Below are 72,089 nucleotides of genomic sequence, written 5' to 3'. Positions count from 1 at the left end.
TGGAGACACATAGACTCACTCAAACAGAGAACCATTGATTAACCCACACAGAGAACCACAGAGTCACTCGCACAGATTCACACAGAGAGACATAGACTCACTGACGTAGAGGACTATATGCAGTACATCCTCGTCTTTTATGTAATGTGTTTCGCTTAGCGCACACCACACCCACTATAACTCGAGTAGCACATGACGGACTGCTCTTATGAGTGGTGTGGGTGTTGGCAGCGTTGTTCTGTATTGCTGGGAGCTGTTGCTGTACCGGTGCGCACTGTGTTACGTGGCGTGTCATCCTCTTCCTCAGCCTTTGTTCCAGCATCTGTGTGTAGTGTCATCTCACTCACTCCCTTATAGTTTTCACTCATCATATCTCCCTTTCATGTCCTTTGTATGTATATTGATGAATGTAACACAATTTTTTTATTATTATTTGGCTGCTATAAATGTCCACGTCATAAGCTACTTCATTCATCTATCATTTGTGGCCAGTTCGCTTCTGAAATAGAAGCTAATAGCTTAGAGGGCTTTACTAGGTAAGATAAAAAATAGTTTATTTTTATTTTTTTGTGATTGCTTACCTTTCCTATACTTTTCACTTCGATTGTGTTTTTGCATCGTTTGTTCTTGTAACTTTCTGTACCACCCCAACTGGAAATCTGTGAAAAAGGGCTTTTTAGATTCCTCCAGTATAAATAAAGATTATAAGATAGATCTTCTACATATACACAACACATTTAAAATAAACATAGAAAACAGTGTACTGTACTCTCAATTAAAAATAATAATAAAAGTTACATTGTGCTAAAACGGAGCCTCCCCCTTTACCGTTTTTCCTTGTAGAAAAGTTTTCTGCTTGACGTAAAATAGCTTTAAGCAGCAATTTTTGACAACGCAACCCCCTCGTTAAGCAAGGATATGTTGTACTCACTTACACAGAGAGACATAGACTCAAACTTGATTTGGCACTTTCGTGACTGCAGGAATTACTCTTTGGTTATTTCGGTAAAGTCACGTAGACATAGACTCGCACAGAAAGCCATAAACTCACTCGAACAGAGAGACTTGGAGTCAATCACACAGAGCCATCGACTCATTCAAACACAGATGATGATAACAGATACCCATGAACTCACATTGAGACCCATGGACTCACACAGAGACCAGTAAACTTACCAGACCCGTAGACTCACAGAGACGCATAGACTTACAGAGAGGTATAGACTTACACAGAGACCCATAGACTTACAGAGAGGTAAAAACTTACACAGAGACCCAAAGACTGGTGAGCGAGATTTGAACTCGGATCACCAGATTTGTAGCACAGCACATTCGCCGATACACTACCGTTCACCTTACACACTCACACGCACTCACATGCTCACTCATTCATGCAACCAGACGCTCACTTACACATTCAATCAATCACTCAATTACTCACACACTCGCGTTTTATTGCATGTAGCAATATCTTCAGGAGCTAAATGTCAATTATTGAGGTCTGTTAAGATAAGCGAGTGTGTGGGTGTGTGGATGACATAGCAATAGTGGGTGAGTAGGTGAGTGAAGAGGTGAGCTCAGTAGCATGTTGCAGGTCTTCCCCAGGACAAGGCGGGTCATATTTAGGGTGTGTAACATGTTGATTGACTGGGTTGAGTGTTGTGTGTTTGTGAGCGAGTAGGTGAGCTCACTCGAATGTCGCAGGTCTCGCCCAGCGTTTTCCAATCAAAGATTAAACAGATGAATGAGTGGTGGGATTTTTGTTATTGTTCTCAGGTGAGCAGCACCACCTTAACACAAATATCTGTATTACACCTTCATCCATGTAATAGCTGTGTCTGTCTTACACCTCCATTTTCTTAGAAGCCTCTGGATTTGACATAGGGCATCTTTTTCTGTGTGTGTCTGTATGACCCAGTCCTGGACCTTCCCTCGGTCGACTCACCCTCTAAAGAGTACTTGGTGCAGTCTATAATAAACATCAGCAATTTGGAGAGACAAAGGTGGCCGCGTGCATGGTGTTGGCCACATCACATCCCCACAGCAGATTTTGGCGAACCATCGAACAAAGACGGTCGCTGCATCGCACTTTCAGAAGCGCTTCTGCGGCCGTCTCGAACGCTCTTCCTTCTGATATTAGAAGCCACTGGAGCTGTGCACTTTTACATCTAGATTGAAAACTCATTTCTTTAGAACTACTTTTTATGCTTACTTTGTTGCCCTTCCCCTGCACCTCCGATTAGCACGGTTGGCTACGTACCGTGCAAAAGAAGTTCAACATACAAAATACATACCACCCCCTCGTGTGTTCCACAGCACAAGGCTCCACAACTTGCCCTAACATGTCTATTGAGGCTACTTTGGTGACCTGTGTGTGTGCATAATTAATTATCATTATTTTATTAAATGGCCTTCATCAACAAAGGACACGAGTCTATTGAGGGACGGGGACAGCGTGGGACCCTTCGTGGAGCCGATTCTCGCAATGGCGGAGGAAGAGTTGGAGGGATGCAGCAGAGGAGGGGGTGGCACCGCACGATGTTCGTGCTGAGAGTGAACGTGGCACTGGGGGAGGCTCCGGAGTTGGGCCTCTTCAGGGCGACTGGCGATAGAGTGGAGAAGTCGAGGTGAGAGTGACTCGGGGAATGGGGGTGAGGTGAGTGGAGGGGTGACTCGGGGAGTGAGATTAGTGGAGGGGTGACTAGGGGAGTGGACGTGCACCTGATTATGCACGAATGTGAGTGGACTGCCCATGCATTCATCATCATTATGGGCATCATCACCAGTGGTAAATCCACTGTTTGATGAAGGCCTCCCCAAACCAACGTCACTTCTCGTGACGCCTGCGCTGTGACAATCGGCCCCAGCACCTCCTGTGCATGAGCTTCCCACCTCCTCCCCTCCAAGTTACTCTTGATCATCAGCCATCGTCACTTCCAGAAACGTTTTCATCTGCGTGTTGCTTTTTCCTTCTCATCATGGTCAACATGAGGAGGGATCTTACCTCTGTGTATGTTCTCTCATCTGCACGTTCCTCTGTCTTGGTGTGATTTCGAGCACGCGTCTCTGCATGCTTCTCTGCGCAGGGTTTGTTCTGTACGTGTTTTTTGAGCTGGTGGCCGCGTCTGAACCGTGTTGTGCCCGTCAGGATGCCACTCAATACAAAACAAATGGAAGGAGTGAAATTATCTTGGGACCACAGCCTTGTCTCAATTCTTCACCCCTGGTGTACAAGTCAGCAGCTGGGACCATCACTGCTATCCATTAATATGTACGGGCTGCTAAGGATTCTCTTCATCTCTGGGTCTCTACCTCTAAATGATGACTCTGAGTATTGACCGCAGTGCATTTCTCAGCTCTATCGAGTACCCGGTAAGATCGAGAAACTCTCAGCTCACACGGTGGCTTCGGGTGATCATCCAATGAATACATCAGGATGTGCACCCTCATGAATAACAAACGTGCATTGCGGAAGGTGCCGACTGACTGCCATGCTGCATACTGCTGTATAAATAACCCACCCACACATGCACAAGCCTGTGTGGGTATGCTTATTATCCCGTAATTGTATAGTGTTTCGCGTATTGCGCTATGAACTTGGCAACACCAGTACCGATGAACTAAAGTGGTTTTGGGCTAACCCGAGGTCGACTCAGCCTCCAATGAGTACCTGGTGCGGTGTGTAAACATCACTACTCAGGAGATAAAGGCGGCCAGGCATGGTGCTGGCCACCCTCCCCATTGTGTACCATGCTGGCTTTCATAGTTGCTCGCTAAAAGCACTTGCCTCAAGAGTCCGTTGAGGTTATAAAGACAACCTTTGTGTTTGTGTTTAATGTTTTAATTGGTAGCGGTGTAATTTTAAATGTAAAATTTTTTCATGGCCGACTTGCACTTTGGCCACTTCCAGACCCAACAAATAAATCTGTTCCTTTTCTTGGTGGCGGTGGTGACGGTGGTGGCTTTGGTGTATATTTATAGAGTGCCTTCTCTCTTGACATAACAAGCACAAGGCAGTGACAGAATGGAATGATTTAGATGGCATGGGTGTACAAAGTTTGAGGAATAAGTGACAGCGATAGACAGTAATGGGATCGGAGAAGAGTAGGGACGAGAAGGAGTGGAGGCTTAAGGGGAGAGAAGAGGTAGAGAATGGGCAATGGAGAAGAGGTGGGGCTTTAAGGGAGGAATGGAGGAAGATTAAGTAGAGGGACCATAAATGAGATTTGGCACAAAGAGGAGGGACAGAGACAGAAAATTGGGAACAAAGAGGACGAGAGAGGACATGGAAGTCCATGGAGAGGTTTAAAGACCAGCGACAGGTATTTTAAAAGACAGCGGTAGTGAATGAGAAGCCATTGGAGTTGAAGGAGGAGAGGCAAAGTGTGAGAATTAAAGGGGAGATTGAAAATAACTCGTGCAGAAGAATTTTTTATTTGGTGGAGGGGAATGAGGGCAGATGCAGGGAATTCAAGAAGAAAATTACATTTGTAATTAGAGGTAGCTCTGTTATATCCACTTCTGTGGGTGACTGTCTAATACATATGTGGTTCATAAAGCAGTGCGCCAACCACAAATAACTCTGTCCGCGTGTGATTTTTTCTCACAATTTAAAGGATTTCAACTGCACGGCAGTGCGTACAGCTGTAGACCCCTAAGTCGTATGCGCTGTGCAACTTTTAGGCCTTGTAAATATTCCCACACACAGATCTTCTTAATGCGATGTTTTTTTCAATTGTAGAGGATTATCATCGTTAAAATGTTTACTCAGGCACGTGTATATGCATAAACACGATTTGATCAAGACTTGTCACACTAGACTTTCGCGACTACAAAGTAGAGAAGTAATGCATGGTGCTGTTTTTGTTTTATTTTAATTACTTAGATTCGCTCGGGGAGGGTTCATGCGGAGTGTTTTTGTATCTGAACGTGTAAACGTGACTTTACCGTAAAAAAAACAAGTATACTATTTTCACTGATACCATTGTGAAATCGATTGTTTCCAGCCTGCATAATTTATATTTGTTGTGATTGGTTTTCTCATCATTTACAGATTTGATTACTGTTACCTTTAGACAACTGTCTATGGGGTCACCATAGTGTAAAGGTCATCTCCATATATGGGGCTGCCAGAGGCATATGGCAAGAGAAAGTATTGATTACCGTCCTGCACTAATGAGTCCTAATTAGACGAAACCGGTCCACAGTTGTCTTTGTCTCACTGCTGCCTGTTGCTGGGACGGCCACGTGTTCTCAACGCTTTGAGTCTGTGGTCTAAACCAGGGGTCGCCAACCCCCGGGCCGCGGACCGGTACCGGTCCGTGGCCTGTTAGGAACCGGGCCGCACAGCAGGAGGCGAGCGGTGGGTGAGCGAGTGAAGCTTCATCTGTATTTACAGCCGCTCCCCATCGCTTGCATTACCGTCTGAGATCCGCCTCCTGTCAGATCAGCGGCGGCATTAGATTCTCATAGGCGCGCGAACCCTACTGTCAACTGCGCATGCCAGGGATCTAGGTTGCGCGCTCCTTATGAGAAGTCGGAATCCGTAACTTATTATAGTCTGCGCGTGGCCTGCCCATTATTGTATTTACCACTTCCGTCCGCGCCTCTCTCCCGCACTGCGCACTTGTCTCAGTCACAGTTTTGGTATAAATCCCACAAGCTAACCCTCGCCAAAATGAGCAAAAAACAAACGTCGCTGGAGAGTTTCTTTGAAAAGGGGGAAAGGCCCAATGATGACCCCCCCCTCCAGTCCGTAAAAAAATGTCTTCCACGAAACCGGTCCCTGGTGCCAAAAAGGTTGGGGACCGCCGGTCTAAACGACAACTTGGTCACAAATTCAGTTTTTCTGAGCTGTTGGTCTAGATAAGTTGGAGAGCGTGGGTGCATGCATGCTGCACACCTATGTATGATTTTTCATCTAATATTACTCCCCGTCCCTTCAAATTCCGTGAATCCTACACGTGGAGGGTGATGGTGGTAACGATGGTGTGGGTGGTGACGTTGGTGACGGTGGTAACGATGCTGAAAGTGGTGACGGTGGTAACAATGGTGTGGGTGGTGATGATAGTGACGGTGGTGACGATGGTGATGGTGGTGACGGTGGTGACAGCGCTGACACTGGGACGCCTGCATGGCGCGACTGCCTCTCAAGGGCAAAGCTGGGCCACGTGGTTTGCGAGGAATGCAATCCCCTTTGCACTTCTAAAGGGCACCCCCAGTGGCAACTTTTTTTTTTGCACAATAAGAAGGCGACTCAGCATTTCACCTGCAAGCGGCTTTGCTCTGCACGTAGGGGTGCTGATTGCTCGATGTAAAATACAATTGAGTAATGTCCGATTATCACGGTTGGCTAAGCACGGTGCAACAGAAGGTCGACATACATACAAGGATCTTATTGCAGCCTCGTAATTTAATAACACACTGATCCACATTCTCGCATTTAGCCACAAACACGCGCAGTTGAGCACACCCACAGCTAGACGATAACGCGTGCTTCTCTCGAGTTATCTGCTGTCATCTGGCTCTCGTGATCGCCGGCCTTGCCTCGCCACAGCTGCTGTGGAGTCGCCTTTGTGCAGAATATAAATTACAACGTAGAAACGCATACAGCCCCTGTCTACTGATCTATTTTATCATCTGTAAAACAAGTAATCCTGATTTGTTTACAGATGTTTTACTAACTAAAAGTCTATCCTCCCAAGAGCGGGTGAGTGAGCGGGTGAATGTGTATGGATGGGTGGGTGAGCAGGTGGGTGGTGAGTGGGTGGGTGGTGAGTGGTTGGGTGGGTGTGTGAGTGAGTGGGTGAGCGAATGGGTGGTTGAGCGGGTGGCAGGTGTGTGAGTGGGTGGGTGAGTGAGCAGGTGAGTGGTTGAGCACTTGGGTTGGTAAGCGGGTATGGTTGGTGGGCGGGTGGGCAGGCGGGTGGGTGAGAGTGTGAGTGAGTGGGTGAGCGGGTGGGTAAGCAGATGGTGAGTGTGTGAGTAGGTGGGTGAGTGAGCGAGTGAGCGGGTGGGTGAGCAGGTGGGTGGATAAGCAAATGGCAGGTGTGTGAGAGGGTGGGTGAGTGAGCGGGTGAGTGGGCGAGTGAGCGGGTGGGTGGGTGAGCGGGTGGGTGGGTGAGCAGTTGGGTAGGTGAGCAGATGGGTTGGTGAGTGGGTGGGTGGTGAGTGTGTGAATGAATGAAGGAATGGGTGGATGGTGAGTGGGTGAGTGGTTGAGAGCGTGGGTGAGCGAGTGAATGGGTGGACGAGTGAGTGGTGAGCAAATCGGCGAGCGAGTTGGTGAGCCAGTGGTGAGTGGGTGAGCGGGTAGGTGGATGAGTGGTGGGTGGGTTAGGGGGTGAGCGGTTAGGTAGTGAGTGGCTGGGTGAGCGAGTGGATGAGCGGCTGGGTGAGCGAGTGGGTGAGCGGGCGGTTGAGTGGGTGGGTGGTGAAGGGGTAGGTGAATGGCTGGGTGGTGAATGGGTAACTGGCTGGTGGGTGAGTGTGAGGGTGAGTGGGTGAGCGGGTGGGCGAGTTGTGAGCGAATGGCAGCGCTGCTCGTGAAGCTGAGTCTCTGTGAGTCTCTGTGTAAGCCTCCGTGTGTCTCCATGTCTCTGTGCGAGTCTGTGAATCATGAGGTGAGTTTATTTGCGAGTCTTTGCGTGCGTCTCTGTGCGAGTCCCCGAGTCTCCGTGTCTCTCTCAGGACCCCCTGGATGCGTTGAGGCAGCTCTGATCGCGTAACTGTGAATCTCTCAAGGCGGAGTTCTCCAGCGGAGAGTCTCGCGTCTTGTCCTGGACTCGCACCCAGGAGTCTTTCGCCCAAGAGCTCCTGGATCTGCCCCACTGCCAGGACCACTGCGTGCATCTCCACGGCAACCGCCGTAGCAATCGCGGCAACCAACATCACCGCGATGGTCACCATAGAGACCGCCATGATTATAGCAACTTCCATCGCCATAGCAGCAACCACCATCACCACAGTAATCACCGTAGTTACCACCATCACTGTCAGCAACCATAGCGTAGCAACCACAATCAGTCTAGCAACAACCACCATCACCACAGCCACCAATATGGCAACTACAATACAGCAATCACCATCAACATAGTTGCAATCACAGCATAGAAACCACATTCACTCTAGCAGCAAACCACCATCACCACAGCAATCATCGTAGTAACCACCGTCACCAAAGCAACCACCATAACTGGAATCCAATAGGAATGAGTCATTATGTTGACGATGATGTTTTTGTTGCTGCAAGTTGCAAATCAACTTTTTTCTAAACTCAAATGAAGAAACACCATCTCTACCCCCCCCCCTTTCCTCGCGCTCGGTTGCCTAGCGACGCCGTGTGTGCTGTAAGTACCAATAATAAGTTCATAGTTCATTTATTTGGTATAGCCCTGTGAGCCATTCGGCTCTTGAATCGGGTGCAACCGCAACAAACAAAAAACATGAACAAGAAAACGTCTTAAAGTGATTATGTGACTGTGCAAACAAAAAATACAGGAAAAAAATATCAAAATATTCCTGAAATAGCACCGTACACCAACGCTGTGCGCAAAAATCCCAGTGGGATGCAAGTCAAAATAACAACAACCACAAGACAACTAAGATTAAGGCCATCAGTCAACTCCGTACTACAATAAACAAAAACATTGTCAAAACAAAAAAAAAACCTTTTCGAAATCACCAAAATAAAACCCATAAATCCAATGTAACAGTGATCATAGGGACTGTGACCGAATTTTTTACAATAAACTACATAAATTAATTATAACACCAAAATCTAGAGCCATATTTTAGGCCACTGAATAGCAGTGGCAGCTAGGGTTGTACAACTCCTCTAGAGCAGTTTTGAGTGAAGATCTCATAGGTAGTGATTCAAGTTGCAGTTTATTGGCAATAGCATTCCAGACCCTACGGGCATCAATAGCAAAGGCCCTTCAGTTTTAGTATGGCAATAGGGAATGTGAAGCTGGTAAATAAACACCGAGTTGTCTCCAAAGTCCGTGTCTCCGCGATCTCTCTCCCTGCTATACTAAGGTTTTTAAATTTTTCCCCCCTGATTCTGCTGAAGATTTCCTCTTCATACTTCCTCGTCTCCTTGTTCTCGAGTGCCTCTTCTCATTTGCGTTCTGGATGTCCATTTTAGTCGTAGGTTGCATAGTACCAACCACTGAGGCATGGACAGTCCTAAACATGGGATTGGAAACTGCAAAACAGGGAGTGGCTCTTCTTTTGAATAAAACAATGAATGCGGTGTGGGAAGCTGCGAATCTCAAGTAACGGTGGGCTCACCTCCCATTATCGGGAGTCAGGTAATGGTGGCTTGGTCACAGGAAGATGCGCTTGAGAGTCTTCCACTCTGGTGGTGGGTGTCCATCTCGGACCCCATTAAAACCGACAGTGGCCTGGTTTCAGCCAGCTGATGAAAGTTGTAATAAATAATTTCATCATCGCTTGCAGTTGGGGTTGGCATCGTCCCCCTCTCCTACTTATGCCCATCCATCCTGGGTTTAACCAGGCTGGATTGTGAGCTCACATCACGTGAGCTCTTCCAACGGGCAATGCTTGAGTTGACTGGGTCATCTAGCCAACATACGCAGCCTCCACATGCTCAAGTAGCTTATGTTGGGGCAGATAGAGGGTTATAAACGGACATCACACAGGCTGGAAAAGAGATGGATTGATGCAGTAAAGGAGAATGTGGAGCCGAGTGTATTTGCTAAAGACGGCGCTCAAGGGAGAGCTGCATTTTGGGGACATGGGTGTTACGAGATAAGAAATAGGCTGAGCCATTTTCCCAAAGAGCACTTGACTCTAGAGCCTGTATGGCTATTAGGGGTTCTTTGTCTCAGCTTTTTGTGTGGAGGAGAGGGAAAGAGTGCTCTTAGCAGAGAGAGAGAATTTCAAATATTATAATAACAATGTTGTCCATCTATCTGCGATAACATCACTGGCATCCCAAGACTAATTTTTTTAAGCCTGCCCTGGGATGGCTGACTATTTCCATGAAACAGGTGTTTGGCTTTGTGTGGGAGGGAACCGGAGTACCGGGCGAAACTCCACCTTGCACATGAGAGAATAACACTCACAGTTCTGCAACCAGATGGAATTCACAGACCCACTTGCTGTACTGCTAGATAAAGGCCTTCCTATGTATTATCTGTAGTAATGCTTTTTTTTCTAGATTTGAAGCTTTCGTGACTGCAAGGATCCATACTCTTTGGTTCAATTCGGTAAAGTCACGTAGGTAAAAAAGAAAATAACAAAAATCACGACGTTTCGACCACAACACAAGTTGCCTTCATCAGGTGAAGGGACCGAGCTGTCATTAGGACAGCGTTGGAGTGAAAACAGCCAAGCCCAGGTCGCGTCATTTAAGCTGTGTGGAAGCAAAACGCTTGGCCAAGGAATTAGCATAAAAATGAGCATGATGTACGTAGGAGGTGCATGGGCCATGATGGACCAGCAGCGGGGGGGGGGGGGGGAGTAGAGTGAGTGAGTGGAGTGAGTGAGTGGAGTGGAGTGAGTGAGTGGAGTGAGTGAGTGGAGTGAGTGGATGGAGTGAGTGAGTGGATGGAGTGAGTGAGTGGAGTGAGTGAGTGGAGTGAGTGAGTGGAGTGAGTGAGTGGAGTGAGTGTTTTAGAACATCTTTCCAATGATTGCTTAATTTGAAACCATCCTCTTGGTTGAAATTGTGTCTGTTTGTAAATCTGAATTGCCTCGTGGACAAATCTCTGATAAAAACCCGTGGGTTTGCAGAGAACCTTGGTATCGGAGAAAACTACATCGTGATCACCCACAGCATTGTAACAGTGGTCAGCTACGGCAGAATAATTCGTTCTGCCGTGTTTCAAATCTGATTTGTGCTCGCGAATTCTGTCAGACATGTCGCTTCGTCTCCCCGATATAGCAATCACCACAAGTGCAGCTCAATTTGTAAACCGCGGGGTACTGTAAGTCAGGAACGACATCCTTCACGGATGGGATCAGGTCACGGATTTTGTGCACTGTATTGAACCGGACCAGGATCTTGTGTTTGTTTGGAATTTTGGAGATCTTTTTAGTAACGCCTGCTATATATGGTAGAGTGATGGTTTTGACCGGAGTATCAAGTGGTTGTTTCTGTATGGAGGGAGAAACAGCTTGGCGGATGGTATGGTCAGAGTATCCGTTTCTCTTGAGGGCCAGGTGTACATGTTTTAATTCACTGGTCAGGTGGTGTTGGTCCGAAATGCAATGTGCCCTGTGATATAACGTTTTGATGAGATAATTATTTTGAGCTGGGTGGTGGTGGGAATCAGGTTTCAAGTAGGAATCTGTGTGGGTGGGTTTCCTGTAGACCGAATGCCCCAGTGAGCCATCAGGTCTCCTCTCAAACAGAACATCCAAGAATGGTAGCTTGCCATCTTTCTCCACTTCCATGGTGAATTTGATGGCGGGATGTCTAGAATTTATGTGGTGTAGGAAAAGGTTCAAAGCTGGGAGGCCATGTGGCCAAATGACGAAAGTGTCATCCACATATCTCTTCCACAGGGAAGGTCTGAGGGTGGAAGTCTGGATGGCGTCTGATTCAAATTTCTCCATGAAAACATTGGCTATCACTGGTGATAATGGAGAACCCATGGGGATACCCTCATTTTGTTTGTAGAAGCTGCCATTCCAAGTAAAGTAGGTAGGTATTGGTGAGGCAGTGTCTAATCAGCGCAGGTGTATCGGGGTCTAGTCCATGTTGGACCAAATTTTCAATTATTTCAATGGTATCAGGTACCGGGACCTTGGTGAACAGGGAGACCACATCGAAGCTTGACAAGGATATCGTCAGGGGACAGTACAACGTCTTTGACCATAGAGACCAAATGAGCTGAGTTAAGTACTGCTGAGGTCTTGCCAGTGAAAGGTAGCAAGGTATCTGACAGAAAACATGCTAGCTTATAGGTAGGGGAGTTGATCGTGGATACGATGGGTTGTAGTGGAGTGCCTTCTTTATGAATCTTGGGGAGACCATAGAATCTAGGGGGGCTTGCAGCAGAAGGTTTTAAGGAGGGACGTTTAGTTGGTTCGATTAGGGAGGTCGAACTTGTGATGATCTTGTTGGTTTTTATAGTTAGGCTATTAGTAGGGTCATTTTTAATGTTTGAGTAACTTCCATCGTTGAGTAGGTTCTGGATTTTGTTGTTGTACGAATCTTTATCCATAATTACAGTAGCGTTGCCTTTGTCGGCTGAGAGGATGACTATATCACTTCTGGTTTTTAAATTCGCGAGTTCAGAGCGTTCATTTTTGCTTGTGTTGCTAATGGGTTTCTTAGCATTATTCTTAGCTCTTTCGGTAAAGTCACGTTGAAGGGAAACAATAAAGTAATAAAATATATATAAAACAATAAAAAAAATTCTCACGTTTCGACCATAACACAAACGGTCGTCATCAGGGTGTGTCGGTTTGCATAAATTTATTTATTTTTAAACGGTGCATTTATATATTTATAAAAAACGTCAGCGCCACGTGCAGCGATTTGGCAGTTTATTTAGAAGAACTAGTCCATCTATGTTCTGAAAAGAGGAGGGGGGAGACGAAAAATTAATGTATGCTGTCTGAAAGCCACTGTAAGCGTGAACAATCAATTAAGACCTGAAATGGTTTATCAAATCTTTCCAATGATTGCTAAGCCAGAATCCATTTTCTCGGTTGAAATTGTCTCTGTGCTTGTATATGTGGATAGCCTCATGAACGAATCTCTCATGGTAGCCAGATGGCTTACAAAGAACACCGTTTAAAATACACCGTTTAAAAATAAATAAATGTATGCAAACCGACACACCTGATGACGATGGTTTGTGTTATGGTCGAAACGTCGTGAGAATTTTTTTCTTGTTTTATATATATTTTATTATTTTATTGTTTCCCTTCAATGTGACTTTACCGAAAGAGCTAAGAATATGAATTACTGCAGTCACGAAAGCTTTAAATCAACATTTCTTAGCATTCTTAGGAATAGTGGATATTTCAGCTCTCGCAACGTCTGCTTGGATGTGTCCTATGCCTTTAAGGGCCGCATCGACCTGAAAGATGATATCTACAGGAATGTTTCGGGGTGACAGCAAAATTTAGCCCTCTAGCCAGTACTGTTTTCAGATTGTCCGAAATCGGGGTGCTACTCTGATTAATGACGATTTTGTTAACGTCTAGTTTTGTTATATGTGGGACTGGGTTCTTCTTCGATAGGTGGTTGAATTTAGAAATCAAGTTAGCTTTGTATTTGACTGAAAGTGAATCGGCAGAAGAAGCAGTCATGTTGTCTACGTGGTTCCAATCAGCAGGTGACATTTTTGTGTTAGCGTTAAATGAGCTTGTAGGAGAGTCTTGTCTAAAGTATCGAGTCAAAACGGAGTAGTCTTATCCTCTCTGAGATAAAAGATAGGCTGGCCTTAAACAGAATCTGTTTAGAATTCGGTGAGGATACAGCAGCAGATGTTAGTGTGAAAGCGATGGGTATTACCTTGTTGTCGCGGCATCTTTTGAGGAAGGTCAGCGTCTCGATGAGCTTTGACTTATTGTCCCGTTGTCTGTTGAAAGCGCTAACAGATAGGTGAAAGCCCTCCCCGTAGAGGTTATCAATTCTAGATTTGAAGCTTTCGTGACTGCAAGGATCCATACTCTTTGGTTCTATTCGGTAAAGTCACGTAGGTAAAAAAGAAAATAACAAAAATCGCGACGTTTCGGCCACAACACAAGTGGCCTTCATCAGGTGAAGGGACCGTGCTGTCATGAGGACAGCGTTGGAGTGAAAACAGCCAAGCCCAGGTCGTGTCCTTTAAGCTATGTGGGAGGAAGCAAAACGCTTGACAAAGGAATTAGCATAAAAATGAGCATGATGTACGTAGGAGGTGCATGGGCCATGATGGACCAGGAGCGGGTGGGGACCATGACAGACCAGCAGCGGGGGGGGGGGGGGAGTAGAGTGAGTGAGTGGAGTGAGTGGAGTGAGTGAGTGGAGTGAGTGAGTGGAGTGAGTGAGTGGAGTGAGTGGAGTGAGTGGAGTGAGTGGAGTGAGTGAGTGGAGTGAGTGGAGTGAGTGAGTGGAGTGAGTGGAGTGAGTGAGTGGAGTGAGTGAGTGAGCGGAGTGAGTGAGTGAGTGGAGTGAGTGTGTGGAGTGAAATATGCAGCTGTGAAAGTTTGGAATACCACTACTTGAAGAAAAAATTACTGTACCATTGAAAATTTGTTTAATGTGTGGTTTGATTTAGAACATCTTTCCAATGATTGCTTAATTTGAAATCATCCTCTCGGTTGAAATTGTGTCTGTGTTTGTAAATCTGAATTGCCTCGTGGACAAATCTCTGATAAAAACCCGTGGGTTTGCAGAGAACCTTGGTATCGGAGAAAACTATATCGATGATCACCCACAGCGTTGTAACAGTGGTCAGCTACGGCAGAATTCGTTCTGCCGTGTTTCAAATCTGATTTGTGCTCGCGAATTCGGTCGCTGCTGGTCCGTCATGGTCCCCACCCGCTCCTGGTCCATCATGGCCCATGCACCTCCTACGTACATCATACTCATTTTTATGCGAATTCCTTTGTCAAGCGTTTTGCTTCCTCCCACATAGCTTAAAGGACGCGACCTGGGCTTGGCTGTCTTCACTCCAACGCTGTCCTCATGACAGCACGGTCCCTTCACCTGAAAGGCCACTTGTGTTGTGGCCGAAACGTCGTGATTTTTGTTATTTTCTTTTTTACCTACGTGACTTTACCGAATAGAACCAACGAGTAAATGCTTTTTTTCTATATTTCACCATTACGCCCTGTATGGGTTGGTGAAGCGAGGGGGGGCAGGACTGATTCTTCTTCACTCGACTGCTTTCAGGCCATGGGTTTGTCGTGTGGTGCATCTAAGCACTGCAACTGCTCCACCTGATATTCCTTTGCACCGTTGCACGTAAGATATTCTATCGCAATGGATTTTCCAGATTAAATATTTTCTAAAATAAAAAATGCAATGCAGGAAAAACAGAAAAACTGCCACGACACGGTGGGCAGGTGTGAGATAGAATGGATTAAAATTATCACGACTGAACACCCATCCCGAGCACACCGTAGTGGTGTTCACTTCATCTGGTGGCGAGATGTTAACGAACACCTTGTGAAAGGCCCAAGGCAGATCCCTGGGTTTGATCTTCCAAGAAGCTCATGGTCCACCCTAAACCGCATCCACTGCACAAACCATGGCAGATGCAGATAGCTGATGCACAAATGGAAAATTAAAAACTCTCCAGTGTTCAACTGTGGTCATCCAGAACAGACCAATCAACATACAATGAAGCAATGTCCGATCCACATGACAATGACACACTGCGCTACTCTTGACGTGGTTAGCTGGCTTGACCACCTGAATGTGAAATTGTAGTTGTTACTCTGCATCTACATCAGCCATCTGAAAACAGAAGACAAAATGATAGGGGAGGGAGGGGTAGAGAATGGGAAATGGAGAAGCGGTGAGGCTTTAAGAGAGGAACAGAATGAGGTTAAGGAGGGGGACTGCTTAATGTGCTGGGGAAAGTTATTCCAGTGGAGGTGTCCAGAGAGAAGGATTGGGCGTAGGGAGATGGAGGGACAGGGAAGATTGGGAACGGAGAGGACGAGAGGGCACATGGAAGGAGATGAGGGGCAAGATGAGGTAGGGCAAGGCCCTAGAAAGATTTGAAGATGAGCATCAGGCATTTTAAAAGGCAGCGGTAGTGAACGGGAAGCCAGTGAAGTTGAAGTAGGAGAGGCAAAATGTAAAAAAATAAATGGCAGATTGAAAATAACTTGTGCGGAAGAATTTTGTATTTGTGGAGGAGAGTGAGGGTTGATTCAGGGAGACCAAGACGACGAGAATAACAGTGGTCCAGACGGTTAAAGATCAGAAAATTAACTAGGAGTGGGATAATAGTGGGAGGGATTAGTGGTATAGTGGGCGTGGCAAGCTGTGAAATTGGCAGATCTTAATGGTAGTGGGCTGGGTTAGTGATGAAGTGGGTTGGGCTAAGTGAGGGAGTAGGCGGGCCTCGTTGGGGAGTGTGCGGGTCTCATGATGGAATGGGCATCCCTAGTGGTAGAGTGGGCGGTGCTAGTTGGGGGGGGGGCTCTCTGTATGATTCTCTGGACGTTTTCGTGAGTCTGTAGCTTTGAGTTGATATGAGTCTCTTTGTGAGTGTGTTTGTCGAAGCGAGACTGTGTGCCTTGTGTGAGTCTATGCATCCCTGTAAGTCTCTAGCTCAGTGTGAGTACATTTCTCTGTTTGTCTTTTTGTGTCTATATGAGTCTTTATATCTAAATGTGAGTCTGCGGATATCTCAGTTTATGGGTCTGTCTGAAACCGAGTGTTAGTGGAATGCATTTGACTGGTAGCTCTGTGATATCCACTTTTGTGGGCCGCTATCGAACACAAATGCTTGCACTGCACCGTGAGATATCCAAACATTATGTTATTAGTCTCGTGACACCATTAGTACGGTCGATGATAGCATTGCGCACAATATCAAAACTATTCAATAACATTGAAATATTTAAATGGCAACGCCGCATGAGTAACCAGGAGAGTCCTCTTGTGAGTTACACCGAGTTTGTATTTTCCAGCACGTAGTCCATGCGAGAAGTTAGAATGCTTGACAAGCAAGAGAAGCAAGTGGAGTCAGACAAATGGACATTTCCTAAACCTCCTGCATCAAAAGCTCAACGCGCTGACACTGGGAGCGGAGGAGTGGAGTCGCTGGGAGTCTCTTCTCTGTTCCCGTGTTTCATCATCACCATCTAAACCACGGCTACCCCCACACACAAGTACAACACAGATCCCCCATATACAGTACACACACACACACGAGGAAACATACACAGATTCCCCATGTAGCCTCCACAAGCTGTATGGGAAAGTCCAGTTAGTTAGCACCTATTCAGGCTGACATGGCACACGAGGGTGTGGTGTGGCCAGTGCCACGCTCGGCCACCTTTGTCTCCCCAGTGCTGATGTTTACACACTGCGATGGATACTCAGTTAAGGCTGAGTATATAAATATAAATCTACACTTAATAGCAGAATCTGAACATGTATACTGGAGTAATGCAATGAGTGCAGTAGAGACAGGACAAAAGTTACAACAACCAATACAATACAACACGATAAGAGTGCACAGTAAAGTAAAGGTGAACAAATCACTTAAAATATACAAATGAAACTAAACTCTTTTTTTTATCTTACCAGGAAAGGCCCAGAGCTATTATCTAATTTTTCAGAAGCAAGCCACTAATAATAGCTCGAGGAAGTGGATTATCACGTGAAAATTTATAGCAGCAAATACATGTAAACGGATGTTTCTAAATATGGAGAGAAAAACTGGAGAACCCAGAGGAAAAAAAAAACAAGTGACCACGGAGAGAACATGCAGACTCCAACTATACAGCAGGTGTCAGGGTCGAAATCCAACCCCTGAACTCTTGCATACCAGGCGAGGAAGATGACATCACACCACCATGGCGTTACTTAAACAAATACCTAAAAGTATGCAAGTTCAAATTGCATCAGTTCCCAAGCTTGGGAAAGGCAGTAAAACAACAGCAATAAACATTCCCAGACCACATCCAGACAATGACAGTCTGCCAATAAATGTATACATTAAAATTGAATTATTGATACGTTGTTAAGCATTTCGAGGCTGAAGTGCTGTTATTTGGTATACAGATGTGTATAATCAAAGATAAGAAATATCAAGTGTATTTGTTTAGCCAGGTTTTTAACCTGGATAGTTTCAATTGCAAGTGTGATCCGAGGCACCAAAATCGAAAACTAATCAATTAGAGCAATGAAAGAGAATTCAGAGTAAAACAACTTTATAACAATCGTTAGTACATTTCTTATATCTGAAGTCGGCTTGGAAGATTATTTTTAGACCGATCATAGCGCAACTGAAAGTTAAAATGCATGAATATAAAAAAGATAGAGGGTGAATATTGAAGTCATACATAAATAGACGAGGATATCTGCATGAGTGTGATACACACCCCTATGTACGCACATTCATGACAAACATTCCTACTCAGTTAAACAATGGTGAGCTGCCAGACCATTTAAAAGCCACCGACACCCCTTCCACATGCCACCAACATCGCTTCCCTATACCACATATTCATAAATACACTTACACATTATTACACATTATTGGAATCACCACACTCATCAGCATCTTGGAGTCGCGTTCACCCTTGGCTCCATGTGGAGCTCACAGAGAAAGCTCCCAGCTCATTGTCGTCTCAGAGTCAGGGTCGACGATCGGAGCGATGGAGGTAAAATGAGCCGGGCTGCTGTTCAAGTCGTGCGTGGACCAGCTCCATCTGCTGCAGGGCCAGCACGGCCTCTCAGCTTATATCTAAATATCCAGGCCTCCTCGGTGAGTCCATCTGCTCCTCAACTCCTGCTTCCCTTCCTCACTGAAGCGAGTGCCATCCACCCTGCAGCAAGAGAGAGGTTCACGCTGACGCGGGTTCACACAAAGACCCACGCAGCCCCCACAACAACCATGCTGGATGAAGGTCTCTCCATGCCATGAGAGCTGTTTCACCATACTTCACCACGCGGGTCAGTGCAGGCCTGTGATGGCAAGGACTGCAGATCTAGGATCGTAGTGAAGTACAACGGTGGATTGTGCTGCACACTGCAGTCTGTTGTCTGCAACTTAGCTCTGCTGCCTATAACTCCTGTGGTTATGTGCGGTGGTCACCCGTCTCAGCACTCCAGGCTAAAGCCTGCTTATCTTGCAGATTTAAGATCAGGCGCATTTCCAGTCGTTTGGTCATGTTCATTGGTCTGATAATGAATATTGTCATTATTTGGAGGAGCGGGGTCAACCAGGTGGGGTGTTGGCTGTTGTGCTGTTCGGTTCTGTGTTGTGTTGCATTGTGTTTCTAAGTTTGCCATTTTTTTCATTCTTACCTGATGATGGTTGCTTGTGTTGCAATCGGAACGTCTATTCTATTATTATTATTTGATTTGATTTTCTACGTGACTTTACCGAAAGAACCAAAGAGAATATTAAATGCACTGGAATACACTCCACTACTCACTCCACTTCTGGCAATGGCTCTCTTAGCACACAAACATGGTGTGAAGGTCAATTTCCAAAACGTTGCCTTTTCCATATTTTCTCCTGCTAAGGCCACAGTGTTACTGACGAATCTCAGTTGTTTTGTTTGTAGCAACAATCAGAGCGCGTATGAGACACAAGCTGCATAACTTACCCGAGCTTCCTCAATGCTTTGTTGGTGATCATGATGTCATGGAGAGCTGGGATCGATTTGTCCGTCAGTGAGCACTCTATCAGACTACAGGGAGAGAAGAGGCACTGAGTGGGGTGAAACTGGAAAATAAAAGTGTACACACTCACAAGAAATGGAGAGCAACTCAACACCTTTTAGTACAATAAGGGGGGAAATCTCGTAGAATCAGCTAAACAGAGGGAGTAATCATTTCGGACCCAGGAACGCAATCCTATTTGTCTATTAATTGTTTAATGTGGCTTTGTCCAACACGGCATTTTACAGGAACGTAACCCACCGCATTTGGCGAGGTCTGCAATATTTTGTATTAAAAATCGCGTTTGTCCATGCAAGGCCACTAGATACAGGCAGAGGAGCCAGAATATAAATCTGAATATTTATTTATATTAGAGAATCTGAAAAGCTAAAAAGCTCTTTTTCACAGATGTCCACGTAACCCATCACGAGGCAAAGGCTAGTTTAAACTGTATATTGGGTAAGGATCAAATAATGTTCAAATGTATCGGGTTGGCGAATAAGAGCCATTGGTGATTTATGGCTTTAATAAGAGTCAGGTTGTGGTGTTATTAATGTAAACGTATGGGTGGGCAATTAATGTCAAGATTGCAGCCGTTCATTATATAAAATTCTTAATTGTAATCTATGACATTAAATACAGATGATCATTGATTATATCCAGAGCGTGCCTATCTGGGTTCCAACATCCGATGAAACCGGTAAAACCGCTCCAAAAGCTGAACCAGTCCGGCGATCGGCACAAAGTGCATGACAAAACAAGCAGCTATGCTTTATTTCAGTGTCAAATAATATATACAGTTCATTACACACTACATACAACAACTTAAACAATGAAAATACTGCACGTATATAAATGTTTCATGACTAATAACTAGTCATAGAAACAGAAAGTATAAAGTGCGATCTGGTGAAAATTGAGTGGAATTCGGCATTCACCAGAGCACCGGTCTGAAGGCTGCATCAGTCCAACTATTGACAAACACAAGTTTTTGTTGTTGTCAAACACAAGTTGTTTAACAAGAGCATAGTACACACATCACCCCATGCAGAGTCTTTGATATTGGAGTGGTGAGTGCGGTTAGTAAATGTTGTGGCCAAAACGTCGCGATAATTTTATAATGTTTTATTTTTATTATTTTATTATTTCCATTCTACGTGACTTTACCGAAAGAACCAAGAAGAGTAAATAGTCACTTTTTACAGCAGGATATTCATTTTGTCTTTGTATATTTACTTTTAGCGATTTTTAGATCGCAAACTATTTAATAACATTAAATATATATACAGAACACCTAAAAATATAATCGTATTTTTAGCTCTTTCGGTAAAGTCACGTTGAAGGGAAACAATAAATAATAAAATATATAAAGCAATAAAACATATATTGTTTTATATATATTTTATTGTTTCCCTTCAACGTGACTTTACTGAAAGAGTTAAAAATATGAATTACTGCAGTCACGAAAGCTTTAAATCAAAATATAATCGTATTTAAGAATATGCAAAAATAAGCTATTTTAAATAATTATGCGATTATCTGGTTGTGTTTGAAAATCTGGCTGCCGGATAATCGATGATCTAATATATTAACATAATATAATTTAAAACAATATCATTGGTTAGAGTTGGTTATGTGACCATTGTAATTGTATTGTTATTTAATAGTGGTTAACAGTGCTGTAATAAGTGTGGCTAATAACTTAATTGATAAGTGCATACAAATTAAGTTATAATCGACGTTAAATATACAACATTATCATGCTATACTGAGTATCTTGGTGTTTTGTGTCTGTATATGTGTATATATTTGTTCAGGTGTACTTATATTAGTGTGTGTGCATCAGGACATTACTCACACTAACGTCTCCAACCTCCCTTCTCTCTCCAACATCCCGTCTGCTAAAAGTCGGAGGCCGCTGTCTCCAATCTCGTTGCGACGCAGCCTAAACCCGGGTGGACGGGAGAAGGGACAGCGCTGACTCACTGAGCCCACGGGAACCGCGGAGTGAAACACGCGGTGAGTGAGGGACACTCACAATGGCGGTGCACGTGACCACAGCACACACGTTCATGAGCAAAGCTGCTCATTGTTTAATGCTTCTGTTAGACATTTTATATAGAATAGGTGGCATTCACAAATATCAGTTTACTCGCGATCATCCATTCAATTATACTGCACTGTACCTTTATAATATGAAGTGTTTGTGTTTATATAAACACAAAGTTACAAGAGAGGATCACACACAAGTGAAGTACATTTTCATCGAGAACACAGGGAGATGTTTTCAATTAATGTATCTGCTAACAATGTTGTGAATATGAATATTGCTTTAACCTATGTGATAAACTAAACAAATGTGTTAAGATTACAGTAAAACATTTTTAAAGTGGACTCGATTAAGCAGGACAGCAAGATTAAATGTGTTCACATTCAAATGTTTACTTCACAACGCGTTGCACCAATAATTAGCAGTTAGTGCACAGAGCGCAAGTGAGAAACGAACAGCAGAGCTTACCTGAGAATCTTCAAACCTATGTTGGCCTTGAGGATGACACTGAGAGAGGAACCCGACTTGTCCGTCAGTGAACAAAGATACAGACTGCAGGAAGAGAAGAGGTGGTTAGTCGGGGCAGAGCGGATGGGTGGAGGGTCGGGGCACAGAGTGGGGGATGGTGAGGGATGGTGAGAGGTGGTGGTGGTTGATGGGATAGTGGTTGAGGGTCGTGTTTGTGGAGACTGCACAAATTAACCTCGTGTCAACTTTAATAGGAGCTTGCAAATAGCAACTGCTGTTTAGATTTTTGGGTTGAATGTGATGTGTGTGTGAATGTCTACTATGTGTGCATTTGTGTAAGTCCATCTCTATGCGTGTTTGGTACATGTGTATCTTAGTGCATGCATATTTGTGTGCATGCGCATGCGCATGGGAAGTAGTGGTGCAGTGGTTAGCACAGTGAGCCACAAACCTGGTTCGATTGCCGCTCATGGCTAACTTCATTGATGAATATCTAAAACGGCCGTGGACCTCACCTAGGTCGACTCAGCCTTAAATTACTACCTGGTGTAGTAAGTAAATATCAGTTGGCTGAGTGTGGTGCTGGCCTCCCAACCCCTCATGTGCCGTTCTGGTCTTCATTAGGTGTTCCCGAACAGTATATGACCCAAAAGTCTGCTAAAAGTTATCTGTAGAATCTGTGTGTATGTATATATAGATCAAATAATCATGATTTAATTTCGATATTGCATCATTCTGTAAGCGGTCACACCTGAAAGCGTTTCATTGAACATCTCATCACAATGTAATTAAAGGAAACCCCCAGTGACAACTGTCTGGCACAAGGTAACTTAGCACCTGGCCTGCATATCGGCATTTCCACTACAACTGTTCCAGTAGCCTCTCATTCCTAATTTCCTCAGAACATCCTCCCATTTCCGCATCAAAAAATGTATACAGTACATTATACACTACATACAACTTAAACAATGAAAATACTGCACTTATATACATTTTCATGACTAACAACTACAGTAATAGAAAGAGTAAATATACAGCTTGATCCGGCGAAAATTGCGTGCAGTTCGGCGTTCGCCAGAGCACCGGTCTGAAGGCTGCATCAGTCCGGCGATTGTCAAACACAAGTTGTTGTTGTCAACCACAAGTTGTTGTTGTCAAAAACATGTTGTTGTCAAACACATGTTGTTGTTGTTGTTGTTGTCAAACACAAGTTGTCAAACACAAGTTGTCAAACACAAGTCGATGTCTAACACAAGTTGTTGAACAAGAGCGTTGTACGCACATCACCCCATGCAGAGTCTTCGATATTGGAGTGCTGAGTGCGGTACAGTAAATAGTCACTATTTACAGCAAGATATTTATTTTGTCTTTGTATATTTAGTTAAGCGATTTTTATATCGTAAACTATTTGAAACAGTCAATATATATGCAGAACACCTAAAAACATAATCTTATTCAAGAATGTGCAAAAACAAGCTATTTTAAATAATGATGTGATCATCTGGTGTTTTTTGAAAATCCAGTACCCCTCCCCTCCGATGCTGCTGGATAATCGATGATCTACTGTATTAACACAATATAGTTGAAACAATATCATTGGTTATAGTAGGTAATGTGACAATGGTAATTGCATTGTTATTCTTTGGGTCTTTCGGTAAAGTCACGTAGATAGAAAAATAATCAAATATTATTTTCTATCTACATGACTTTACCGAAAGACCTAAAGAGTATGAATTCCTGCAGTCACGAAAGCTTTAAGTCAATATGTAATTGTATTGTTATTTAAGTGGTTAACAGTGCTGTAATAAGTGTGGCTAATAACTTAATTGATGAGTGCATATAAATTAAGTTATAATCGACGTTTAAATACATTATTATGGTATAGTGAGTATATTTGTGTTTTGTGTCCGTATATGTGTATATATTTGTTTAGGTGTACCTATATTAGTGTGTGTGCATCAGGAAATTACTCAACACTAACGTCTCCAAACTCCCTTCTCTCTCCAACATCCCGTCGGCTAAAAGTTGGAGTCCGCTGTCTCTGATCTCGTTCTCACTCAGCCTAAACCCGGGTGGACAGGGGAAGGGACAGCGCTGACTCACTGAGCCCACGGGAACCGCGGAGTCAAACACGCGGTGAGTGAGGGACACTCACAATGGCGGTGCACGTGACCAGAGCACACACGTTCATGAGCAAAGCTGCTCATTGTTCAATGCTTCTGTGTTAGACATTTTATATATCATAGGTGGCATTCACAAAAAGGAGTTTACTCACAATCATCCATTCATTTATACTGCACTGTACCTTTATAATCTGAAACGTGTTTGTGTTCATAAGGGTGTTGTTTTGCAAGACCTCATCTTACAAAAAAGACAAAGATCCCCCGTGTAGCCTTAACAGACTGTAGGGGCAAGTGCTGTTAGCGAGCACCTATGAAGGCCGGAACGGCACACGAGGGGGTGGGTGGTGTTGTATATGGCCCTTTTTCCACAATTAAAATCAATAATAATATTTGCCGATATTTTAAAAATAGTAACTGAAATAAATAAATAAACACCGCTACGACAAGGACCAGCAAACAGCAACGGGAGATCGTAAAAAGGTCGTTTAAATAAATAAATAATAACCTCCGGGGCAAAGAGAGGTTAGCGACTATCTGCAAAATCTCCAGATTGCCAAAGGACAATTCACAAACAAACCTGTTTGATGTAACACAGCCGCCCGGGGTCACCAAAAGGGGAGGGGGGCAATCACGCGCGCGACCGCGGTGAGACAGCGGACGGGGAGGGCATCTGTTTTTTTCTCTCTCTCGCAAGAGACGCGGAGAGAGGAGAGGGAATTTCACATTTAAGCTCCGCAAAGGACAGCGAGACAGCGTTCGGAAGAAGACATCAAGCCAGCTCCGAGGCATGGCCTCGAGACATTAGCAATGGGTGCTGTGTCCCGCAGAGAAGAGGGGCGAGGGGACGTTAGGTGCTGAGTTCGGCATGGGCAGACAGAGTATCGCTGAAAGTTATTATACATTCATCCTGATGTTTTGAGTCGCTTGCAGAATCGAGGATTGCGATAAGCTGTATCGTACTAAGCTATCAGAGTTGTGTAAGAGGTGTGCAAATACAATTTTCAAGTTTTGAGAGTGAGCGACAATAGCACACTCGACAGTTCAACAAGACAACAGCTCAGCAAGCGCCAGAAGAGGGTGGCGAGCGGCAGGCTCCAAGGGGGCCCCGCGATCAACCGAGGATGAGAGGCTGGCAGAGTAGCGATGTGCCACCGAGTGTGAGTTCAGAGCTGAAAGAAATATCGCTAAAAGACTTTTATTCTACATTGAGTGCCAGCTGCCAGCAGCCAAGCGTGTGCTGACTTGGCTCATCCAGCAATGGAAAGAGCCTGACCAGCCGCCCATGAGCAAAAGAGTCAGCGAACCAGCAAAGAGCGCGTTCGAGCATCTCCACAGAGAGCACGTGCGGCGCAGCTACTACATCAGTGGAAAGAGACCGTATCTGCCAGCACGAGCAGCCAAGCCGACGCCCCGAGCAAGAGAACAAAGCAGTTCGTATAACCCTCCCCCCACACTCTCACCCTCACGACGCATCACCCTGCGTCTGCTTCACGAAGACACACAACACGCATATCGGGACAATCAAGAAGAGTGACATTCCAAGGTGCTGATCGTGAAGAACATTGCTGCCTATTGAGTTACGTGGATACAGTCATTTAGAAGTATCTCAGTCGTTCGTTTTATTTTAATGGCATAATCTTGCCGATGAATCCATTGACGTATACTTTTGCCTTTGAGAATAATAATTGTTTTGACTGCCTTTTCGCATGAATATCGTCGGATGAACTACTAAGGACTTTTTATTCGTATTTTCCATATGCTCCTGGTACCCAGAGGAAGCAATCAATTGTTCCGTTACCCAATTAACAACGTGATTATTGAGGGTTGAAGAGATGGATCAATGAAATGAACATTGCCTGTAGTACTATGCTGACAATTTCAAGTACAAAAATTCCCATATTAGAGTGTTAAAGTTTTTGTGTAGAATAGCGTGCCTGCATGTTTTAACGACTCTCCCTATCACCAATTAAGCTCGCGTTACGCAGTGGAATTAATGATATGTGCAGTTGTCAAAGTGAAACAACGCAATCGTTGATGTTTACTGTGTTGATGCTGTGTTGAAAATTCCGAGCTTGAGAGTTCGCATATCCTTATGTTAAAGTTTTGTTTAGAATAAAATTGATTAACGCAGAAGTGGTTGCGTGTGTCCTTCCTGATTTCGTGCGTAATAATCTTATTTATAAGAACTGTATTCTGCGTTGAGATCTCAATTTGGAGACCTGACATAAACACACTAATACACTCAGTAAATGTTAAAACGAGAATAATTGTATTATACCGATCGATAATACGAAGTTAAACAAGGAAGCCGAGCTGACTCTGGCATGCTCACAGCACCTGCATAACTTCATACGAAGAATTGTATTATTCCGATTGATAATCCGACCCTCGTCAGCGAGGCGGGGCCTAATCATAATAACGGATTGCAATAGCATAATCACACACACGAGCATTAATGAATATGATTATATCTCGAATTAGCATAATTTATGCGCATAATTGCATCACCTAACATAATTGCGGATAATTACGCAAATTCCAAATTTCATTTAATTTTTATTATTTTCATCAAAATTTTCACAACCAACATATACAACAGTGACCTACACCACCCCGACCGCCTTTGTATCCTTAGTGGCAATGTTTACACACCGCACCAGGTCCTCATTTGAGTCTGAGTCGACCTAGAGGGAGGCCCAGGTCCGGTTCAGATAATCGTCACCGGTGTTGGTCGTTAGCGGGAATCGAACCCGGGACGCCGGGTTCATAGCGTAGCGTAGCGCTAATCACGACACTACTACTCCTCGTCTACACACCTACATACACACACAGTAACGAAAGTAAATAACGCACATACATGCGTATATTCACTAATTTGTCCATGGCGCACTCATATCACTGGATGAATTGCGCCTCATGAATGTGAATCCTTATTATATGAAGATTCCTTGCATTCATTTTCATGTAAAAAAATACTGTCACATTAAAACTGCAGACTCAAACAGGGGTGTGTAAAGTGTGTACATGTGAGTGAGTGTGTGTATATTCATATATGAGAGTGTGTATATTAGTGTACATGTGTAGTGGAGTAGGAAGGTGCATAGTGGAAACAGCGTGATTACATAACACAGACAGTACGGGTTATGTTGGGTCAGCCTGTAGCGAAGGCAAATACAGTGCAGGTTATATTAGGGCAATTAAGCTGGGTGAGCCAAGGACGGCTGTGATTGGCTGGAGCTGTTGCCAAGTCTAGAGTCGCGCCTAAAGGTCTGGAGGAGAAGCAGGTGCGAACGACGAGGAGCGTGGTTGGGACGCGGACTAATTAATTGGGGAGTAATGAGAGCGGGGATAAATTGGGGGGTCGGCAATTGGAGCGAGGTTGTTGAAGTTGGAGAGCTTGGAGTGAACAGCGGGGAATTGAAGTTGGAGTCAACAGCAGGGAATTGAAGTGTGGAGAGCTTGGAGACAGAGAGTGGAGAGACAGAGTTTGAGAGACAGAGTTGGAGATGGAGCATGGAAACAGCATAGCGATAGCAGAGCTGAAGAAGAGAAGCAGCCAGCAGTGGAGAGAGCGTAGCGATGGCGGAGCTGAAGAAGAGAAGCAGCCAGCAGTGGAGAGAGCATAGCGATAGCGAAGCTGAACAGAGACGAAGCAGTTAGCAGTGGAGAGAGCATAGTGATGGTGATAGCGGTGAACAGAGACAAAGCAATTAGCAGTGGAGTGAGCATAGCGACGGTGATAGCGGAGAGCGGAGACAAAGAAGTTAGCGACGGAGTAAGCGAAGTAATCATGGGGAGTGGAGAGACAAAGGTGGCGAGCGAGTCGAGTGAAGCACGGTGAGCGAGCCGTGACGACATGGATACTGTAAAATATTGAGGACATGCTGAAAGTTGTAAATAAAGCGGTGTTCGAAGAAAGACAAAAGTTGTCCGAGTGAAATCGAACACTACATTTCGTGTCAGAGTGACTACGAACCATGCCGAGATGTCAAGGAAGGCGGCCAAGAAGAAGAACGTGCCGGTGGACTCATCCGACGACAGCAACGACGAGGACGTGCTTGCCCGTGTCCTGCCAAGTGGCCGATACTCCTCCGGAGGGCCTGGTTGAACGAGAGTCTAGAGAATGAGACAGCGGTTCGAGCGAGGCCGAGACCCCCGCACCGTCGAGTGATTGGAGAGTCCTCATGGCCCAGTGGGAGGCCAGGATGGCGACATTGACGGAGGCGTTTAACTGCTTTGTGACATCGGACCAGATGCAACCGACGGTGTCAAGTCGACCAGCAGATGTTGCCGCGGGGTCGGAGCGATTGGAGAAATCCGACGACGATGAAGCACCACCATCGGGAACAGCACGGCGACTTCATGTGCAGCGGTTCGAAGCCAAAGTTGGGGATTGGACGGCATTTACAAGACGGTTCCGAGCAGCTTATCAATCTCTGGAGTGGACTGAGGGTGCCGCTCTGCGGGCACTGCCGACGGCCCTCGATGATGATACCTTGGCGACATTTAATGGATTCCCTGCCACCGTCAGGTCAACACTGGATGGGGCATTCGCGGCAATGAGCAAGGTGTACGAGCCGCGGTCGGTCGCCAAACGTAGATTCCAGCAAAGGAAGCGGGAGGACACGGAATCCCCTCTTGCATTCCGCAGCGCGCTGTTGGCCCTCGCTCAAGTAGCATACCTGGCGATGGACCAGGAGGCCCTGGATTCCTTGCTGCAGGAGAAGCTTTTGCAGTTGGCCAAGGAGCTACGAGTCGTCCTTTCGCTTCCTGACAGCAACAACGACGATGACATGTCTCTACAGATCGCCAGGAACATCAAAGTCAACCTGGACCTCCGCGATGAGCCAGTGGTGGTGGGTGCGCAGCTGCTGTTGCTGAGCGCTGCCGCGTCCGAGAGCGCGGTGGCGGTGGGCGAGGCACCGCCGATTGCAGCGGCGGCCGGGGTGCCACCCGCGGGCATGCTGCGTCGCCCCGCGGTGTATGGATGTACTACGAGTGCGGACGGAGAGGACATGTTGCCCGCGACTGCTGGTGGCGCAGGGGCGGCCTTCCAAGGGCGCCGACCAGCTACAACCGAGGATTCTCCCAGGACCGAGGATTCCGGGTGAGTCGCGATACATTCAATACACGGCCGCTCTTTCCACATCACCAATCTGCGTCATCTCACCCATTCACATCTCATTCGTATGTTGCGCACGGTCAGGACGTGTGGGGCGCGTTGGTGCATCGTGTTTTGGGAGCTGCGCCGGGGTCGTCGGATGTGATGGCACTTATTCAAGGGGTGATGGTCAGAGTTATTGTTGACACGGGGGCTTCTGCGACCCTTATCTCGTTACAAACTTTTTGCTTATTGCCAACTTTGCCCCAGGCCCTAGAACCGGTTGATGGGCCGTGCATAGTAGCAAATGGTGGCAGTCTCGGTATTATGGGTTGTATGGTCGCGACGAATCAAATTGGCGAAGTGAGCGTTACGGGGAATATTTTGGTTTCCAAGGCCTTGGCGGTACCGTGTTTGTTGGGAACGGATTATTTGCAAAGGATGCCACTTAGAATTTCTATAGAGAAAGGGGTGTTTGGAATTGCCATCGGGAAAATGTCTAAAATTTTTGGGAACGTCTTTTAAGCTTGCGGTTGCGAATGCCGTGGTGCAGGCCGTGGTGAGCCGCACCGTTCGCGTTCCGCCTGGCACGCAGATGCTTGTGCCGCTGCGCTTTAAAAAACAGTTGCCTTTCGGCGAGCAACAGGAGGGTATATTGCTGACGCCCTCAAATGCTGTATCACGGATGCCCACTTTGGTAGGGGCTTTGACTATTGTACCGGCAAATTGCGACCCTTTAATACAAATTGTAAACGTGGGACACGAATCGGTCGTCATTCTGGAGGGTACAACGTTAGCGCATGCAACGGCAGCGCCGGGTCCGGAAGGGGAGGCGTGTTTGGCAACGGGACAGAGTGAGATGTTGCCGGGTGATGGAGATGATCCGGACTGGTTGCGAGATCTATATATGCAAAACCCTGAACTAACGCCTGTGCAGCGGTCGCGTCTCCATGGGTTTCCCTTTGAATTCAAAGATGTGTTCAGCGTGATTACATGATAACACAGACACTACGGGTTATGTTGGGTCAGCCTGTAGCGAAGGCAAATACAGTGCAGGTTATATTAGGGCAATTAAGCTGGGTGAACCAAGGACGGCTGTGATTGGCTGGAGCTGTTGCCAAGGCTAGAGTGGCACCTAAAGGTCTGGAGGAGAAACAGGTTCGAACGATGCGGAGCGTCGTTGGGACACGGACTAATTAATTGGGGAGTAATGAGAGCGGGGATAAATTGGGGGGTCGGCAATTGGAGCAAGGTTGTTGAAGTTGGAGAGCTTGGAGTGAACAGCGGGGAATTGAAGTGTGGAGAGCTTGGAGACAGAGAGTTGGAGAGACAGAGTTTGGGAGACAGAGTTGGAGACGGAGCTTGGAAACAGCGTAGCGATAGCGGAGCTGAAGAAGAGAAGCAGCCAGCAGTGGAGAGAGCGTAGCGATAGCGGAGCTGAAGAAGAGAAGCAGCCAGCAGTGGAGAGAGCGTAGCGATAGCGAAGCTGAACAGAGACGAAGCAGTTAGCAGTGGAGAGAGCATAGTGACGGTGATATAGGAGAGCAGAGATGAAGAAGTTAGCGGCTGAGTAAGCGAAGTAATCGTGGGGGAGTGGAGAGACCAAGGTGGCGAGCGAGTCGAGTGAAGCACAACGAGCGAGCCGTGGCGACATGGATACTGTAAAATATTGAGGACATGCTGAGAGTTGTAAATAAAACGGTGTTCAAAGAAAGACAAAAGTTGTCCGAGTGAAATCGAACACTACACATGTAAGGTCTAATAAATCTGAAAATCTAAATAGGCTCGAGGCTGGATGGTGCTTCTACCCAAGACTAACATGTATAACAACAGTTGTTGTAGCCTGCGGAGCTGCGTTATGGCAATGGAACAACATTCATCTCTATGCTCTACACCAACCCACACTGACAAGATTGGTGATGTCTGGTCAAATAACCCCCAAGACCTGCATGGTGTGGGAGTGCCTTATCCAGCAGTAGACTGACCAAAGGCTGTACTTGTACATGTGTAGGAGTGTGTGAGTTTATATGTACACTATGTGTACGTTTGTGTGTGTACATGTCTGTGTGTATATACGAGTGTCTTTGATTGTGTATTTATATGCGTTTAGGGGAATGGTGGGAAAGTCGTTGGCACATTACATTACAAACGAAGTGACCTGGGTTCAATATCCGTAAACAGCATCAGTGGTGAGTGATGAAAAAAATTCTGGTCCTGGAACTCCCGTAGGGTGACTCTGCCTTAAATGAGTACCTGGTGGTGTGTCAACATTAGCAATGGGGAGAGAAAGACAGCCAAGGACGGTGCTGGTCAGGGAAGTGCGATCAGCACTTGCCTCAAAAGTGTATGCAGGCTCCACGGGGAGATTGTCTTTGTGCTCTAAAGTGCAGTGTAATAGTGTGTGCTTGTTCCCTGTCACTGGCTTCACTTTCCCCACCAGTTTATATGGGCTACTTGGGGGATCATTGTCTCTTTAATGCTTTACAACTAAGATTAACACCCATTACCAATTAGCTGTCTCTGTAGTGGTGAGCACAATCACTGACCATGATCCACTGTGAACCAGGGGCTTGAATCGGACACGTGGATCAAACCGTTACCCTCACTCTCCACCGCAGTCGCAATCAGGGCTACATTTTCTCAGTATGGCCTAAGGTCACCTCACTCCCTGCATATAGTGTGAGGGCTATCATTATCGCTAATTAAATGTTGCTGAAGATGATGGAAAACTTTACAGCATCCATGAATATGCATAACTTTTTTTTCCTTTTGTACTTTAACGTACAGTGAGTGCAGCATTCACTGTGGACCCACCTACTCACTGTACATTTACTTACCCACTCACACTAATTCACTCATTCACCAACCCACTCACACACTAATTCACTCATTCACCAACCCACTTACACGCCACTCACATCCTCACTTAACTCCACATATTCACTCATCGATCCACCCACCAAGTCACCCACCAACTCAAGCAGGCACGCACTCACTCACCGAACCTCATCCCTCAGTGGATGAGTGGGAGTGGGTATGCGGCTGGAGAGTGAAGGTATGGGCAAGGGTGGGGGATGGGTTATGGAAAAAGTGAAGGCAGGAGCAGATTGGGGGTTAATGGGAGGTATCAAGGGAGGGGTGAGCGTGGCGTGCGGGGAGAGGAGTGAAGTGAGTGAGGACAATGATGGCAGTGGCAAGGGGAAGAATTTGTCAAAATTTGTGTTCATGCTTGGGCTACGCAAGACCGAGTGTTTACGTGAGAATGGAGTTACATTGTACTGTATGCACAGTTAATAAGTGAGGATTCTTATAGACAAAGATCTGCCGTATAGCCTTAACAGACTGCTGGGGAAAGTGCCGTTAGGGAGCACCTATGAAAGCCGGCATGGCATATGATGGAGTGGGTGGCCAGTATCACGCCCGGCTGCTTTTGTCTCCCGAGTAGCGATGTTTAACACACTGCACCTGGTGCTCAATTGAAACTGAGTTGATATCACGCACAATTATGCACACACAATTTGTGAAGTAGTGAATGCAAGGTGTGCCAGTCTTACACTAGATGTTTACATCTGTGCAGTCCACGCTGAAGCCTCTTCATTTCCTCGGTGCCGATGCCACAGCCGAACAGGTTGAGTGTCTCCACAGGTTCTTCTCGCTGCAGCAGGATCCAGGAGATGGCAGCGCAGTCTGGCAGGGACAGCCTTGTGAATGACAGGTCTATCTCAGTCATGGACCGAGTGACATCACTCAGGGACTTGCGGTCGTGCAGCTCGTGCACGCAGTGCAGGAGACTGTTGAGCCTGTGTTTGTCAACCATCCGATTCTTCATGCTGCGATTGAGCCACTCGATTATTTCCTTTTGATAATCTGCAGATGGAGGATCCAAGATACCCTCAAAGAACTTCCATGGAGTGCTTGATGCCAGTCCACAAAAAAACCTCTGAAACACATCAAACCTCCCATCTTTGCTGTCCTTAATAGCCTTGATGACGTCATTCACTGGCCATGTTGAATGTGACAGATGCAGAGCTATCGCTGCAAAGAATTCCTGCATTGTCAAGTGTGAAAATGAATAACAACTCCCTTGTTTAATGCCCTCACATGTGAACACTTTGTTGATGAATGTACTTCCTAGTTCAGAAGAACTAACAACAAACTCTTCTAGATCTTTTTGGCTGAACATCTGGATGTTTTGCTGAACCCCCTTCAGAGCCATATTGCCAAGAGACGATACAATTTCCTTGGCACAGCAGCTGCCACGTCCATGGTGTACTATGAGCCCAAACACGTATTGTGTGAAGAGGTCGGTCATTGATTTGAGGATAATCTCAGAATGTTCAGACTTTTGTAAATGTTCCTTCAGTGTAATGGCTGCTATATGGCAGAATGAAGGGTTCTGGGACAATGTATTCACTGTTTCATTTTCCTGCAGGAGCTTGAGTGCCCTTTCTGCTAGACTCCTATCTTGGTAAAATTTGTTAAAAAATGCTATTTTATCTTTGTTGGAAAACCCAGTGATTTCAACAGCTCGATCAACATTCACTTGACTCAGTTGTTCCATGGCAATGGGTCTGGTCGTTATCAAGACCGAGGCCTTGGGCAAGAGATTTTCATTCACTAGGGCAGCAATGATGGCTTCTACTGTTGCCGTCTTACGTGGATCGGTGCACGCATTGGCATAGTCAAGGCGCTTTCCAAACTCGTCCAACCCGTCCATAACAAAATGGGTTCTCTCTTGGTTTGCGAAAACCTCATCCGCTTTGTTTCCCAAACATGAGTGCAGCTTAGAAAACAGCTCTGCCAGTGACACCTCTCCAATATCATTTATCTCCCTGAACCTTATGAGCACGATGTGCTCAAAGCGTCGTGCAAATACTTTCTCACCTGACAGCAAGCTGTGCACAATGAATTTGCTCAACATGGTTTTACCGCTGCCTGGAGTCCCCACTACAATAACCAGTCGGGGGTGTGTTTTTTTTCCAATGTGATCAAAGAGCTTCTTGTAAGTAATCCCTTCTCTCTGTGCTCTCTTCATCAGCTCCTCGTGCTGCTTGCCTCTCGCTAGTAACTCGTGCTCCTTGGTTTCTTGATGGCGGTAGTAGGGAACCAGAATTGGCTTCACCATCCTCTCCAGAAAAAACACTGCAGGTTCTCCAGGTCGTGCGTCGTAGTTTCGTGTTAATGATGTCAGCTTCAGCAATAATTCTCTGAAATCATCACCAGGCTTATCTAAATGACACAAATAATTTAACGAGCAGATCAGTTTCACTTACAATAAAAAACATATTCCTATAGCAGACAAATATGTTTAAAATAAACTATGTAAAAAAAGCGTAGCAAATTCATTCACCATGGATAATGCAGCAACATCATGTACATCATGAATTATTGTGTGGAAGTTTTCACGATGTGTATATTCTCCAAATGCAATTTTTATAAACACTGTACCTTTTGTAAAAAAATATGTTTTATCATAACAAAAATGCTACCACCATGTGTCTTGTTTGTTTTGCCTGTGAAAAAGATAGTACCACATTTAGCATTACCGTGTACATCAGCATCATCACAACCTAATTCTATCAATCTGTGTGTAAAATGCACTGCTTGCCTTATCCTACAATTATCGATTTTTTTTTGTCTAGGATGTTGATTTTTTTTTTATATTTCACTGGTATTGGGGCTGTGTTTCCTCTCCCATCTCAAGCTGGCCTACATCACGTAGCACGGGGGCTACACTGGTGGAGTGCAGTACACCAGCCACGGTCCTAGCAGCAGAGAAGATGAAGTGCTGTCACTTCCACAAGAACAGACACATGAATCACAACACTCGTAGCATCCCACGTGATACATCGTAGGTTCACTTGAACTTCAACTAATCTGGCTACTGCATCATCAGCAAACACTGTGGCAGCCACTACATTGTGGAGAGTGTCGATTTCCAATGACAAATTTGCTCAACAACTTCCATCAGCTTTCCAAGGAAACATTGAACCCAGTCTCTCACCACTTGGGCAATGGTGACCATGAGTAGCCTGATCCCTCTGTATCTGATCTTATTTAAATTTCTCGGGAATCATATATTCGGAGTCATTATCTCCCGTGGACTTTTTTACAAATGACGAGGTCTACAAATTTGACGTTGAATCTGGAGTGAAGTATAACCAATCCAGTTTCAGTTTCATTTATTTTGTATAGCCCTGTGAGCCATTCGGCTCTTGAATCGGGTGCAACTGCAACAAACAAAACCAGGAACAAGAAACATCTTAAAGTGACTACGCGCAAACAGAAAAATCCAGGAAAAAACAGCAAAGTCTTCCGGAAAAAGCACCGTATATCAATGCTGTGTGCAAACATCCCAGTGGGATGCAAGCCAAACAATTACAACCATAAGACAATTTAGATTAAAGTTATCAGTCTAACTCTGTACTACAACAAATAAATATGGCTAAACCAAAACGTTTTAGAAATCACTAAAATAAAGCTATAAAAGCAATGTAACAGTGATCATAGGAACTAATTTAAATTTTACAATAAAAGATACACATAACATGTACTACCAAACTTTGCAGCCATAGCTTGCTGCATGAGTCACTCCATAACAGCAGGAGTATCAGTAGGAGTATCAACATTTTTCAAGAGTTAAGAGGAGAGAGTAGGTTCCGTTTCATGAGTCAATGGCATTAAAAGGCGGGGTGTCATTAGAAATAGCAGTCATTTCTAGATTTAAAGCTTTCGTGACTGCAAGGATCCATATTCTGGTTCTATTCGGTAAAGTCACGTTAGTAAAAAATAAAACAACAAAAATCACGACGTTTCGGCCACAACACAAGCGGCCTTCATCAGGTGAAGGGACCAGGCTGTCTCGAGGACAGCGCTGGAGTGAAACACAGCCACGCTCAGACCGCGACCTTTAAGCTGTGTGCAAGGGAACAAGGTGCCTTGACAAAGGAATTAGCATAAAAATTAGCATTTGATTGGCCGACTTAGCATGATGAACGGTGTAGAGGTGGTTTACATGCGGGTGCACATTCCGGTTGGCGTGGGGGGGGAGGGGGAGTTTACCTATTGATGGTGTGAAAAAGGAATTTTTAAGAGCTGCGAAAGTTTGGGGTACCACTACTTGAAAAATATACTGTACCATTGAAAATTAGTTTAATGTTTGGTTCGATTTACAACATCTTTCCAATGGTTGCTTAATTTGAAACCATCTTCTCGGTTGAAATTGTGTCTGTGTTTGTAGATCTGAATTGCCTCGTAAACAAATTTCTGATAAAAACCCGTGGGTTTGCAAAGAACCTTGGTATCGGAGAAAATTATATCGTGATCACCCACAGCGTTGTAACAGTGATCAGCTACGGCAGAATAATTCGTTCTGCCGTGTTTCAAATCTGATTTGTGCTCGCGAATTCGGTCAGAGACATGTCGCTTTGTCTCCCCGATATAGCAAGCACCGCAGGTAAAACTCAATTTGTAAACCCCGGGGTACTGTAAGTCAGGAATGACATCCTTCACGGATGGGATCAGATCACGAATTTTGTGTACTGTATTGAACCGGACCTGGATCTTGTGTTTGTTTAGAATTTTGGAAATCTTTTTAGTAACGCCTGCTATATATGGTAGTGTGATGGTTTTCACCGGAGTATCAAGTGGTTGTTTCTGTATGGAGGGAGAAACAGCTTGGCGGATGGTACGGTCAGAGTATCCATTCCTTTTGAGGGCCAGGTGTACATGTTTTAATTCACGGGTCAGGTGGTGTTGGTCCGAAATGCAATGAGCTCTTAAAAATTCCCTTTTCACACCATCAATAGGTAAACTCCCCCTCCGCGCCAACCGGCATGTGCACCCGCATGTACACCACCTCTACGCCGTTCATCATGCTAAGTCGGCCAATCAAATGCAAATTTTTATGCTAATTCCTTTGTCAAGGCACCTTGTTTCCTCGCACACAGCTTAAAGGTCGCGGTCTGAGCATGGCTGTGTTTCACTCCAGCGCTGTCCTCGAGACAGCCTGGTCCCTTCACCTGATGAAGGCCACTTGTGTTGTGGCCGAAACGTCGTGATTTTTGTTGTTTTATTTTTTACCTACGTGACTTTACTGAATAGAACCAAAGAGAATAGCAGTCATAGCTAGTCAATATAAAAAAATTAGGAGTAAAAAATGTCCACAAAGGAGGAGACATTATACTGAGAAGAGCAGATAGCCAAGGACCGAGCCACGTGGAACACCATATAATTGGGACTTCTGAACAGAAGGCAGTCCTTGCTTGCAAAAATAGGGCTCACTTTTAGAGGGGAAGCAGAAGCAATGGGGAAGTGTGAGAGATGCCTGCGTAGCCATGCCGATTCAATAGGATGGAGTGGTGTGTGGTATCCAAAGCAGCCCAAAAGTCAAGAACTAGAAGCAGCTTCCATAATTTAAGAGAGGTGGTCATTCACCCTCAATAGGGAAACAGTTTCAACGAAATGGCCTTGGTGGAATCCAGATTGTACCAAGTCATGGAGACCAAGGCAGCTGATGGGTTTGCTGCCATGGCCAAACATATTGGGCTTGACACTTGAAAGAGAGCTTCATAGCTCATTATATTCTTCCAGCTCAAATAAAATGCCTGTGTCTGAAGAGGTGAGAGAAAATCACCATGTTTAAGTCATTTGCAAGGAAAGGGAGGTGTAGGATAGGACAGAAATTCAGGAATGTTGGGGTACAGTGTGGATGCAATGTTTTGATACTGACACACATTTCCATTATCCATCCATCCTTTCCTCCAAATTTCTGATCCCTTGTACATACCCTGCTATGGAATGGAATATGAATGTCCTCCTCCTGAGAGGGATGTTGTTATGCAAGAGTGGTGCAGTTTGCGAATATCAAATGACAGTTCATATCAGTTCAAAGCAATTCCTTCACTTAAACTTGCCAGAGACATGCGAATGGTTACATGAAGTTTAGCATCACTCACGAGAAGCTGCTCCAGGGATGGCTTTACCCGCAGTTGTGCTCAGATCGACACCCATCACGTTGAGCTGCTGCTCATGCTGTGATATCCACTGACCCAAGAGAGGGATCTCGGATCTCAGTGACACCAGCACATCTTTAAGGAATCTCATGCACACTTCTTCTCCATTGTTGAGCACCAGGTCAACCAGGTCCCGTGTTCGTGCCATGGGGTTATTCTCGCTTTTGAGGGACGCATATACACTGTCCAGGACTATCCCTGTTTGATAGGAATAGTCAAGCACTTCTGAAGACTTCGCCTGGAGGTATTTCTGCAGATTCACTTTGTTGGTTTTAATGCTCTCACATGCAGAAACTTTTGATGCCATCACGACAAATGCATCGAGTCACCTGAAGAAAATGAAAACAAACCATGTGTCACCTGTAAGCATAGTCGTGTAATTTTAGACAGGTACGGGAAAGAATAATAATTATAAAAATAAAATGTTGCTACTAAAATCTGAGAGGTCTCGGTTAGGTACAATTGTGACTTTAGGTATTTGATTGTGAATACATTGAGTTATTTAAATTGTAATGAAAGCTTAAAAATTGTCATTGGAATATATAGAAATACATACAATTGCATCGAAACACTTTAGGCATCTCAAAACACTCTTCAGTGCAAGCATTTGAACATTCACATGAACACAACACTACGATAAAGAAAAGTAAAATGTAAACCTAATTCAAAACACCACACAGGTTTAGCAGATTAAGCAGCTGCGTGACACCACGTGCTCACTGCCTCGACCATCGTGATGCCACGCAGACGGCAAATTGCGTTGTAATGTGCAATGATCGGGATAGCGTCACCTCTAGTTGAGTGACGATTAGAGGGTGGGAGCCAGGTTTGATCTTGGGTAGTCCCTATGTAGTGGGCACTCCCATGCTCTCAATGTATGGGTAGAGGGTGCTCTGAGGTTGTCTAGCAGTGGTATGACGTCACATACCGCGCTCCCAGCAGCGGCTGGCGGGGCCATTTGTGAGGGGGCCGGGGGAGCCGACGGAGGGAGCCGATGGAGCCAGGAGGCCGACGGGGCGGGGGAGCCGGGGGGGGGGGGGCGACGGAGCCGGGGGGAGGGGGGGGCGACAGCGCGGGCAGAGGGAGCCGACACTGACTTTCTCATACATCATACACTGACTCATTCACACCATGCACTGACTCACTCACACATCATGCACTGACTCACTCACACATCATGCACTGACTCGCTCACACATCATGCACTGACTCGCTCATCATGCGCTTACTCACTCACACATCATACACTCGAACAACCACTGACCCATTCACTCATCATACACAGGTTCACTCATCGTGTGCTGGCTCACTCGCACATCATACACTCACTCTGCCGCTGACTCGCTCACACATCATACACTGACTCACTCATCATGCGCTGGCTCACACATCATGTACTCACTCAACCTAATACTGACTCGATCATCATACGCTGACTCGCACATCATACGTTGACTCGCACATCATACACTCACTCACGCTGCTGCTGACTCACTCACACATCATACACTGGGAGTGTCGTGCTGCCAGCTATGGCTGCAGGTTTTGTCGTACATGTTATGTTTATCGTTTGTTAATTTAAAAATCACAGTTCCTATGATTACTGCTGTTACATTGTTTTTGTAGCTTTATTTTGGTCTGGTTGTGGTTCAATAGTTTTCTGCAATGTAGATTCATATTTTGTTTGTTGCGTTTGCACCCGACTTAAGAGCCGCATGGCTCACAGGGCTATACCTAATAAATTAAACTTGAATACGCTTCACAGAAATGAGTAAACATGACCTTTTGTGGAGGTAGTGTGTTTGTGTGGGGAAGCCAAAACTTAAAGTACACACATGAGGCAACGTCAATGTTACTGTAATGTTCATTATGTTAAATAAATCACTTATACAGGACAGCAGTGGTCCAGGTGTCTGTGCAACCACCTTCCTATGCCTTTGAATCTCCACTTGCACTGTCTCTTAGGAATTCTTCAAAATTAGCGGCACGTTACATCATCATCAGCAGCCATTGTCTCTCTACCGCTGGATGAACGCCTCCCTATATTTGTTTAACGTGAGAAATTGATGAAGAAAATTCTTAATTTAACATTTTTTATTAGTATCAATAATAACGAAGCATCTGGTCAGTGAGTATGCACCACGTGCATTTACAACAGCATGCAGAGCATGAGACTATAACGAGTTTTGTACATCATGTTTGTAAACCCAAGTAATCCATTCTTTAGTATGAGATATTTATACATTTAACTCTTTGTGTATTGAGCTGTGTGTATTGCATTGCTGCAAACTAAATATCTATACTGTACATATACAGGCCGGTCTGACTTAACCAGCGTTCTTTCTACAAGAAGGTGCTATACAAGCAATATTAATTTATCCCTGGGGTGTCACTATATACGTATGACTTTATGAGTAGTCAAATAGTACGAGGAGATAATGCAATAGGGAGAAGGGGGTGAGGGCGTGGTCTTAGTCGCTTTATCTCTCATACAGCACACATCTCCACAGGAAATGAAAAAAATAACACCTGGCAAATGGACATACATTGATGTTTACGCCCAAGGCGCAATAACTCTATTGGTTTCACTATCGTGCAGCTCCACGCTACACACAGCAGACGCGTGCTCCCTACAGAGGATAAACTGTCGAGCGTCTTCTACGCCGACAGAACGAGCTTCAACACAAACATCCCCCATGTAGCTCCACAGACTGGTGGGTCAAGTGCTGTTAGTGAGCCCCTTTGAAGACCTGCACGCAAAGTGGGGTAGAAATGGCCAGCACCACACCTGGCCACGTTTGTCTCATAGGTTATACTGATTACCCATTGTACCAGGCACTCATTTAATGCAGACACAACCTAGAGGACCCAAAACCAGTGTAGATATCACGTGCTATTGATAACTGTGGCTTAGTTTGTTGTGCAGCATGGCTCGCCACAAACACACATAGGCGATGTACACAAACATACAAGATACAAATGAGAAAAATCTCCCATATCGTTTTTTACATTATTGGGATTAGTTCTGCTAGCGAGCACCTAAGAAGGCCAGTACGACACATGAAGGGGTGGATACATAAACACAATAACAATAAAAGCCATTCGCCACTCAAAATTGGTGACGTCAAAAAAGTGTTTGTGCCAGGCTAAGTGCACATTGAGGTCATGTGGACTGTCGAAGGCTCATGGGCAGTAGGTTACAGGATAGATAAAGGTGTCATGGGTTGAGTGACAGGGATGACTGGCAGATCTACCACCTGTGCTCCCTACTGTTCCACCTTGCTGCATTTTACTCATTCTGCACTCCGCTCGTTGTTGTGAGCATCACTCCTCCGCCCTCCGTTATTGCTGGAGGCGGACATCCTTCACAAAACTCCTCCAGAGACGCTGATCTTGAAACCACTGGTCGAGCTGTTGGCAAGCCCAAACAGCTCCACCATCCTTCTGTTACACTGCAGTCAAACTCTTGCCTATAGCGATAAGCCCCTTATATCTGGACAAACAGAAGCTGTTTGGGTACACAGTGACTGGGCATTTGGGCTACATGACCCAGCCAATGCTGCCTCACCTGCCTTAGTATCTCACTGATGGGCATTTGTCCAGATCATTCAAGGATCTAAGCTGCTCACATAATCTAGTTTGTTAAGCCCACGGTGGATCGTAGACAACTTGAATATGCAAAACCAGTGTGGATGTTCCTTTAAAAGGGATCCAAATTTCTCAAATGTAGAGAAGGGAGGGGATATCTGGCTGAGAAGACCCAGAGCTTTACATGGAGCGACAGGCAATGTAGCATTCACAGTGTGTTACGCAGCTGAGATAATTATGTTCAACCGATTCGGAGCATGACCTCTGCTGCCAAACTGGAGCTAGTCACATGCACCCTTTCCAGGTATGGAAAATTGTTCTGCTCTGTCCAAAACTGCCCCACTGCTCATGGGGAGTGGAGGGATGGGAGAATACGATGACAGAATACCCAGGCAGGTGCTTTGTTTTATGTGGGGATGAACGTAAACCCCATTTCTTAGTAGTACTCTCGAAGTTCAACAAAAGCTTCTCCAGCTCATACTGGATATAATTCTTATGGTGGGGATGGTTGTAATGTGGAGGTGGGCAGTGGTAATGCACGCTCCTGTCTAATGAGGAACCAACAGTTTGGGACAATTTCAAGATTATGTAAACAACGCCGCCAAGACCAGCCCAACAACCTGTTGCAATATTGGAAATGAATGGATTAGTGATTAAACGTGGTGTTTAATTGAAATACGAACGTAAAAACTGCTACAAGGGCCTAAGAAGGCAATGCAAAACTCAGATCTGGCATGAACAGAGGGGGCCTGATGGAAAAGCTGCAGCAGTTGAATAATAACTCTCAGTCAAATAAAGGATGACTTTGCAAACTTCAGTCAGCTCAAGGGAGCCTACTTTAATATATCCTGCGCAATTACAAATGCCAGTGGCAAGCTCCTCAGCAGTTGAAGGCGGAAACTAGCATGCTAGAAGTAATTATGCTCCCAAATGCAGAATCGCTCTTCGTCATATCCCTTTGAAGAGCTCATGCAAGCCACAGCAACCAAAGACCCTACACCTTCTGCATTGAGCCATTTGAGTATAAAGTGAGAGGTACCCTAAGAAAAATGAAAGAAATCACTAGTATCCAACACTTGCAATATCAGAGCAGAAATGCTGACACCCAGAGGCTCAACTATCATCACATGGGTGAGTAAGATCTTTTAACACACGTGGAGGGCAGGCTTGAAACCAGCTTTCAATGATGCAGCCTTTTTGGTTGGACTGCAGGCAGTCTTACTCGTGCCGTGTCAGTCATAGAAGTTGTTGGACCATACTTATATTTGCCTCAAGCAAGTCTTGACGAACAAAGTGGGGTATAATCTGCTGAGTAGTGTAGTGGAGGCTGTGAAATGAGAAATAATCAATTAGAGTGCCTTTAAAAAGAGCCTCTGTCAAGGTGATGTGCACATCAGTGAGATACAATCATCATTGGGAACAAGGAGGTGTACATTCAGCCTACATTTCTAAACAGAGAACATAAAGTGATGATCACAGGAGAAATCTGTGGATGGTAAGTGACAGGCCCAAATAATTGCATCAAAAGAAAAGGGAATGAGTGACCTCCGAATGAGTAAAGGTTGATTAGAAGTTCCAACAGGAAGCCTTGGTTGCTGGGCGGAGAATGAGTGAAGGGGAGTAAAGCGAGATGGTAGGGACGATATAGGAGAACATTGGGAGGGGAATAAGATGATGGGAGAGGCAAGCAGGAGCGTGTCCATGGTGGAACTTGAAGACAGCAAAGGGGATATTGTGCTTGATGCAGAAATTAATCGGATACCAGTGGAGGGATCAAACACGATCACAGCTTTACCAATTAAAAACCAGGCAACAGAAACAAACATGAGTACAGTATTACCAAAAACAAGACTGTCACACTATATAAAGTCCCACTAATTTCATGGATCGTTATTAAACAAAGGTGTCGCTTTAATCGACATTGTGAACTCGGGATGTTACGGGACAATGAGTCCCATAGGCAACGCCACGGGCTGAAGGGCACAGTGAGGGCTATCACTCCCTCGACTGACTGTGCGCGAGTAACAGACTTCAGCCTCTATTGACGATCTCTGTGAACAGGGAGGTGGAAGCCAATAGAGTTCATGTCAACAACAAAAACCGTGACCTTTAAAGAGACAATGCTCCTGTTAAAGTACGATTGACAGTACATTACCATTTTTACATGCTTCAGAGTACTATACCCATTTTAGAAGCAGCGTTGCTTTGTAGATTGATTTTGTTACTGATGGAGATAGTAAAAAAAGCATGTGGCAAGATGAGACGTTCATTCGAATCCGTGTTCTCAATGTCCTAGCCCCTTGGCATAGCCCCTAGGCTCAAGCACAAGACACTGATACTATTTTACTCAACACCCACCTCTATAACCCCCCTAATCGCTCCCCCTCAATCCCGCTATCTCCCCCTCCCCCCATCGCGATGTTATTTATCTTCCAAAAAAACTTCTTCGATAACACCGCTTTGAAATGAAATGTTTATAGTAAGAGACGATTCAGGCAATGGCCCTTTTGTCACAGCACTTCAGTCTCCTCGACTTGTGACATCGGCACCACCCATGAGGAGGCCGCATTTGTTGCACTCCAAGATGGCTTGGTGAACGCCCCTCCCCTCCACTACCCCGACTTTTCCTTGCCGTTTGTCCTTGATACAGATGCTAGTAACACTGGCATTGGAGCTGTTCTGTCTCTAGTTGTCAATGGCATCGAGAGTGTTATCGCATAAGGAAGCAGAGTGCTGTCTCCGGCTGAACAGCGGTACTGTGTCACACGCTGATAACTGTTAGCTATCGTGTTTTTCTTGCAACAGTATCTTCCATATTTGTATGGGAGAGACTTTGAGGTGCGCGCGGACCACGCGGCGCTGCAGTACGCGCTGCAGGTTGACCAGCCATCTGGCGAACTTTCACGCTGGTTGGAGGTCCTCCGTGACTACTCTTTTCAGGTTACCTATCGCAAAGGCTCCCATCACACGAACGCGGACGCCCTCTCGCGATTACCCACGAACGAGAGTTGCGCAAGTTTTTCGGGCTCCGGTCGCTGTAAGCCGCGCAACGAACACTCGCCCCCTACCCTTACGGCATCGGCCGAGGTTGTAACATCTGAGGGAGCTGGGGATCCAGTGGCGCGTGATGCTGTCATTGGATTGGACCACGAAGAATGGGGGCGCCTCCAGGTTGAGGACGCTTCCCTGCTTAAATTGCGATGCGGAGTCAGAGAGACTGATGGGGGCGAGGATCGATGGGGTGTCGCCTCTTTCATTCTCAGAGGTGGATTGCTCATGCATTGGGACGGAGAGATGCGATGTTCCAACATTGTTGTGCCCACCGCCCTGCGGGGTAAGGTCATTTGGGCGGTGCACGAGCGTCTGTTGCACTTGGGTGTGCATAAACTAGCATTGGCCACACGTAAGTCGGATTTCTTCTGGCCTGGCATGGCTGAGGATGCTGCTAATTTGTTGAAGGGGTGTGTGCAGTACACGCGGTAGAAGCCGCTCGTGGGAATAAATATTTTCTGGTGGGAGTCGAGTATTTCTCATGATGGCCTGTGGCCTGGCCGCTTCCCAAACAGTTGGCGGCAAAGATCACTGAGGCATTCCTCAATGGCTATGTAATTGTAGTGGCATGGTTGAACATGATCGCCACTAATCATAGCCGGCAGTACTAGCTTGTGTCAGTAGGGAGCAGAGGGGAGGCTGAACCTGCTGGATTAATGATGACGGGCCGTTGGCCAAGGCAATCCCTGGGGGAGCATCGTGACCAACGGTCAGGACCCCAGATCCCGGGAAGGGGGCTGGGGAGATGATGTCATTCTCCAGACCCTCGGAGACGGTCCTAGAAGGAAGGCGTGGCCAGGGGCGGAGTGAGCCAGGAGCCTATATATAAGTCAGGTCCCTGAGCGGTCCCAGCAGTTGTTGTCCGGCCGAAGACTGAAGAGCATCCTGGAGCCCTGAAGAGTAGAGCCCAATGGGCAGAGCCGAACCCCTGGCTAGGGTCGGCTCGAGCTTGTACCAGTGAAAGCTCCAGCTGATAACCAGTGAAGACTCAAGCGAAGACTCAAGCCCCAGCAGTATAGATGTCGTGATAGCCAGTGAGAGGCAAGCTAGTCTGGAAGGACTACCTCCATAGAGTATCGGGTGAAAGGGGCCATTACCCCATTGTGTAATAACCTGTTAATGTTATAATAAATGTGTTGCCTCAGAGTAAGCTTCCTCCAGTTTATTACCCACTACATAATGGACAAGAGTGCTCCCGAACATCTTCTGAACAATCAGGGCAAAACATTTTCTTCAAAATTATTGCAAGAGGTGTGCGTTAGTTGTGAACCAAGAAAGTACGCATGTCACCGCACAATCCGCAGATGGATGGTATGGTTGAGGTGGCTGCACAGAACTCTGACCTCCATGTTGAGTCATCAGGTCAGCGAGAACACGACCCCCTGATTCATGTTCAGTTACAAGCCGCACCCAACAAGGCTAAATCTTAAATCTCTGACTCCGTGTGCTGTACCCTTCAAAAGCTTTCAGAAGTGCGGGAGACTTCCAGGGTAAATTCTGATTCGTGCCGATTGGCCAATGAATGGCTGAGGGGCTTCCGTACTTCAAAAACATGAATGGGCACCTGGGGACAGAGCTTGGTTGCACTGTCCACAGGTACCGGTGGGTACATCGCCCAAATTGCTCAAACCCTGGAGAGGGCTGGTTGATGTGATTCGGGTCATTCGACCGCAGTGTGTCCAGATCCGCTTGGGGCGGCGGAGTTGATTTGTACACTCCTCTTGCCCTAAGCCCTTTATTGCTCCCTGTGAGTTTGTTCCATCTCCACACTGTGGGCGCCGAGGGACAGATGTGTCCGGCGAGCTGGCATGTGTGCACATTGAGGTTGGTCCTCAGCGGAGTCGTGTGCTTCCTCCCTCAGGTGCCGCGCGCCTGATGTCCCCCGAGCCGCCGCCTGCGCTGTCTTCACTTGATTCGAGAGAGGAGAACCCGTCGACCCGGCCTACTGCTCTTCGTGAGGAGCCGGATTCGACTGGACAGTTGCATATTTCCCCTGGGACCTCCAGGGAGAGTGAGCCCACCTCCACTGGAGGCCCAGCCACGAGGACTCGCTCAAAAACTCTTCGGATTTTGTGACACCCATGCACACACACTCCCACACCATCAGTTGCTTGTCACACTCAGTAGGCCATATCGGTTATTGGCTGAACCTAGCCTTTGTTGTGCTTATGGGTATTGTTACACGGTGAGGATGGGAGTTGTTGGTGATGGAGGGGATTCCGTGCATTCGCGTTTTATATTTTCTCGTGTTGTTCTGTACATTTGCAGCTAGTGTATATATTGTATAGGTGGGCTTGGTTATTTATATGCTATTTGTTATTGTTATTGAGGCACACATAGCGTTTAGTCACTTTTACTCGCTTTTTTCACCTTATTCACTTAAGCAACCATTGGAAAGATGTTCTAAATCATACCAAACATTAAACTAATTTTCAATGGTATTTATCCAAATAGTGATATACCAAACTTTCATAGAAGCTTATTTCACTTCACACCTACATTTGTAAACTCCTCCCCCGCCCCGTGCCGGTCCTCTACGTTCCAATTCACACCCCCTCCCCCCCTCCGTGCCGGTCCTCTTGTGCGTTACGGTCATTTTATGCTAATTCCTTTGTCAAAGCATTTTGTTTCCTCCCACACAGCTTAAAAGGACGCGACCTGGGATGGACTGTCTTCACTCCAACGCTGTCCTCATGACAGTACGGTCCCCTTCACCTGATGAAGGCCACTTGTGTTGTGGAAGAAACGTCATGATTTTTGTTGTTTTATTTTTTACCTACGTGACTTTACCGAATAGAACCAAAGAGTATGGATCCTTGCAGTCACGAAAGCTTCAAATCTAGAACTTATTCACTTGGTTAGTTTTAAGGGGGAGTTGACAGCCAGGACGGCTGAATGCTACGAATGGGGGGGGGGGGTAATGTAGTGACATCGGGAATGCCACTGTGTAGTGCCGGCCTGAGAGGCACGGCGTGCGATGTAATTACATCACCGACACCCCATATATGTGGGTGTAGTACCAGCCCTAGTGGGGCTTGGTGAGCGCTGAGTCATGGCGCTGAGTGGCACCACGTGTGGCGTGCAGTGCTGTTCTCTATAGGAGGGGTGTGAAAGTGTCAACCATGAATGAGGTTAATGTGGGCCATTGCACTCTGGTTGACCCTGGAAGGTACATGACGGGTAAAGTCTACACAGGGGCCCCAAGTTGGGGCCAGTGGGTAGTCACGTATCAGGGCGAGATCTTGCAATAGGAATCGAGAAGGTAGTCGTGGCCAAGGGCAGAGCCGGCCACGACTGGTGAGCATATAAACCGGGTCCCCAGAGGGACCGGGGTTCAGCTTTGCTGTTGTCTTCTGAAAGATCTACATTCAACGTCCGTGAAGAGTCACCAACACATGGGCAGGACTCAAGCTGGAGTCCTGCTCATTGTAGCTATCCCAGAGTGTTAGCGCAGATAGCCTGGTGGTCCACCACCATAGGTTGTTATCTGGTAAAAGGGAAGTTACCCCTTCGTGTTGGTATAAATAAATGTGTTGCCTCCAAAGAGTATGTCTGCGACTCAATTGAACCGACTACACAATGGTGCAAAGGTCAGTAAAGTGACCGAGGCCACCAGGGGCTGTACCAGTATACCACATCAGATTAACAAGGGGCTCAGTGGTGGCAACAAGTTATCCCCTTCGCCTGGAATGCAGGAGGTCGTGGGTTCGATTCCAACCCCGACGCCTGGATATTTGGAGTTTGCATATTCTCCCCGTGGTGGCGTGGGTTTTTCTCTGGATCCTCGAGTTTTTTTCCCTCCACATTTAGAAATATGCGTTTACAGTATTTGGCTGCTACAAATTTCCACGTGATAAGCCACTTCGTTGAGCTACGATTTGTGGCCAGGTTGCTTTTGAAAAACAGCTATATAGCTCAGTGGACCTTACTTGGTACAATAAAATAAAAATCTGCCGATTCCTGGAGTTATACTATAGGAAGGCCTGGGTACCCAAGGGACCAGGTTACAGCATCTGTCAGTTCAATGAAAAATCTAATAGCTTAGTGAACTTTGCCTGGTTCATAAAATATTTTGTTAGTGTTTAACCTCACGTGACAAACAATAAATCCAACAAACACACCCAGTGCTGAAATGCACTGAAAAACAGTAAATGTACCAGAATGAAGCAGTACACATCTTGTCAAGTTGTATTTATGCAACAAAGAAAACTAAAGAAAAATAACCAAATCCACATTAGATGTGGATGTGATCATAAAGTAAAGCACTTCTGGATAATGGGCACCCTATGCCCTGTCGGTCGTGTTGATTTTTTACCATATTTCACCACGCTGACTAGTGCGGGTTGGTGAAGCGAGGGGGGCAGAACTGATTCATTTGTCACTCGCCTCTGGATTTAGTCCATGGGTGTGTAGTGATGTGCGCTAAACACTGTGCAATTGGACGACCCCACATGCCCTGGGCACCCTTTCGCATGAGATATTCAAACTCAATCTATTTTGCAGGTGAAATATTTCTGAAATAAAAATGCAATGAAGGAAAAACAGAGAAACTGCCATGACACGGTGCACAGGTGTGAATTAATATATTATAATAATCAGTCACACGACTGACCATACAAGGCAAGCACACCATGGTGGTGTTTCCCAGCGCCTATCTCGTGACTCGGTATGGGAATCGCTGCGGCGGTGTCCGCTTGTGCAGCTCCATGCGACCCACAGCAGACGCGCGCTCCCTACAGAGGATCCACGGTCGTGCGTCGTCTACACCTACAGCACGAGCTCCAACACAAACATCCCCCATGGAGCTCCACAGACTGGTGGGGCAAGTGCTGTTATTGAGCTCCTATGAAGGCTGGCATAGTACACGAAATGGTAAGTGGTCAGAACCACGCCGGACCGCCTTTGTCTCCCCAATGTGTGATGTTTACACACCGCCCCAGATACTAATTTGCGTTACACACACATTTACCTCCCTACCCCCCACCGCACACACACTCACACACTACACCGTTTTCCACACACACACATTTAAGCACCAATCAAAAATCCCCCGTGTATCCTACACAGGTGGTTTATATTCTGGACCACACCACCCACCGTCCCCCATGCACCACGAACTCCCCACACTCACCCACGCTGTGAAGTGTCGAGTCGCCCCGCGTCTCTCGCCCCTGACGCGGCCCAGTTCCCCGTGTAGCCTCCTCTCCCCTGCTCTCAGCCTCTGGCCCTGACGCAGCAGAAAGGAGAGGGGTGGAGGGGTGACGGGAGGAGTGAAAGGAGCGTTGAGGGGAGGGTTGGGGGGAGGATCGGTGGGAGGGGTGGGAGGGGTGGGGTGGGGTGGGTGGGGTGGGGTGGGTGGGTGGGGTGGGGTGGGTGGGTGAGGTGGGGATGGGTGGGGATGGGTGGGGATGGGTGGGTGGGGTGGGTGGGGTGGGTGGGGTGCCCCTTGCTTTCTTCCGCCCCTCCCCCCACCTCTACTACTTATTTTAAGCCTCTGTCTGTTCATCCCTCCGGCCCCTTTTTTCTTGCTTCTCTGTCCGTCTTTCCTCTTCTTACCTCTTGTGTCCCTGTATATGTATTTCTGCTATCTTATACCTCGTATTTGTTCACTCTGTCTATGCTGGTATGTTCAACCCAGAGGATGAACACGAAATTTAGCACTCTTCTGAAATTCGTGGTCTGCCAGGCAGGTGTCTAACTGTGTCGTTGGACGACTGGTTTTGCATCACGTAAATTTTTCTTAGGTTTTTTGAATTCTCGTCTCTCATCTTCTTGTTGTATTTACCTCCGTGCAGTTTAACGCTCTCTATGTGTTGCGCTGATGTCACCCTATGTGCTATTTGTTTTTACACCTGATGAAGATCGCTTGTGTTGCGGTCGAAACGTCGTGATTGATTTATTTTAATATAATTTTATGGTATTTCTACATACGTGACTTTACCGAAAAAACCAATGAGTTAATCAATGGTTCTCTGTGTGAGTGAGTCTATGTGTCTCCATGTGAGTGAGCCTATGGCTCTGTGTCAGTGAGACTTTGGCTCTCTGTGTGAGTGTACTCTGTGAGTGAGTCTATGGCTCTCTGTGGGAGTAAGTGGGTCTCTAAGGCCACAACCATCTTGCCCCCTGCCCAGTGCGTCCACCTGGTTGAGCTGCAGGAGTCTATTGTCCACCGCTCCAGACCGCACAGATATCCGACGTCCACCTCCAGCACAGACACCAGCAGATTCTTAAACCTGGTTGTGGAAGTAAGGACACGAGAGGGGTAATAGTCAACCACCATTACCACCATCAATACCACCATTACAACCACCAAAATCACCGCTATCGTTAACACCACCATCAATATCACCACCTCCACCACAACGATCACTATCAAAATCACAATACTCTTTGGTTCTTTAGGTAAAGTCACGTAGGTAGAAAAAAATAATAGATCACGACGTTTCGATCGCAACACAAGCAACCATCATCAGGTGAAAAAATATAGCGAGAAAGCTGCTGAAACACAAAGTTATATTGGCTTGAGATAAGCTCAGCCCAAGGGTAAGTGGGCGGGGCTAGAGGTAGAATTTGCATGTAAATACAACACCACATCGTGGAAAAGGAAAGAGAGACACAGACACCGAGAGACATCCACACACAGAGAGAGGCACACACAAAGAGACACACGAGAGACGCATATAGAGAAAAACACACCGGCAGAGAGAGACACCCACACAGACAGATGCAGAGAGAGATAGACACAGAGGGAATTACATAATTGCCCATGAATTACTATGGTGTGACAATGCCAATTACCAATGTCAAAGGGAACATCAATGAATGGTAAATGTGGGGTAATATCCCCAGAAGAGCATGTAGACTACATTAAAAAATAAAATAATCAATCAATATAATATCACATATGGGTTCAGTTTAAAGTTTACTTATGACAAATAATACTGAAATAATTGTGCTCCATAGATTATCTTAATGGTCAAGTTACATAACCATCACGGAATCACTTAAGCTGACCATTTAAAAAGACATTAATTGCAAGATGTTGAGTAAAGGAAATTGTTTGGAAGTTCATCTCACACTAAGTACATGTTACTATAAATCTAAATCTGCATAGTTCTCGATCAGCAAAGTCGCAAACATGTTTTACCACAAGCAAGGAGTTCGGTGTAAAGCTGTTAAGCAAATTAACCACTGCACACGGTTGTAAAGCTCTCTGCCTCAAAGACAGCACTCTACCAAGTGTCGCGACGCAGCTGCGGATGCCGCATGACAATAGGCGGAGTGAGTGAATCTAAGTAGACACTGACCCTGTCAAAGGGGATCCCATGTCTAGAGTATTTGTGGCTGGTGCTACACATTTCTAACGTGATTAGCCATTTAGCTGATCTATCATTTGTGGAAAGGTCGCTTCTGGAAAACAGCCACATAGCTCAGTGGGTCTCACCTGGTAAAATAAAAATAGTTTATAGAGTTCGTTCTGCCTCAACGCGTGTTTTCATAACGCCATTTGGATATGGTACGATGGATGTAATAGGGAACACGTTTTATAACGCAGATGCTAAATGGATATAACGCGATTGAGTCAACAGAACCACGTCGCGCGAGTAGGAATGTGCGGTTGTACGGCTGCCTGGGCACAGCGTCACACGAGGCATTGGGATGCTGCTGGATGCTTCCTGATGCTCCCCACGCGCCTCAGTCTTTGTTCAGCCGACACACGCATCTCACGCTGTTATCACGGACTGTGCTTTACCCTGTATTAGTCATTGTAACGAGGGAGTTTACACAACGCGGTGTTATTCAGCAACGCAACTGCCGCGTTATAGAACACTGCAGTAAATATTGTCGCGGTGTGGAAGGAGCAATGAACGTCATCTTGTGGCATGGAAAGGCATCGCAGCCCTAGCGAGCAGCCAGAGACAAAGCCTGCACGCACGGCAAAGTTGTGATTGACCCGGGGACTATTAGCAAGTGACACGTATGGACTAATGGTTACTCTAAATGACGATGTTGACGATGGTTATAACGTGCTACAAATATGCAAAACGCACATCGCATTAGCTCTGACAAATAGCGGACTTTTTTTAAAGTTATCGTTTACAATGGTTAATTTGTATATCATGCCAAGTGAGTAATTTGCGTGTGGACCCTGACAGCGGCACTCAATGTCCAACTCTTGCGAATGCTCTCAGGGGATCTTTACCGTGCGCTGCGTTCACTCACTCAGCCCCAATCTCCCTGTCGTGAACTCACCACTCACCCACTCACTCACCTCACCCTTCAACTCACTCACCCTCCTCACCTATTAATTCTCCTCATTAACTCACTCACCCTGCAATCCCCCCCCCCTCCATCACCCGGCACTCACCGCCTGTCCGTGACCACCTCTCCCGTGCCTACAACCACAAACACCACCACCACCTCTCCCGTGCCTACAACCACAAACACCACCACCACCTCTCCCGTGCCTACAACCACAAACACCACCACCACCTCTCCCGTGCCTACAACCACAAACACCACCACCACCTCTCCCGTGCCTACAACCACAAACACCACCACCTCTCCCGTGCCTACAACCACAAACACCACCACCACCTCTCCCGTGCCTACAAACACAAACACCACCACCACCTCTCCCGTGCCTACAACCACAAACACCACCACCACCACCTCTCCCGTGCCTACAACCACAAACACCACCACCACCTCTCCCGTGCCTACAAACACAAACACCACCACCTCTCCCGTGCCTACAACCACAAACACCACCACCACCTCTCCCGTGCCTACAAACACAAACACCACCACCTCTCCCGTGCCTACAACCACAAACACCACCACCACCTCCTGCTGCTGCTGCTGTCGCGGTCTCCGCGTGGCGCCGCGGGTCCAGGGGGAGGCCTCGCGGCCCAAGAGCGGCGCCACGGCTCCCCCCCTCCCGCTCCTGGCCCCTCCCCCTCGTCCCTCCTGGCCCCTCCCCCTCGTCCTTCCTGGCCCCTCCCCCTCGTCCCTCCTGGCCCCTCCCCCTCGTCAATCCTCCTCCCGTTCGCGACGTGGAGTGAACTCAGCCCCGCCCCCTCCCGCCCCCACCGCCCCCCCCCCCTGCGCGGCCCCGCTGCCCATTGCAAGAATGGCGGGAAGCGGTCGCGGGGCCTACCGCGCGCCGCCTCTCGCGTGATTGGCTCGCTTCGCGTCACGTGGGGAAGGCGGAAGAAGAGTATGGGGGAGGAGCTGCGCGGTAAGGGGCGGGGCCGTGGAGTCACGTGGTGGGCAATGATTGCCAATAAGTGGGCAGGGATGGCTGTACGTCACATCCGGTGATATAGGACACGCCCCTTCGTGACGTGCCTCACACTTCCTTCCGTCCCGCGTGCCGTCAACACGAGCTCAGCATGGCGCTGTTGACCGTTGGCGTTCCGCTGTTGGCCATGCTTGGGATGGAGATCTTCATTTATCTTCGTTTTAAGCTTTCCATCTCATACTTTTACCGCGAGACCACGACGCTGCAAACGGAGAGGATGGGCCTGCAGAATGTGGAGCTCTGTCAGAAGAACAAGACCATGGAAGTGGAGAAAGATGGTAAGCTACCATTTTCTTTGGTTCTTTCGGTAAAGTCACGTAGAATGAGAATAAAATAATAGATTGATAAAATAAAATAACACAATAATATTCTCACGACGTTTCGGCCACAATACAAGCGGCCTTCATCAGGTGAAGGGGACGAGACTGTCTGGAGGACAGCGCTGGAGTGAGAAAGCCACGCTGAGATCGCGATCTTTAAGCTGTGTGAGAAGAAACAAAGCGCCTTGACAAAGGAATTAACATAATTTAGCATTGAAATGGCTGAGTGATTAGCTTGTGACTGGTCACAGAAAAGGCTATGTTAAAGTTAAAGCATACACATCCGCAAAGGCACCCCTTGACAAAGGAATTAGCATAGAATTTAGCATTGAAATAGCTGAGTGATTAGCTTGTAACTGGTCACAGAAATAGCTATGTTAAAGTCAGAGCATATACATTCACCGAGTCACCTAGTACAAATCAAACAGGAGAATTTAGCATTGAAATAACTAGGCGAATTTAGCATTGATATAACTGAGTGATTAGCTTGTGACTGGTCACAGAAATGGCTATGTTGAAGTTAAGGCCTACACATCTGAGCTATTCACAGTAACTGGGTATACAATATATAATGAATACTATATACTGAACCAATAAAAAACACAAACATTTTAATTACCTCAATGTTATCAATAAACTCTATATTCTCCAATCAGCTAAGCTACCAACAATAAGTCGTTATATATCACAATGCTATATGGCGAAAAATGGGTGGATTCTTACCCTCAACTTTAGCACCACGGATAGCTACGGGTCCCGTTCAGACGGACGAGTTCATCGATGGTCGGAACAGAGGAGGGGGAGAGAGACAGCTGCGAGGCGCTGTTATACTCCATGTTGTAAACCATACCATTAACCACGGTTAAGCTATCCGTGTTGCTAAAGTTGAGGGTAAGAATCCACCCATTTTTCGCCATATAGCATTGTGATATATAACGACTTATTGTTGGTAGCTTAGCTGATTGGAGAATATAGAGTTTATTGATAACATTGAGGTAATTTATATTTTAGTATTTTTTTTGGTTCATGATATAGTATTCATTATATATTGTATTGTATACCCAGTTACAGTGAATAGCTCGGATGTGTAGGCCTTAACTTCAACAGCCATTTCTGTGACCAGTCACAAGCTAATCACTCAGTTATTTCAATGCTAAATTCGCCTAGTTCAATGCTAAATTCTCCTGTTTGATTTGTACTAGGTGCCTCGGTGAATGTATATGCTCTGACTTTAACATAGCTATTTCTGTGACCAGTTACAAGCTAATCATTCAGCTATTTCAATGCTAAATTCTATGCTAATTCCTTTGTCAAGTAGTGCCTCTGCGGATGTGTATACTTTAACTTAGCTATTTCAATGCTAAATTCTATGCTAATTCCTTTGTCAAGGGGTGCCTTTGCAGATGTGTATGCTTTAACTTTAATATAGCCTTTTCTGTGACCAGTCACAAGCTAATCACTCAGCCATTTCAATGCTAAATTAAATGCTAATTCCTTTGTCAGGCGCTTTGTTTCTTCTCACACAGCTTAAAGGTCGTGATCTCAGCGTGGCTTTCTCACTCCAGCGCTGTCCTCCAGACAGTCTCGTCCCCTTCACCTGATGAAGGCCGCTTGTGTTGTGGCCGAAACGTCGTGAGAATATTATTGTGTTATTTTATTTTATCAATTTATTATTTTATTCTCATTCTACGTGACTTTACCGAAAGAACCAAAGAAGATGAATCCTTGCAGTCACGAAAACTTTAAATCGAAATTTAAGCTACCATTCTTAGATGTTCTGTTTGAGAAGAGACCTGATGGCTCATTGGGGCATTCTGTCTACAGGAAACCCACCCACACAGATTCCTACTTGAAACCTGATTCCCACCACCACCCAGCCCAAAAGAATTCTCTCATCAAAACTTCATACCATAGGGCTCATTGCATTTCGGACCAACACCACCTGACCAGTGAATTAAAACATGTACACCTGGCCCTCAAAAGGAATGGTTACTCTGACCGTACCATCCGCCAAGCTGTTTCTCCCTCCATACAGAAACAACCACTTGATACTCCGGCCAAAACCATCACACTACCATATATAGCAGGCGTTACTAAAAAGATTTCAAAAATTCTAAACAAACACAAGATCCAGGTCCGGTTCAATACAGTACACAAAATTCGTGATCTGATCCCATCCGTGAAGGATGGCATTCCTGACTTACAGTACCCCGGGGTTTACAAATTGAGTTGTACCTGCGGTGATTGCTATATCGGGGAGACAAAGCGACATGTCTCTGACCGAATTCGCGAGCACAAATCAGATTTGAAACACAGCAACACGAATTCTTTGCTGATCACTGTTACAACCATGTGGGTGATCACGATATAATTTTCTCCGATACCAAGGTTCTTTGCAAACCCACGGGTTTTTATCAGAGATTTGTTCACGAGGCAATTCAGATCTACAAACACAGACACAATTTCAACCGAGAAGTTGGTTTCAAATTAAGCAACCATTGGAAAGATGTTCTAAATCGAACTAAACATAAACTCATTTCTGTGGTACAGTATATTTTTCAAGTAGTGGTACCCCAAACTTTCGCAGCTCTCAGCTCCCCCCCCCTCCCGCTCCTGGCCCCTCCCCCTCGTCCCTCCTGGCCCCTCCCCCTCGTCCCTCCTGGCCCCTCCCCCTCGTCCCTCCTCCCGACTCGCGACGTGGAGTGAACTCGCCCCCGCGCCCCGCGCCCCACCCTGAGCGGCCCCGCCGCCCATTGCAAGAATGGCGGGAAGCGGACGCGGGGCCGACCGCGCGCCGCCTCTCGCGTGATTGGCTCGCGTCACGTGGGGAAGGCGGAAGAAGAGTATGGGGGAGGAGCTGTGTGGTTAGGGGCAGGGCCGTGGAGTCACGTGGTGGGCAATGATTGACAATAAGTGGGCAGAGATGGCTGTTACGTCATAGTGTACGTCACATCGGTAATGACGTCACGATAAATAACACGCCCCTTCGTGACGTGTCTCACACTTGCTTCTGTCCCGCGTGCCGTCAACTCGAACTGAGCATGGTGCTGCTGATCGTTGGCGTTCTGGTCTTGGCCATGCTTGGGATGGGGATCTTCATATATCTTCTTTTTACGCTTTCCATTTCAGACTTTGACCATGAGACCACGACGCTGTCTACGGAGAGGATGGGCCTGCAGAATGTGGAGCTCTGTCAGAAGAGCAAGATGCTCCGTCTGGAGCTACAGCATCAGCTGGAGGAGTTCATGGAGAACCGAGAGACTCTCCAGAGAGAGATCAGGAGCCTGGTTCAACAGCTTAAAGAGCGCCAGTTGGAGCTGGAGCCCACGAGAGTGCCTTGCAGGGAGAGCAAGTCTCTGCATGCAGATTTTCTCCGAGACTGCAATGCAGCAAAGCGGCAAATGTCGCTGCGCTGTGAAAACGAAGATCTCCGGAGGTCGCTGCACGCCCACCTGAGGAAGTTGAACTTCCTGAATCCGCAGAGAGGGCAGGAACAGTTTAGGCTGCGCGGGAAGCTGGTGCGTCACGAGGACATGTGGCATGGGGAAAAGAGGCTGCAAGAAGAGAACCTGCATCTCCGTAGCCAGCTGAAAGAGCTAATATGGACCGTGTCTCAAATGTACAATGATGCCACCACCACCGAGGCCACTTCCACCGCCGCTGCCACAGCTTCCACCACCGCAACCGTTTCCACCACCACTTCTGCCACCACCACCAAGCCCAAGAAGATGAAGAGATTTAGCCATTGGTTCCGAAAATTGCTGAAGCGCAAGTCGGCCATTTAAAAATATTGGGGAAATTGTGAAAATGACACCACCCTAATTAAAACATTACTCAGAAAGACAAACATACCCCATAGAACATCAACAAAGTCATATATAAGACAAAATATCGTACATTTGCATGCAACACTCTAATAAATACTGTATTGTGAGCAAAACATAAAGTTACTTAAATGGAAAAAAAATCTGTTATTGTCACTTACCTTTAGTCCGGATGCCGGTCTGCTTGTCGGGAGGGGGCGTAATGAGTCCCTGCACACACGGGGGCGGTGGGAGGGGGGTGAACGTCCATACACACACACAACAGCGACAATCATCCGCTGTATAGCCTTACCAGAATGTTGGGGCAAGCGCCTATGAAGCTCTGAATGGCACACGGGGTGAATGGCCAGCACCCTGCCCGGCTGCCTCTCTTTATCTCTCCATACACGAGACTCACAGGCGTACATGCGTCCGTGCACACACGCACAACAACAACGCAACAACCGTCGTTCACCCCTAAGTGGCGGTGACATCACCACAGCACTTGTGCCATGCTCGGTGCATTTTGAGGCCACGTGAAGTGTCGAAGGCTGGCTGGCAGGAGGTCATGTAATAGACGCAGGTGCCATGGATTGACTTAGGAAGATGATGGGCAGATGCAACAGCCGTGCTCCCCACTGTGCCAACTTTATTTGTGTCAGTTGTTTGGCGCTCTGCTCGTTGTTTTGAGCCTCGCTCCTCTGCCCTATGCTGTTGCTGGAGGGCAACTGCCTCCACTTCCCCAGCAGCACCTTTCATGAACCTCCTCCACAGAAGCCGATCATGACACTGCTGATACCAGTCATCAATAAGTCCAATCAGCTCCACATCCTTCTGCACCACATCAGTCCATCTCTTCTCTACCCCGTACCACGCCCATTTAGCACCATCTATCCAGCCAAATTGAAGCTGCTTGGGGATGCCGTGACTGCATACGGACTGCATGACACAATCAACGCAGCCTCGCTTGCTGGAGGAGCCCACAGATGGGCATTTGTCCAGATATTCTAGGAATCTGTGAGCTTACAAAGTCCAGTCTGGTTAAACCCTGAATAGATCGTGGGCAAGCTAACCTTAATGTTCCTTTCGAGAGAGATAAGGAAGGGTATAACTGTGGCCGAGAAGACATGAAGATTTTTATGGAGTGACATGCCAGGTAGCTTCCACACTGTTGAGCAGTTGATGAAAATATAATGCTCGAATTATTTTAAATGAGACCTCGGCTCCCAAAACGGACTTGATCATCAGCACACTGCCCACTCCACTCTCTCCTCAGGTGCCCCAAATACATGAGGAATTGAGGAAGGGAGCATTTTTATGATGTAAAATACCCAGGGAGGTGATTTGTTTTCGTGGGGCTGATGGTAACGGCCCATATTTTAGTAGCATGCTTCATGTTTAGCTGTAGTGTCTCCAACTTCTCCTTAGAGTGGGCAGTAATCACCAGATCATCCGCATTCATAATATGGTTTAACAATAGAGAGCCATACCATGACCGGCTCAGGCATCGATCAGCCTCCCATTATATCTATACCAGATAAATTCTACTGGTACATCCATGGAAATCGTCTCAAACTACGTAGTCAAAGAAAATGTTCAGTCGTGTAGGGGGCAGAGGACATCCATGTCGCACATTACTCACACATTCTATCATCCCTTAGCTCCATTACGTCGATTTTTCATGAGACAGCAGTTGTCTTTCTATTGTTTATATATGCTTTATCGAAAGAAGAAAATAGTATGTTTGCTTTAATTACTGTAACTCTGTGTTTTATTTAGCTTTGGTAATTTGGGTGATCCAGGTCTCTCTTGCAAATGAGACTCATCCTGGTCGCTTTAGTTCTCGCCTTGTTCAACTCAATAAACTGGTACTCACTCCATTATGAACTCACCCACTTCCTTAAATCTATGACTCACGTAAATACTCCCTCTCTCTCCTCATGAGTCATATATTTACCTGATCACACAATCACCCGATCATTTACTGTGTCAACCTCACTCACGCACTTTTTCATGCTCTCAAGAATGACCCACCCATTCTATCACTACATAAATCATCATCCCCTTCCCTCATTGACCCACTGGTAAAATTAAAATACTCGACAGCAACAACACGTGAGATTATACTCAGGCTTACACTCACATGTGTAAAGAAGCTCCTTTGCAGGTTCCATTTGATAGATGATTTATTTCACGATGATGTATTTACAACGCAAGAGTACGACTCACACGAACCTTCCCCCGTACAGTAACCTGTACCTGTTTCAACCCATCTCCACTGCCCCCACTATAAACTTTGCCATCCAAGAGAAGTGAAGTAGAAGACAATAGAGTCTGCTGAGAGAATCTACCGGGGAAAACTGCTGGAAGTTACCAGGGCGTGGCCGTGCGGGTATATGGGGTGATGCCTTGGGGACTGAAGAACAACTGCAGGTGGACGACATCGGGGCCGACTGTTGGAAATCAACATGGTGGAAACCATCAAGAAAGACTGTTCGAGATTAATCTACTCTATTAGAAACCACCGGGACTGCAGATAGTCATAGCCTTGTGCAACGTGTGAGTCGCACTCTCACCTTGTAAATATGTTATCGTCGGGAATAAATCATCTAGAAAATGAAACCTGCGAAGGAGCTTCTTTACACATGTAAGAATGCAGGACATGCTTTATCAGCAGGCCGTTGTTTTTGTCTACAACAGACCTATGCACACGATCTTGAAAATGGCATTTGATTGGGATTGTCACCTTCAACCCATTCTGAAATCGTCCAACTACCAAAACCCTTGTCTGCATTATACCTAAAACTTGACCAACGTGGCAATGTTATTTTCTCATTTTATTGACAGTAAACAAAAAACATGGCATAGTTTTTTTTAATTTCCCTGTTAACTTGTACATACGAGTGGAACGGTGTCACAATGGTTTGTGCATTGCACTATGAATCAGGCCACTTGAGTTTGATTCTCGGTTATAGTTAACATCAAACAAACTGGCCATGAGCCTTTTCGTTATCAACCCACGTTGAGAAGCATGATGGCGTATGGTGAAACAATCTCCATGACTGATCCAGTATGGGAAGACTTCACCCATGACAATGGTTATACATTTATTATTGTTTTTGTTTATTACCACCAAAGGAGTAACTTCAGACCTGTTAGCCAGCCTATATATACTCATAGATAAACTTTCGCCTAAACACCACCATTGGGATGAAGCTGACTTGGTATCTTCCATACTCTTTGGTTCTTTCGGTAAAGTCACGTAGGTATAAAATAAAATAAATCACGACGTTTTGGATGCAACACAAGCGTCCGTCATGAGATGGCAAAGCATGATCTGCTGTTGAGGCAGAATGTTTAAAAGAGTTTGAAATGGGTGTAGCCCAACGGCCATAAATAAGTGGGCGGGGCCAGTGATGTTAATGTGAGAAATTAGCATGTAAATGTAAGAACGGAGAGTGGCCTCCTCGTAGAGGGCATCAAAGTGGCCATGTTAATGTGAGAGATTAGCATGTTAAAGTAATATCGAAGAGTGGTGGAATCCAAAGGCATGAGAGTGCAATCCAAAGGACATGTAAGCATGAGAGATCTAAGAGAGAGGCATAGAGAGAGACACAAAGAGTCGGAAATAACAGCTGACATAGGCAGGTAGGATGGAAATATCAGAATCATAAAGAAGGTACACCACTCTGTGCTATCGTCTCCACCAAAGAGTATGAATCCCTGCATTCATGAAAGCTTTAATTTAAGATTATTCCAGCAAACTTTACCGTCTTCTACCTCGAACCTTCCCTCGTACGGTACCATGCACCTGTTTCCACCCATCTCCACTGACACCACTATAACTTTTGCCATGTACAGTACCCTACATCACCCTCTTCTGCCCATAAAAATATCTGTCCCGGCTAAAACTCTAATTTAACAGGTCCCTGCAGGGTGGGCTGGTAGGAACATTGGAATTTTGCGCAATTTTATTTTTACACCCCAATAGCACGAGATTTCACTTTGTTAAAGTATTGAAAGGGGACGGACGGACGCATTAATCTATTGCAAGCTGGTACACTCATCTATTGCAGGCTGGTACACTCAGTTTACAACTTCGTTCCTACCAGTAATAGGGAACTCTATGTGGGAATCAATGGGATCGCACACGGGATTCAGTGATGTGGGCATGGAGTACAAAACATTTAACCTCTGGGTTAATGCTTAACATAGGCGCTTGAATCAAGGGGGGGAAGGCATTACAACCCAACTTGACCATTCAGTATCATCACCAAACTCTTACGTGGGCTGCCCTATTGAAGGTGTACATTCTTAGGCAAACAATACGCAACATCATTAGCCTTACATTTACAACAAGCCATCAATATGTACTGTAGGTGAGGTCGAGCAGCACATTCGACCCGGTGACACTCCTTCTCGGCACCTCTCTAAATTAGTCCGTCGGCCTCCCTCATCGTGGCCATCTTCATTCCGGTCGATCCTGAGAGGAGAGTGCGGGGGCACTATTTCTGTGAGGAGGATGCTCCCCTCCCTGGCATTCATCACGACGCCCCTGGACACGGCTTTGTGAGCCTGAACGATCCCTTGTGACGTCAGTTCTCTATATGGTTTAGGGCGACTCGGATTAACCACCCATCTCTGGCGTCCCATTTGGATGCGAACACTTTGCGGGCAGAGGATTTTAACAATTCCACTGGGCTTTGCCAAGGATGGTGTAGTTTGGCGGATTTTCTAACCCGGACCTCAGGACAGTGTAACCAGGCCCGATCACCCTGTTCAAAGGGTACAGGCGTCTCCGTTCTTTTCCGCAACCGTTTGTTTGCTATTTGCGATCTGCCTGACTCTGCTATCGCGGCTTCACGAGCTTCACAGAGCTTTTTTAGTGGCAGTCTGAGGGAGGCTGGTGACGACACAACTTTAGCAGGGAAAGCCACCAGTTGGTCCTCAATAGGTGGCTCAGGGTCTCTCCCATACATCAAAAAGAAGGGGAAGAGCCCGGCCGATGCATGTGGCACTCTACAATATGCCCCTAGGACCCCTGGGATGTGCAAGTCCCAGTCCATCTGATCACCATTTACAACATGGCACAACATTGCGGACAGCGTGCGGTTAAGCCTATCTACTTGTCCATCACACTGCAGGTGGTATGGTGGCGTTCGAATTTTTCTTAGTGCCCACGATATTACAAACCTCTCGCAACAGGTTAGTAGAAAAATTCTGACCCTGGCCTGCTAGACGTTTCTCAGTGGGGCCCTTGTCCAATACATAGCCATGGAGAAAGGCTTCTGCTATTATTGCAGCCGTTTGGTCATGTATCGGCCATGCAACGAGCCAGTGTGTGCAATACTCCATCCCCTCGAGCAAATATTTATTTTATCCTTGCTGTTTTAGGAAATGCACCCAGGATATCCAACGCTACTAGTTCGTTTACCCTCACCACTGCGATCGACTGCAGTGGAGCCTGTATAGGATGGGGAGCAGGTTTCCTTTTTGCACACTCCTGACAATGATTACCCGCTCGCGTACATCTTTTGACATCACTGGCCAAAAATATCGAGCCTGCAGTATGAGCAATGTGTTTCGGTGGCCCAAGTGGATTTGTTGTTTGGCGTGCACTTCTAGTAGCAACTGTTTTTGCAAGGGTTTTTGCACCACTAGGCAACAACGCTGCATCTTCATGTCCCACCTCATCAGGAGTCCTCGCCATGGGATGAATGGCTCCCCATTTTGACCAGTTTGAGCACATTCAGCTGCCTGTGCAGCCAATGACTGTATAATTTCATCCTGTTTTTGCAATCGGATTCATTCGGTCCTTATCAGCCCAAGATCATGATCTGTGGGTGGTACATCATTTTCTAAGGTTGCTGTGTTTATTGACATCACCTGTCTCGGCGAGTCAGGGAGGGTCGGTTTACACCATGCTGCTCCTGTCGCTGCTGCTACGACCGATCTCACTAACTTTTTCCACTTAGCCCGAGATGTTGGCCCAATTTTCCCTGTTGTTTCACTCCAGGTCGATGTGATCGAGTGGTGTGCTAGTGATGTTGGTGATGAGGGTTTTGGAAATGAGGTGCACGTGTGATCTGGCTGGGTGTACAGGCGACACGCCTGGGTGTTTCTTGGTTGTCTCGGGATGACTTCCCCTCGGCAACCTCTCGCGATGTGGCCTGACCTCCCGCAGTGGTAGCAGTACATCACCGCATGGTCCTGAATTCCTCCGTGGTTGTGCCATGGTCGCTGATGCTGTAGTTGACACCTTGAATCGTTGAACCCCTGGATGGCCACAGCCATCTCTTCCAAGGTCGCCTGCAGATCACCCTCCATGCTGGGCATTGCGGCGGTCCCTGTTGTTGCTGTCCCTGTTGGCTCCATTGGTCCTTCTGCTCCTCCATTCTCCATCACCCTTGTCACATGGGCTGCTACTTCACATGGTGCCCTGGGATCTGTGTGTGCCCAGAGGCATTTAGCAAACTACATTGAAGTTTGCTCACTCTCTGGCAAAATCGGCAATGTAATGCCACTTTGATAGAGGAGAGTTTGTAGCCGCTCCGCCACTAGCACGTCTCAGGTTGTCATGTCCATCCTTGGAAATGCCACATCTGCAACCGCATGCAAGGTACTTCTATAAGCCATCAGTGGCTCGCTATCTCCTCTTCTCCAGGATGAAAATTGCTGCCTTGCGCTGGACGCAGGACAGAAAACATCGGCCATCCCTTGACAACCTTGTTGGGTTGTGGCAGGTTGATTTTCCGGGATCATAAAGAAGGCCAATAGTGCTCTGTCATCCAACACCGTAGGCAGCAGTCGTAGCACTTCATCGTCAATCAATCGGCTGACTCTGACAGCTGCTTCAAATCTTTTGATGAATGCAATACAATCGCCTCCCGTATTTTTATGCATGGTGGTCAAGGTCTGTTGAACAGCTTCTAGTTGTGGTTGAGTCATTTGATTGGTTCCCGCCTGCTGCTCGACGGGGGGAAGCGATGGCTGCTGCCCTATGGCGCTTTCTCCTCGCCATTGCGGTCCATGGTGGAGATGGATCTGGCTTCAGCCGCGCACTACCTGTTCCTTCCTCTTCTCTTTTCTTCATCATCGAAATTATCAGTCGATCCACCACTGAGGTAAGGTGGTCCAACCTGTCCAACAGCTGCCGCCAATTTTTTTTGTTCGGCGATGCTGGTTCTTGGGTCTTTGGCGGAGCATCTACTTCCATCGGGAACTTGGCTGCCAACGGGGTCCGGCTCTCACTCCCGCCATTTGCCGAGTCTGAAAAACCTGGAGCGCTTAGGGTTGATAACTCGTTCTCTGCAGGAGCTCTTCGGCAGGTCTTCCTTCTTGAACTTGTAGACTGTATCCCACCACTGCCACCAGAAGCTTCTTTGCAGGTTCCATTTTTGAGAAGAGAGTGCAACTCACACGCTTCACAAGGGTATGACTATCTGCAGCCCCAGTGTTTTCCACTACATTCATCTCGAACAATCTTTCTTAATGGTTTCCACCATGTACAACAGTCGGCCCCGATGTCATCCACCTGCAGTCGTCCTTCAGTCTCCGAGCTAGCGCCCCAATTGCGGGCCTCGCTCTCCCTTTTCTACCCACTCAGCCTCGCCCTGGCAGCTTCCAGCAGTTTCCTTGGTACATTCTTCCAGCAGACTCAACCGTCTTCTACTTCCTTTCTCTTAGATGGCAAAGGATATAGTGGTGTCAGTGTTGATGGGTGGAAACAGATGCAGGGTACTGTACGAGGGAAGGTTCATGTGAGTCGTACTTTTGCGTTGTAAATACGTTATCGTGAAATAAATCATCTAGACAATCTAACCTGCGAAGGAGCTTCTTTAAACAGGTGAGTGTTAGACTGCATATTTCCATTTTACCAGTGGGTCAATGAGGGAAGCGGATGGTGAGTAAGGTAGTGAGTGATGGGATGAGTAGGTCATTGGTGAGATTGTGAAATAGTGCGTGAGTGATGTTGGCACAGTGAATGATCAGGTGGTTGCCTGGGTTATCAGGTCAATATATGACTCATGAGGAAGGAGAGGACGTATTTATGTGAGTCATAAAGTAAGGGAAGTGGGTGAGTTCATAATGGAGTAAGTAGTAATTTATTTAGTTAAAACAGGCGAGAACTAAAGAGACTAGGATGATTCTCATTTGCAAGAGAGACCTGGATCACCAAAATAACAAAAGCTAAATAAAAACACAGAGTTACAGTAATGAAAAGCATATATAAACAATAGAAAAACAAATGCTGTGTCTCATGGGAAATCGATATAATGGAGTTAAGGGATGATAGAATATGTGAGTAATGTGCGACATGGATGTCCTCTGGCCCCTACACGACTTAACATTTTCTTTGACTACTTAGTAATGAGACGATTTCCATGGATGTACCAGTAGAATTTATATCTGGTATAGATATAATGGGAGGCTGATCGATGCACGAGTCCGGTCATGGTATGGCTGTCTATAGTTAAACCATATTATGAATGCCGATGATCTGGTGATTACTGCCCACTCTAAGGAGTTGGAGACACTCTATATAAACACGGAACATGCTACTAAAATATGGGCCGTTACCATCAGCCCCACAAAATCAAATCACCTCCCTGGGTATTTTACATCATCAAAATGCTCCCCTCCCTCAATTCCCCATGTATTTTGAGGCAGTTGTGGAGAGAGTGGAGATATTTCCGTACTTGGGCAGTGTGCTCATGACCAACTCTGTTTTGGGAGCCGAGGTCTCACTTCGATTCATTCGAGCGGCATTATATTTTCATCAGCTGCGTAACATTGTATGGAAGCTACCTGATCTGTTACTCCATACAAACCTTCATGTCTTCTGGACCACAGTTATGCCTTCCCTTATTTCTCTCTATAGGATTATCTGCAATGGTTTGAAACATTTGGTCTAGCCTGCCTACGATCTATCCAGGGTTTAACCAGACTGGACTTTGTGAGGAGGCCAAAATTTTCTGAAATATCTGGACAAAGGCTCATCAGTGGGCTCTTCCGGCAAGTCAGGCTCCATTGGCTGGGTCATGAAGTCTATATGCACTGTCACCGCATCCCCAAGCAGCTTCAATTTGGGCGGATAGATCATGCTAAACAGGCGCGGCATGGGCTACAGAAGAGATGGACTGATGTGGTACAGAAGGATGTGGAGCTGATTGAACTTGCTGATGACTGGTAGCAGCAGTGTCGCGATAGGCCTATGTGGAGGAGGTTCATGAAAGACTCTACTGGGGAGGTGGAGGCAGTTGCCCTCCAGCAATAGGGTAGGGCAGCGGAGCGACACTCATAACAATGAGCAGAGCGCTATACGACTGAAACACTGAAATTTGGCACAGTGGGGAGCACGGCGTTTGCATCTGCCCGTCATCACCTTAAGTCAACCCATGGTACCTGTGTCTATTCATGACTTCCTGCCAGCCATCCTTCGACACTTCAAGTGACCTCAAAATGCACCAAGCACCGCACAAAAGCGCTGTGGTGATGTCACTGCCACTTAGGGGCAAACGGCGATTATTGTCTTCTTGTTGTGCGTGTGTGCACGGACGCATATACCCCTGTGAGTGTGTGTGTGGGGAGAGATAGTGCAATGGTGAACACTGTCTACCATCCCACCGATCCCAGTTCGATTCCCACTCACGACCAACACCTTTAACGATTATATTAATGGTTGCTGGGCTTTCCGTCGATCGACTCAGCCTCAAATAAGTGCCTGGTGTGGTGTGTAAATATCACCACTGGCGAGACAAAGGCAGCCGGGCGTGGTGCTGTCCACGCACCCCCTCTTGCGACATTCCAGCCTTCATAGGCGCTGCTGGCTAACAGCACTTGCCCCAACATTCTGGTTAGGCTATTCGGGGGATGACTGTCGCTGTTGTGTGTGTGTGCTTGCGGGCGTTCACCCCCAACCCTCCCGTGTGCAGTTATGGGGACTCATTATGCCCCCTCCTGACAAACGGTCCCACATCCAGACTCAAGGTAAGTGACATTAAAAACATATTTTTTGTCCTATTTACGTAACTTTATTTTTTGTTTACATTACAGTATTTATTACAGTATTATTTGCAAATGTATAATATTCCGTGTTATGACTTTAACAATGCTTCAAAATTTTTGTTAAACCGTAATACATTTTACAACACTTCCAGTATGTGAATTTAAATACAGTACACTATTTTATTCAGACTTATGAACTGTTCGACTCACTAACGATTCTCTGTAATGGAATCCAAAAGTTGTACTATTCATTAACAACATCTCCCATTGGTATGGTTGACTACATGTGATGCAAAATAAGTTAAACATAGATAAATATATATTGTACAACACTTTCCCCAACAGTGTGTTGAGGCTACATGGGGGACCTTTGTGTTTGTGCTTGTGATTGTATTGTGGAGGCCTTCTTAGGTGCTGCTCCTTGCTAATAGCACTTGCCCCAATAGTCTCTTGAATCTATACAGGGAACGTTTGTCTTTGTGAATAATGTTTTAATTGGGGCGGTGTCATTTTCTAAATTGCCCCAATGTTTTTAAATGGTCGACTTGCGTTTCAGCCATTTTCGGACCCAATAAATACATCTCTTCATTTCTTGGGCTTGGTGGCGGTGGTGGCAGCTGTGGCAGCGGCGGTGGCAGTGGCGTTGGTGGTGGTGGCATCTTTGTAAATTTGAGAAATGGCGCATTTCAGCTCTTTCAGCTGTCTACTGAGATGCCGGCACTCTTTGCGCATCTGCACTTCGCCGTGCCACTTTTCCTCATGACGCGCCAGCTTCCCGCACAGCCTAAACTGCTTCTGCCCTCTCTGTGGATTCAGGAAGTTCAACTCCCTCAGGTGGATGCGCAGCGACCTACGGAGACCTTCCTTTTTACAGCGCAGCGACATTTGCCGCTGTGCTGCATTGCAGTCTCGGAGAAAATCCGCACGGAGAGACGCACGCTCGCAGCCAGGCACTCTCGTGGACTCCAGCTCTAACTGGCGCTCTTTAAGCTGTTGAACCAGGCCCCTGTTCTCTCTCTGGAGAGTCTCTCGGTTCTCCATCAACTCCTCCTGCTGCTGCTGTAGCTTCAGATGGGGCGTCTTGTTCCTCTGACAGAGCTCCATATTCTGCTGGCCCATCCTCTCCGTTTGCAGCGTCGTGGTCTCGCGGTGAAAGTCTGAGATGGAAAGTGTAAAACGAAGATAAATGAAGATCTCCATCCCAAGCAGGGCCAAGAGCAGAACGCCAACGATCAGCAGCGCCATGCTCAGCTCGTGTCGACGGCACGCGGGACAGAAGCAAGTGTGAGGCACGTCACGAAGGGGCGTTATTTATATAACTTCTTTACCGGATGTGACGTACGCTATGACGTACCAGCCATCCCTGCCCACTTATTGTCAATCATTGCCAACCACGTGACTCCACGGCCCCGCCCCTAACCGCGCAGCTCCTCCCCCATACTCCTCTTCCGCCTTCCCCACGTGACACGAAGCGAGCCAATCACGCGAGAGGCGGCGCGCGGTCGGCCCCGCGACCGCTTCCCGCCATTCTTGCAATGGGCGGTGGGGGGGCGAGATCACTCCACGTCGCGAGCGGGAGGAGGGACTAGGGGGAGGGGCCAGCAGGGACGAGGGGGAGGGGCCAGGTGGAACGAGGGGGAGGGGCCAGGAGGGACGAGGGGGAGGGGCCAGGAGGAACGAGGGGGAGGGGCCAGGAGAGACGAGGGGGAGGGGCCAGGAGGTACGAGGGGGAGGGGCCAGGAGCGGGAGAGGTGGTGGTGGTGTTTGTGGTTGTAGGCACGGGAGAGGTGGTGGTGGTGGTGTTTGTGGTTGTAGGCACGGGAGAGGTGGTGGTGGTGTTTGTGTTTGTAGGCACGTGAGAGGTGGTGGTGGTGTTTGTGTTTGTAGGCACGGGAGAGGTGGTGGTGGTGTTTGTGGTTGTAGGCACGGGAGAGGTGGTCACGGACAGGCGGTGAGTGCCGGTTGATGGAGGGGGGGGGTGAGGGAGTGGATTGCAGGGTGAGTGAGTTAATGAGGAGAATTAATAGGTGAGGAGGGTGAGTGAGTTGAAGGGTGAGGTGAGTGAGTGGGTGAGTGGTGAGTTCACGACAGGGAGATTGGGGCTGAGTGAGTGAACGCAGCGCACGGTAAAGATCCCCTGAGAGCATTCGCAAGAGTTGGACATTGAGTGCCGCTGTCAGGGTCCACACGCAAATTACTCACTTGGCATGATATACAAATTAACCATTGTAAACGATAACTTTAAAACAAGTCCGTTATTTGTCAGAACTAATGCGATGTGCGTTCAGCATATTTGTAGCACTTCATAACCAACGTCAACATCGTCATTTAGAGTAACCATTAGTCCATACGTGTCACTTGCTAATAGTCCCCGGGTCAATCACAACTTTGCCGTGCGTGCAGGCTTTGTCTCTGGCTGCTCGCTAGGGCTGCGATGCCTTTCCATGCCACAAGATGACGTTCATTGCTCCTTCCACACCGCGACAATATTTACTCCAGTGTTCTATAACGCGGTAGTTGCGTTGCTGAAGAACACCGCGTTGTGTAAACTCCCTCGTTACAATGACTAATACAGGGTAAAGCACAGTCCGTGATAACAGCGTGAGATGCGTGTGTCGGCTGAACAAAGACTGAGGCGCGTTGGGAGCATCAGGAAGCATCCAGCAGCATCCCAATGCCTCGTGTGACGCTGTGCCCAGGCAGCCGTACAACCGCACATTCCTACTCGCGCGACGTGGTTCTGTTGACTCAATCGCGATATAGCATCCGCGTTATAAAACGTTCCCTATTACATTCATCGTGCTATATCCAAATGGCGTTATGAAAACACGCGTTAAGGCAGAACGAACTCTATAAACTATTTTTATTTTACCAGGTGAGACCCACTGAGCTATCTGGCTGTTTTCCAGAAGCGACCTGTCCTCAAATGATAGATCAGCTAAATGGCTAATCACGTTAGAAATGTGTAGCACCAGCCACAAATACTTTAGACATGGGATCCCCTTTGACAGGGTCAGTGTCTACTTAGATTCACTCACTCCGCCTATTGTCATGTGGCGTGTGCAGCTGCGTCGTGACACTTGGTAGAGTGCTGTCTTTGAGGCAGATAGCTTTACAATCGCGTGCAGTGGTTAATTTGCTTAACAGCTTTACACCGAACTCCTTGCTTGTGGTAAAACATGTTTGCGACTTTGCTGATTGAGAACTATGCAGATTTAGATTTATAGTAACATGTACTTGGTGTGAGATGAACTTCCAAACAATTTCCTTTGCTCAACATCTTGGAATTAATGTCTTTTTAAATGGACAGCTTAAGTGATTCCGTGATATTCTTAGTTTTTTCGGTAAAGTCACGTTGAAAAGAAACAACAAAATAATAAAATATATATAACAAAAAAATTCTCACGACGTTTCGACCATAACTCTAACGGTCATCTTCAGGTGTGTTGGTTTGCATAAATTAATTTTTAAACGGCGCATTTATTTATTTATAAAAAACGTTAGCGCCACGCGCAGCGATTTGGCAGTTTACCCAGGACTAGTCCATCTATATTTTGAAAAGAGGAGGGGGGAGACGAAATTTTTTATAATGTATGCTGTCTGAAAGCCACATATACAAGCACAGAGACAATTTCAACCGAGAAGATGGATTCTATCTTAGCAATCATTGGAAAGATTTGATAAACCATTTCAGTTCTTAATTGATTGTTCACGCTTACAGTGATATTATATTGCCTGATTATTTTAATTTTTAATGTAGTCTACATGCTCTTCTGGGGATATTACCCCACATTTACCATTCATTGATGTTCCCTTTGACATTGGTAATTGACATTGTCACACCATAGTAATTCATGGGCAATTATGTAATTCTCTCTGTGTCTATCTCTCTGCATCTGTCTGTGTGGGTGTCTCTCTCTGCCGGTGTGTTTTTCTCT

General features: G+C 46.4%; 2 protein-coding genes across 4 annotated transcripts; one reads left to right on the top strand and one right to left on the bottom strand.

Annotated features, from left to right (window-relative positions):
• Positions 1-17,845: 17,845 nt before the first annotated feature.
• LOC142923164 (NACHT, LRR and PYD domains-containing protein 3-like) lies at positions 17,846-50,937 on the bottom strand. Of its 3 annotated transcripts, XM_076064099.1 has the most exons (8): positions 50,857-50,937; positions 49,848-49,943; positions 38,021-38,406; positions 32,618-34,292; positions 21,840-21,923; positions 21,180-21,266; positions 19,267-19,350; positions 17,846-18,480 (listed from the first exon to the last, which is right to left on the bottom strand). In XM_076064099.1, the coding sequence occupies exons 3-8, from the start codon at positions 38,382-38,384 to the stop codon at positions 18,399-18,401; spliced, it is 2,376 nt and encodes a 791-aa protein (XP_075920214.1). In that variant the 5' UTR covers positions 38,385-38,406; positions 49,848-49,943; positions 50,857-50,937; the 3' UTR covers positions 17,846-18,398. The 3 variants fall into 3 exon arrangements, 2 of the variants coding, with proteins under 2 accessions (XP_075920214.1, XP_075920215.1); XM_076064100.1 differs by lacking the exons at positions 21,180-21,266; positions 21,840-21,923 and having other exon boundaries at positions 50,857-50,936; XR_012940568.1 differs by lacking the exons at positions 32,618-34,292; positions 38,021-38,406; positions 49,848-49,943; positions 50,857-50,937 and adding an exon at positions 27,939-28,318.
• Positions 50,938-54,038: 3,101 nt separating this feature from the next.
• On the top strand, positions 54,039-60,023 carry LOC142923165 (uncharacterized). Its single transcript, XM_076064101.1, has 2 exons — positions 54,039-54,298; positions 57,470-60,023. Exons 1-2 carry the CDS (start codon positions 54,112-54,114, stop codon positions 58,123-58,125), a joined length of 843 nt encoding a protein of 280 aa, XP_075920216.1. The 5' UTR covers positions 54,039-54,111; the 3' UTR covers positions 58,126-60,023.
• The last annotated feature ends 12,066 nt before the right edge of the window (positions 60,024-72,089 follow it).

This window comes from Petromyzon marinus, unplaced genomic scaffold (assembly GCF_048934315.1).
Source record: "Petromyzon marinus isolate PM22_M1 ecotype Great Lakes invasive population unplaced genomic scaffold, UKy_Petmar_22M1.pri1.0 PM_Scaffold_31, whole genome shotgun sequence".
Taxonomy (NCBI): Eukaryota; Metazoa; Chordata; class Hyperoartia; order Petromyzontiformes; family Petromyzontidae; genus Petromyzon; species Petromyzon marinus.
This window is presented reverse-complemented; position numbering and strand designations above follow the sequence as displayed.

Bases quoted from the DNA above. Each gene is read 5' to 3' on its own strand.
- LOC142923164 (XM_076064099.1), bottom strand. From the start codon at position 38,384: ATGGCATCAAAAGTTTCTGCATGTGAGAGCATTAAAACCAACAAAGTG. The intron at 34,293-38,020 runs GTGAGTGATGCT...TGTGTCATTTAG, and splicing joins CATCCCTGGAGCAGCTTCTC to ATAAGCCTGGTGATGATTTC. The intron at 19,351-21,179 runs GTGAGTAATGTC...CTCTCCCTGTAG, and splicing joins GGGAGGTTGGAGACGTTAGT to TCTGATAGAGTGCTCACTGA.
- LOC142923165 (XM_076064101.1), top strand. From the start codon at position 54,112: ATGGCGCTGTTGACCGTTGGCGTTCCGCTGTTGGCCATGCTTGGGATG. The intron at 54,299-57,469 runs GTAAGCTACCAT...TTTCCATTTCAG, and splicing joins CATGGAAGTGGAGAAAGATG to ACTTTGACCATGAGACCACG.